Source organism: Hylobates moloch, unplaced genomic scaffold (assembly GCF_009828535.3).
Source record: "Hylobates moloch isolate HMO894 unplaced genomic scaffold, HMol_V3 SCAFFOLD_5, whole genome shotgun sequence".
In the NCBI taxonomy this organism is placed as follows: domain Eukaryota; kingdom Metazoa; phylum Chordata; class Mammalia; order Primates; family Hylobatidae; genus Hylobates; species Hylobates moloch.
This window is the reverse complement of record NW_026652280.1, coordinates 103,059,359-103,131,119: the sequence shown is the minus strand read 5'-3', so window position 1 is coordinate 103,131,119 and position 71,761 is coordinate 103,059,359. Positions and strand designations below refer to the sequence as shown.

At 43.7% G+C, this 71,761-nt stretch overlaps 1 protein-coding gene and 2 pseudogenes across 2 annotated transcripts; 2 read left to right on the top strand and 1 right to left on the bottom strand.

Annotated features, from left to right (window-relative positions):
* Nucleotides 1-15,555: 15,555 nt before the first annotated feature.
* On the bottom strand, nucleotides 15,556-27,046 carry S100A10 (S100 calcium binding protein A10). Of its 2 annotated transcripts, XM_058439270.1 has the most exons (5): nucleotides 26,680-27,046; nucleotides 26,388-26,472; nucleotides 25,101-25,242; nucleotides 18,778-18,930; nucleotides 15,556-15,955 (listed from the first exon to the last, which is right to left on the bottom strand). In XM_058439270.1, exons 3-5 carry the CDS (start codon nucleotides 25,227-25,229, stop codon nucleotides 15,794-15,796), a joined length of 444 nt encoding a protein of 147 aa, XP_058295253.1. In that variant the 5' UTR covers nucleotides 25,230-25,242; nucleotides 26,388-26,472; nucleotides 26,680-27,046; the 3' UTR covers nucleotides 15,556-15,793. The 2 variants fall into 2 exon arrangements, with proteins under 2 accessions (XP_058295253.1, XP_032010489.1); XM_032154598.2 differs by lacking the exon at nucleotides 26,680-27,046 and having other exon boundaries at nucleotides 26,388-26,586.
* On the top strand, nucleotides 26,994-64,890 carry LOC116467929 (neuroblastoma breakpoint family member 6-like; annotated as a pseudogene).
* Nucleotides 64,891-65,140: 250 nt separating this feature from the next.
* On the top strand, nucleotides 65,141-66,185 carry LOC116469423 (small ribosomal subunit protein uS10-like; annotated as a pseudogene).
* Nucleotides 66,186-71,761: the final 5,576 nt, after the last annotated feature.

Genomic DNA, 71,761 nt, shown 5'->3' with positions numbered 1-71,761 from the left:
TGCTATTTCTATGTTCTTTAGAGTTCTTTTTACCCCTTAGTTATTAATTTCCTGTTACTAATTAGTCATTGTTTATATTAAACTTTCTCTGTTCAAATTACTGTGTGGTTTCTGTCTCCTGACTTATCCTGATTGACACAATTACCAAGTGTTGGGCATTTTTCTTGTATGCTCAAGTCTCTAAGATAGATGTAGTAGCTTATTTTTTAAAACTCTGTTAACCTGTTGATTTTTTGTGTAATGGTGTTGTGGTTAAAAAGTAGAGTGATTTATCTTTTAGAAGTACTCACTGAAATATTTATAGACAAAATCATTGCTGTTTAAATTTGTTTCAATATAGTCTGAGAGAGGAAGTTAGGGAGTAAAGAGGAAATAAGATTAGCCTTGAGTTAATCATTGTTAAAGCTAATGATGGGTACATTGCTATTTTTATATTAAATACACCTAATTTTGTATATTTTAGAACTTTTTTATAATAAAAACTAAAAACGATAAAAATATCTTTAGCAGCCTCTATCTAGCTTGGCTGGACTTTCAATGAATTTGTTACGAATATTTATAAAAGAAAAAAACATCATTAGTGACTTACTGCCACAATATTTCACTCTGGCTGGTGGACTTTAATGATGTTTTAGGTCTCTAGGAGTTAGGGTTAGCTCAGAGCTGAAGACTGATACTTCCCAGCGGTTTTCCTAGTGAATGACCGAGGTTCCTCAGGGGAGAGCTTGGAAGAGGATGCATGCTAGTGCTTGATCTGTTATTGTAGGGTTCTTGCTCAAATGCACTTGAATTCCTCTTTATTGAGGGGCTAGGTGTCTGTGCGTTGACTCAGGTGTGGGAGTTGGCTTAGAGGCAATGACGTTCTACCATGTAGACTTAAGTCAGGTCTCTGTTCAGACCTGAAATATTTTCAGATATACAGATATAGTTGAAGTATATTAGTCTTTGTGACCTTATGATTAATAAGGCACCACCAAAGATCCCCTTGGACAAACTATTCTGATAACCTGGCCAGCCAAATTGTCTATTTTGTTGAATTGGAATCGGACACTAGAGTCCTGCTAGTTGGCATTTACAGCCCCGGGATTCTAGTATTCTTGTTGAAATCAGGGAGTTCATTTCTACTGCAGCATCTCCCACTTGCCTAGCTCACTCATAGAAGAGTCTTCCAAGTTTTTCCCAATATATATAAGCAGAGTCTTAATAATCTCCAGGCTTCTTTTCCCGACTTGACTTTGTAATGGCTCTTTGGGGCATGCCAAGATCTGACTCTAGTTAAAAGTACAGAGATGGGGGGGAGGGGTGTGGTGAGTGTGGGCGGAGAAGGAGATGAACTGGCTTCCCTGGCCTGATCCCTCCCCCAGGTTGCAGGATCCTCAGGGGAGGATGAAACACTCACCAGACAAGGAGGGAGAGAGTGGGGGCTGTGTCTGCCACATTCTACCATATTTTCAAATTCTAGTACTTAAGGTTAAATTCTTCCTGTTCAGTGTCCTAAATGTCACACGAAAGATCTTACCAAGCTGTGGATTGAACAAATAATTTGGTGATCCACAGAGTCAAACTTTGTGGTGTTTTTTGGACTGTCTCTAAAAGAGATAAGAATTTTATTTAAAAAATTTTTAATTGTAAAATATATGTTTTATTTTTAAATTATACAAAGTTTTGGGTTTCAGTCCATGTCATCAGGAGAAATCATAAGAATTTGAGCTTATTATTGTCTTTTTTCTGTCCAGTGACTTTAGTGGAAACCACTCCATTCCATAGTCCTTGAATTCCTCAAGTTGTTCATGTTGGTCTATGACTACTTTGTCCCTCAACACTTCCCTTTGATGGATTATTTATCCAGGTGACCATGGTAATAATTTCATTAGTTGAGATTCTTCCCAGTACTTGCTTCTCTGGGTCACTAGCTCCTGACTGAAGTCTGGATCAATTTACCTGATAGGTGGGGCCTAGGCCTGGAGCTAACTTCCTAGTATTAAGGGAGTCTTGGAACTGACTCCCTGGGTTTTCAGCCATTATAGGGGAAAGAAGACTCTGCCCCCAACAAGACTCAAAAGATGGGGAATTCGTCAAACATATGAAGGGAATTCAGATGCTGGGCAGCCCAAAACCCATCCAGGGTCTATAGCACCTCCTGACGAAGTTGTTAGGGAGAGTAAATAAGATGACATAGAAAAAGTATCTAACATAGTACCTTGTGTTACATTTCAGTAAATGTTAATTCCTAGTGTCTTCCTGGTTAATAAAATAAACAGCATTGAGCCACGAAGAATGGAACTGTGAATATATAGTTAAACTTGAGCATTGACCCTAGATGTATGACTTAAAGTTTAACAGGCAGGTTAGGAAAGGTTATATTAATTGTCTTCTGCTCCTTAGAAACCTCCATTTTTTTGGGCCAGTCATGGTGGCTCACGCCTGTAGTCCCAGCACTTTGGGAGGCCTAGGCGGGCGGATCACGAGATCAGGAGTTAAAGACCAGCCTGACCTACATGGTGAAACCCTGTGTCCACTAAAAATACAAAAATTAGGTCGGTGTGGTGGCCCGCGCCTGTAATCCCAGCTACTCAGGAGGCTGAGGCAGGAGAATTGCTTGAACCTGGGAGGCAGAGGTTGCAGTGAGCCGAGATTGCGCCACTGCATGCAGAGCGAGACTCCATCTTAAAAACAAACAAACAAACGAGCAGCAACAACAAAAAAAACCCTCTATTTTTGGTGTAAGCATTGACATTTTGATTGAGAAAAAGTATGAATATTCAACTTTTTTTCCCTAAAAAGCTCTTTTACAAAACCAGTTTACCTATTTTATCCTGTTATAAAAAGGAGATAAAAAAATTAATCAAAATTTGAATCTCTCCTCAGCCATAAAAAGTTGTATAAATTTGGCATAAATTCATCATTGTGTTGATTTTTCATCGGTCAGGAACTTACTCCTGCTTGCTATTCTATCTGGGTGTCTCACGTTGGGTTTAAACTTACGAATAGGTATAAAAGAATAAGTAGAAATGAGAAAATACTGCTTTGACTCCTCACCTTAATCTGAAATTAGAATGAAATTGTTCATGAATTGTGTAGTCACAGCTGCATTAAGATTAGATGCCCCAGAGGCATATTTATTGGCTTGGAAATATTATCTTCATTTGCTGGCTTCCATAAGCGACAAAAGAATGTCACCATTCACGTTTCGCTCTACATGACTTGGCGATTCCTTCGCATGGATATATGAGTGTTAATTTCTTCATCACACATTTGCAGAGCCCCTAGTACATCTTGGGTGTTACAGCAGGCTCTGAAAGCACAGCAGTGGAAAGACTTGGTCCCTGTACTTACAGTATAATAGGGACAGACATATGAGCAAGTAATTGTAGTATAATGTGACGAGTGTGATAATTAATGCATGCACAAAGAAAAGTGGTGGCCCCAAGGAGAAAATAGTTAATTATTGTTGTGTGTGGGGGTGTGGATTTAAAGAAGTAGTCACAGAGGAAGATGTCACCAGTTCTCAGCAGTGGCACATAAATGAAAGGCAATTAAGTAGCAGATGTGAGTTCCTTCACACTTTCTTGTCCCCGCTTCTTACTCCCTCCCTCTTGCTGACTGGAAGTCTCTGAGTCACCACTTGAAGGAGAGTAGCCAGACTCACTGTACTTTAATGTGCTGTTTGACTCAGCAGTTAACCTCCTGTGATACGGCCTGTCTGTTCTGTTGCCAAATTACATAAATTTGTTATTAGACTTTGAGGACTTACTGCTAAGCCATTAAGGCTAACTCTAAATCAGTTCATGAATTATAAATTATTTTGGCAGCGACATTATCCATAGACCTACATAGCTTCTGTCATTTTTATTGAAAGCTATCTCCATGATTTCTTTTCTTTTTTTTCTTTTTGAGACAGGGTCTTGCTCTGTTACCCAGGCTGGAGTGCAGTGGTGTGATCTTGGCTCACTGCAGGCTTGACCCCCTGGGCTCAAGCTATCCTGCTTCAGCCTCCCAAGTAGCTGAAACTACAGGCACACGTCACCATACCTGGCTAATTTTTTAATTTTTTGGAGAGATGAGGTCTTGCTATGTTGCCTAGGCTGGTCTTGAACTCCTGACCTCAAGCAATCTTCCCACTTCGGGGTCCCAAAGAGCTGGGATTACAAGATTATCAGTGATAGACTGGATAAAGAAAATGTGGTACACCTGGCCCTCCATGATTTCTTGAGTTGGAGGTCTATATTCCACAGAGTAATTGAGGTGGAAACTAGGAGAAAGTCGAGCCATAGCATCTCATGCTCCTCCTTCCAGTTTGGCTAAGTTATGCTATAACTTGTTTTTAGCACTGTTTCAGTTCTTTTCTTTTAATTTCCACAATATTTTTGGCACCTAATATGTACTGTGCCTATTTATAAAGTTTTACTTTGTGCCTGGAACTGTGCTAAATTGTTCTGGTGCAATAATGAACAAGAAAGAGATGGTCTCTGCCCTCCTGAAACTTAACAGAGTACTACTGGTGGAGGCAGAGAATTAAGGAAACTTTTAGAGAAGAACAGGATGCCTTGAGAGCAGATAGAAGGAACATAAAACGTGAACTTGGGAATTCAGGATGGCTTCCTGGAGAAAGTGACATTTAAGCAGACATAAAAAGGTTGAAGGAAAGTTAGTTAGATGAAGGCTAGGGGATTGTGTTTTAGGAGGAGAAAGATAGTATGTGCAAAGGCCTGGAGGAGGGAGAGCATGAAAGGGACAGAAAGAAGTTCTATGTACCTTGAAAATAAAGTGCAAACTGAGAAATGCAAGGGCTAATGTTTGAAAAGGAAGCAGGGGCCTGATGATGAAGGGACTTGTGAGCCATGTCTTACAGGCCGGGCATGGTGGCTCACGCTTGTAATCCTAGCACTTTGGGAGGCTGAGGCAGGCAGATCACTTGAAGTCAGGAGTTCGAGACCAGCCTGGCCAACATGGTGAAACCCTGTCTCTACTAAAAATACAAAAATTAGCCAGGTGTGGTGGCGCATGCCTGTAAAACCAGCTACTCAGGAGGCTGAATTAGGAGAGTCGCTTGAGCCCTGGAGGCAGAAGTTGCAGTGAGTCAAGATTGCGCCACTGCACTCCACTTAAGTGACCAAAAGAGACCCTATATCAAAAGAAAAAAAAAAAAAAAAGAAATCTGTCTTACAGAAATACCATTCAAGCCAGCAATCCAATTACTGGATATATATCCAAAGGAATATAAATCATTCTATTGTGAAGACACAGGCACACATATGCATATTGCAGTACTATTCACAATGGCAAAGACATGGAATCAACCTAAATGCTCATCAGTGATAGACTGGATAAAGAAAATGTGGGGTACACATACACCATGGAATACTACGCAGTCATAAAAAAGAATGAGATCATGTCCTTTGTGGCGACATGCATGGAGCTGGAGGCCATTTTCCTTAGCAAACTAATGCAGGAACAGAAAACCAAACACCACATGTTCTCACTTATAAGTGGGAGCTAAATGGTGAGAACACATGGGCACATACAGGGGAACAACATACACTGGGGCCTATTGGAGGGTGGAATGTGTGAGAGAGAGAGGTTTAATAACTAATGGAAAAAAAGCTAATGGATACTAGGCTTCATATCTGAGTGATGGCCGGGTGCGGTGGCTCACACCTGTAATCCCAGCACTTTGGGAGGCAGGTGGATCATCTGAAGCCAGGAGTTTGAGACCAGCCTGACCAACATGGCGAAACCCTGTCTCTACTAAAAATACAAAAATTACGCACCTGTAGTCCCAGCTACTAGGGAGGCTAAGACAGGAGAATTGCTTGAACCCAGGAGGTGGAGGTTGCAGTTAGCCGAGATTGTGCCACTGCACTCCAGCCTGGGTGACAGAGCGAGACTCCATCTCAAAAAACAAAACAAAACAAAACAAAACAAAAAAACCTGAGTGATGAAATAACCTGTATAACAAACCCCCATGACACATGTTTACCTATGCAACAAACCTGCACATCCTGCACATGTACCCCTAAACTTAAAGTAAAAGTTAAAGAAAAGAAGACTGTCTTAGGTTAGGGTACTTCAAAAGCAGAAATTGAAGCAAGGGTTTGGATGGAAGTAGTTTATTTGGAAGGTGATTCCAAATAAACGGAATGGTGAAGGAATGGGGAAGTAAGACAGAGAAGGGAAGCAAGCCCATAGAGTTGTGTTAACAAGCAGGTTACTGGACTGGGCAACTGAAGCTCTGTCGAACTGAGACCCTCTGCGAGATGGTGTAGAACATGCCTCTGAGTGGTTGCACCCAGTGAGGAAGTGGGGGCATTTATCCAGCACTCTCATCCCTCAGTGGCTGGAGGTACCTTCTGGGAGCCTTAACTCCCCCACACTTCTCGCCTGCCCTGAACTCTTCAGAGAATGCCCTCAGGCTAAGAGATGAGACACAGTCAGACACTGTATGTAAGGGAACAGTCTGTAAGTGACACCAAGGGCGGGACAAGGGTATGTGGGCAGGACACTGACAGTATCTTCTGAGAGTCTAAACTTAGTCCTAAGAACAAATGAAATCTACTGCAGGCTTGGAATGCATTTTAGAAAGCCAAGTTTGGGTGGGGCGCGGTGACTCACGCCTGTAATCCCAGCACTTTGGGAGGCTGAGGCAGGTGGATCATGAGGTCAGGAGTCTGAGACCAGCCTGGTCAACATAATGAAACCCCGTCTCTACTAAAAATACAAAAAAATTAAATGGTCATGGTGGCGGGTGCCTGTAATCCCAGCTATTTGGGAGGCTGAGGTAGGAGAATCATTTGAACCAGGGAGGCAGAGGTTGCAGTCAGCTGAGATCACACCACTGCACTCCAGCCCAGGCAACAGTGTGAGACTCTGTCTCAAAAAAAAAAAAACAAACAAAAAAAAGGAAGCCCAGTTTAGCTGAATGGGCAGGGTAGATTGGAGTGGGCAAAACAAAGTAGACAGATGAATTAGGAGTATTTTAATAAAATTCCTTTCTGCTTAAACAAGCCTGAGCAAATGTTGTTGTTTGAAACCAAGGACCCTGAGAAGATGGGTCTGTTCACATGTTGAGTGAGGTAGGGTGGGGAAGATGAGTGTTGCTTTGATGTTGAGTGTGACAGGCCTGTGGAACATCCACGCAGGGTTGTTACTTTAGTGATGATAACTGAATGGGGTGAGGGTGATGGTAATGAGATTACCCAGGGATGGAGTTAATGTGGGTAGAGAAGAGGGCGGAAGCTATAGAAAGACCGACATATAAGGAGGAAGAGATGCTGGACGGGTGCGGTGGCTCACGCCTGTAATCCCAGCACTTTGGGAGGCCGAGGTGGGTGGATCACGAGGTCAGGAGATCGAGACCATCCTGGCTAACATGGTGAAGCCCCGTCTCTACTAAAAATACAAAAAAAATTAGCTGGGTGTGGTGGCGGGCGCCTGTAGTCCCAGCTGCTGGGGAGGCTGAGGCAGGAGAATGGCGTGAACCGGGGAGGCGGAGCTTGCAGTGAACAGTGATCACGCCACTGCACTCCAGCCTGGGCGACAGAGCGAGACTCTGTCTCAAAAAAAAAAAAAAAAAAAAAGGAGGAAAGGATGCTAACAAGGGAGAATAAGCGTAAGCCCGAGAGGCAGGAGGAAAATGCGACCTTATGGAGCCCAAGGGAAGAGTGTTTTAAAAGAGAGAATGGCCAAAAACAGCAAATCCTGCAGAATAGTCAAATAAATTAAGGGCTAAAAATGGTCTATTAGCAGGAGATTTTGGGTAGTTTGGGTGAAAGCATTTTTAAAGAAGCAGTGGAGGGATAATACAGATCAGAAATAATTGAGAAAGGTGAGAAAATGGAGGTAGCAAGTAAGCTCAATTCTTTCAAGAGATTTACAGGATATGGGATTTGAGGGACTGCTTTCTTTTTCTTCTTCTAATGGAAGAGACTTAAACATATATAAAACGTTAATGGGAAGGAGTAGAATGACTTGGTAAAGGGAGCAATGGAAAGAAGATAAGGAAGCAAGCAGATTGGTGGAGTGAAATCTTGCAGAAGGCCGGGAGTAGATGAGATCAGAGTACCGCAGGAGGGATTAATCCTAGAAGAAAATAAAGGTTTCTAGTTCCTTTTAATAGAAGAAAAGCAGGAAAGGACAAGTGTAGGTTATATATTATTATTTAATCCTTACACAACTCTCTGAGGGCGGATATTGTTTCCCCCAATTTGCACGTGATGTATTGGAGGTCCAGAAAACTGAGGTAACTTGCCCAAAGTCACACAGGAGAACCTAGGCGTGACCCCAAGATTAATGCTTGCTTTGAGCCCAAAGTGTAATGCTCACTTACCTGCAATATTTTAAAAGCTTAAGTTCCCTATAGGGAGTGCCCTGAAAATGACTGGAATTTAGTTAGGTCCTTGTTTTATGACCTGATAAGCTAGAATGCAAAGAGATTTTACTGGAGCAAACATACAGTGCCATTTGGTAGAGATCTAGCGAAAGAAGCTGCCCTCAATTAATGTTTGACTAACTCAGTACCAAAGGTCTGACTTTTCTTAGTGAGTATGCCTGCTAGAATAAACACGCTCGCTTTTGCCTCTCTGTGCTACTGAGATGCACCAACATGGACATCTTATATATATTATATAATATTGACTAATCTAGTCAATATTAATATAGTGCCAACTATATGCCAAGCATTATTCTAGGTGCTCTAGGATAGTAACTTAATCCTAGTTCTATTATCTCCATTTTACAGAGGATAAATTTGAGGCATAAAGAGGCTGAGTAATTTGCTCGAGGTCACACAGCTTGTAAATATCAAAGTCAGAATTTGAACCCAGAAATCTGGCTCCTGACCTGAGTCTATGCTCTTAAACAATTATGCTATTGCCCCTCAGGCAGGAACAATTAGTCTCTGGTGAAGAGAATGCCTAGACTTGATTCTCAATTCTGATTTTCTGACTTCTTCCCCACGGACTAAATAGTTGTTTGGCTAAAGGCATAGACTTTAATTTCAGACCTGGGTATGAACCACACTCTACCACTTAAAAAGTTGTGTGGCCTTGGACAAATTACTTCTCTACAGCTCAGTTTCTTAATCTGTAATGTGGGGCCAATAAGAATTTTCAACTCAAAGAGTCACTGTGAGGATTAAATGAGATAAAGCATGTTAAGAGCTCAGCAGAATGTGTGTTCTATAGATAAGCCTGGGCTTAAGGGACCCTGGAGATGACGTTTTCATCTATCTCATTCTTCCATTCCTGTTTTAGTACTCTCATCCAAACTTTAGCTTCTCTTACCATGGATTACTACCATATGCACTTAAAACCTTTAAAAATCACATTAATATATAATTATTAAAACAATGCTTGCTTACTCAACATAGAAAAATTCTTAAAAATATTTTAAAAGCTATGAATTATGTTAAACATTATAACTTTATTAAATTTGTTTTTTGTATTTTTTGAGACAGGGTCTTGCTCTGTCACTTAGGCTGGAGTGCAGTGGTGCCATCATAGTTCACTGCAGCCTCGAACTCCTCAGCTTAAGTAACTCCCCAGGCCAGATGAACTCCCCAGGCCAGACGCCTTGTCCTCCCAACACTGCCCTGCCCATAGTGGATTTTCCTCACTGTTCTTTCTTGCCTGAATCCTTCTTTCACACAACCCTCTACCTGCAGAGCTAACACCAGCATTTACCACTCACTGATATTCTTTTAACTCGTATATATTGTCAAGTATTGTTGCTTTGAAATGAAGTCTTATTCCGTGAGACTGTAAACTTTGTATGCCAGTGACCACATTTTCTATGTAATTTGCTACTTTCTATGGTGCTTTAAATCACATCATTGAAGGGAAATTTTAATTTGTAAATTTGTAATATGACCAAGACACCTGGCTCTGTGGACTGACTCACTGTGGCGACCCGTCCCAGAGTGGGGCAGGACAGAGCAGAGTCCTCCCTGCAGAGAGCAAAGCTGAATCGCCCTCTCCTCCTTCTAGAAAAACAGGCTTGAGGCTAAGTGCTCCCGATGCTCATCAGGGCCTTAATGGAAATGCCCAGAAGAGATTGAAGGGAGTAGCCTGAGCTTTTGCAGGAAGAGCCGGCAATGCAGGGGCTGCTCATTGATTAGCTGCTTTGGGTAACATGGCAAATATGATTTTTACACTGAGCAGGTCAAGTTCTGTGTCCAGAGAGCTAACTGAAATTATTTCCCCCCTTATTGAAAGGACAATGTAAGGATGCTAAAGAAAACATTGATAACATGACTATTTCCATGTTACGAAATTTATTTTCATTTTATATAACCCCTTCCAGACTTTGCCCATTTTCAAGCATTTATTTTTATTTTTTCTTTGAGATGGAGTCTTGCTCTGTTGCCCACGCTGGAGTGCAGTGGCATGATCTCGGCTCACTGCAACCTGCACCTCCTGGGTTCAAGCGATTCTCCTGCCTCAGCCTCCCAAGTAGCTGGGATTACAGGCATGTACCACCACGCCCGGCTAATTCCCACTTTCATGCATTTAAAAAAATATACAGTAGCTACCATTAGAGTGCACATACCATTTTTCAGATGAGTTGGAATCTCAGTGGGAAACTAGATGAACTAATGTTCTATCAGAGGCTTTTCTCACCTAGATGCTGTGGCCCTATCATCTTGATTTTTTTCCCTCTCAATTTTGGCATGACTTGCCAGAGGTCAAATTTTTTTCCTCCGTACTTAGAGCTTCTCAGAAAGATAAAAGTGAATCCCCGCCCTGTTTTATCTTTTGTAGCCAGAATGTGATTGGAATGTGAGCAATGGAGAAAAGTGGGTTGAACATTCACAAGAACATACTGTCTGATTGTCTCCTTTTAGACGAGGGCCATCTCTTTTTCCCGAAGGAGTAGTAATAACCCAAACCTAGGACCTGTAGAGATTTTTATTGAGCAACCTCGCCCACAACATATCCTTTATTCTCTCCATTTATCATTCCTTTAACACCTCCTGCCTGTCCTATCCCACCTACACACACTTTCTGCAGTGAGCACACACCACTTTAGACATGCTGGATTCTACGTGGCCTCCTGAGTTTTCTGCGTCCTGGGCATTCCTTTGCTCCATCATTACTACGTCCAGGGATGCAGCAGAGGAGAGTGGCTAAAATCTTAGACCACCTGTGTTCAAATCCTGCCTCCACCTTGGTCAAATAACCTGTAAAGTGGGAACAGTAATAGTACCTACTTCATAGTTGTTGGGATGAACAAACGAGTTAATACTTATAAAGCACTAGAACAGAGCCTGCAATGTAGTAAGAACTCAATGTTAGCTGGTATCCAAATCCAAATTTCTTCCAATCCTCAAAGACCAGATAACATCTATCTCTTATACAAAATCTTATCTGACTAGCCTCATCTAACCCATGAAATCTCTTACTCTTTTGAAAGAATAACACAGTTGATAGTTAATTTACTCAAATAGCCCCTTGAGACAACTGCAGAATACAAGCTGCTCTGCCTATGGAGTAGCCGCTCTTTATTCCTTTCCTTGCTTTTCACTTTACTCTAAAAAAGAAAAAGAAAGAAAGGAAACAAAGGGAAGGAAGAAAGGAAGGAAGGAAGGAGACTATCTTGATATCTGGGTTTAAATCTTGAAACAATAAGTGCTGTGGGACTTTGAGGGAGTTACTTAAGTCTTAGTTTTGTCATCTGTAAAATGGATGTTATAATACCTTAACAGGGTTATTGTGAGGTCCAAGTAAGGTAAATGCTTAAAAAGTATCTCATACAGGTCCTGACTCATGGTAGACCCTCAATAAATACACAGGCTCTTTTAAAATATATTATTTAAAATTTTATGGATTGTGAAAGTGCAAGTGCATGTAGGTGGGCTAGGAAAGAATTGCACAGAAAATTAATATAGCACTGTATATAAAGAAAATTACAATAGTCTCATAAACGTCTTTCTGGAGCAACAATTTCCCCAGCCAGTGACTCCTACTCTGGAAACTAAACACAGCTGGGTGTATTCCCTTTAGTTGCTCTCTCTCTCTCTCTCTCTCTCTTGCTCGCTCTTGCTCTCACTCTCGCTCTCTCTCTCTCTCTGTGTGTGTGTGTGTGTGTGCAGGCACGCACTCAAGCAGACACGCATATTTAGAAAAGAAAGTAATCCGATTATATACCAATTTTGCAGTCTGCTTTACTTTACGTAGACATTTCCCCATCTCATTTAATATTTTTCAAAGTGATGGTTTTGATGGGCCATATAACATCCCATGTACATCTAAACAATCTAAACATAAGTTATTTGACCATGACCCCATTGTTGAACATTGAGGTTTTCTTAGGTTTTAGCTATTCTAAATAATGCTGCATCAAATGGCTTTGTATATGAATATCATAAGTATCTTTGATTATTTTGCTAAGAGAAATTCTTAGGAATAGAAATACTGGGTCAAAGAAAACACATTAAAGGATTCAGGTACATATTGCCAACTTTTGCCTCTCTGAAAGGTTGTATAAATTACATACCTATCAACAGTGACCACAGGTGCCCATCACATCTCTCCCTTGCCAATGCTCTGTTATGTTGTCAGTTAACTTTTTGTCTGCTTTATCTATTATCTTTCAATCTAGATTGTAATCTTCTTGAGCAGGCACTGTGGTCATCTGCTTCTTCGTACCTGCCTTTATACAGAACATTGCTTGGTGCCATTCATATGGTAGCCCTTATTAATATTTGCCAAGTGAATGAATTTCTATTCACAACTATCCCTGTGGGGTTAAGAGCTGGAGAAGGGACTTGAACAATCACTTTCAAATTGGTCAAATTTGAAAGAGAGAGGTTTGTAGACTTGTCCTCGGTCTCCTAGTGAGATGGGTTAGGTAGAAAACTATTAAATCACAGGTGGTTGGCCGCTGTTCAGGGGACTTGGACAAGGGAGTGGGTCCAAGAGAGAAAAATGATGTTTTTCAGGGTCAGCTCTGCAGCGTATTTGAAACTGACTTTCTGCACTGCTATTCATTCTTTTTTCGTAACTGGGTGTGGGGAGGGGCGGGATCTACTTTTTACAACTCAGCCATGTAGCAGAATGAGTGGAATTTTCCAGATGGTTCCTCTTGATGACTGTTGGCATGATGGCAGTTTTGCCCCCTGGGAGCCATTGGGCTGCAACCCCTGAAGCCTAGACAGCAGTTTTAGCAGGTCAGATTGTGGGATCCGTGTGTTTTTGTTGGCACAAAGAGCCATGTGGGATTTCAAGCCATAAATACCATTTCTATTTTCCTCATACAGCTCCCTAATAAGTGAGCAATGAGGCCAAAGCGAGGAAGGTGTCATAACCCTTTCCCTCAATACACATACACATCCATCCCAAATACAGTGACTCAGATCATTTCCTGGCACTGGGCACCTTTCTGAATGAGAGTTTGGGGTAATCTGCTGGGAATAACACATTGCTTCAGAATTTTTCTGAATCTACATACCCACTGTGAAGATGAGTTGATGCTTCCTTTCTCCTACCCTGAGAGCCTCCCTCCTCCTGGGATAGTTGTGTTTTTGTTTTCAGGTAAAAGAGGCTTAGAGTGTGAAAGTTTGCTATGGATTTCAGGACATGTGAGCGCATAATATCTCCCTCTTATAATTTTCCCTGTTCATTTGTGAGTTGACCACTAATCTTCCTAATACCCAGTAAACACAGTTGCCCAGGAGGCAGGTAAACCAAAGGGGTGAATCCGAACTGACAAATTCTCATGGATTGCCTTACTGTGAATGGGCCAGTTTTTTTTTTCTTGTCTCTGTATCTATTACAGACGTTATCTTCCAGAGCCTCCTTTCCTTAGAGCCACAATTTCTTTAACTTCCAGGTTGGAAGACTTCACGTAGGATTAGGAATTGTCACTGTGGTAGAATCAGCTGCTAGTGTGCAAAGGTTGGAAAATGTTAGAACTTTATTTCCCAGAGTCCCTTGCGGTTAGGAATTTGTTGTGGTTGAGGCTCTGCCAGTCAGATGCACCTCATTGAGACTTGGATATGAGAGCCCAGCCATATGTGGAAAGAGGGAGGGTGATGGGGATGTGCGCTTGCTTGTGCAGACTGTGCCATGGTCCTGGGGCAGCCAGCTGTGGCGATGGCTCATGCAGCAGGCAGCTTCCTGAGCCAGCAGCTCCTTGGCGGCCCAGTTCTGTAGCATGGGTTTGGAAGTCATTCCTGGAGTCAATCTAGAGTCACTTCCTTTAACTAATCAACTCCCCTCCTTCATTAATACTCCTGTAATAAATCCCTCTTTGTAAACTTGCTGATATAATGCTTCAGCCGCAAAGCTATGGTTTGTTTTACATTGTTCATTTGTTGACTGAGATAAAATAAAATGGTTGGAATGTTTTCCTTGACTTTGATTTTATTATGGATTTCTTTCTACCAAAGCCAGTTTTGAACTATCCTGTTCTCTTTTGCATGCTTTTCCTTGTGACTATCGATAACCTTATATTGCACTTTTTCCCAGAGTGAGATGGAAGTTTTTCCCAGAGTTATATTGATGTGTCCAATCATAAAAGTAAATATTCCAGGCCGGGCGCCGTGGCTCACGCCTGTAATCCCAGCACTTTGGGAGGCCGAGGCAGGCAGATCACAAGGTCAGGAGATCGAGACCATTCTGGCTAACATGGTGAGGCTCTGTCTCTACTAAAAATACAAAAGATTAGCCGGGCGTGGTGGCGGGCGCCTGTAGTTCCAGCTACTCGGGAAGCTGAGGCAGGAGAATGGCGTGAACCTGGGAAGGTGGAGTTTGCAGTGAGCCGAGATCGCACCACTGCACTCCAGCCTGGGTGACAGAGAAAGACTCCGTCTCAAAAAAAAAAAAAGTAAATATTCCATCTTCTTTGACCTATTTACTTGGAACAATGCTATCTGCCAGTTCATGGAATTCATATATCACCTCTCCATAAAAGCATAGAGTACTGTGTTATTAATAAGCATATAGCATGTGATGCACATATACCCGGAAGCTTCTAACAGGCACAAAAAAGGGCTAGGAGAAACATTTTGCATTGATTGTCTGTCAAGACATCAGTACTGACACTTCATTTTCAACAAAAGTGCACTGCCCCGTATATAAGTCATGCCTACCATATTTCCTGACATCCGGGAGTTGACTTAATAGATGCTAACGTGATGTTATTACCAAGGTGTCAAGCTACACCCTCTCCTCCTTTGATTGGTTCTCCTAGTTCTGCCTTAGGTTTGCTGACACTTTGCTATGAAAAACGGATTCAGACATTGCAGGCATGCAAAGTGCTGGCTAGAAAAGCACTGATTTAACCGGGCAAAACTGTGCCCAGTAATTATAAACTTACAATATATTCCTGTAGAGCCTTCTCCCAATCCTTCAAGTTTGAGTCCTTCATATAGACACAGCTACAAGGGCAGAACAGTTAGAGAAGTCAGACTCCAAGCCTGAATGAAGAGTGTTTTCTCATTTTGCCAGTTCTGTGAGAAAAGCTCTGCTGTGTGCTGGCTGCCCAAGGGCAAGCTGCCTCTTGGGGAATAAGCATTTCTGAGGGAACAACAAACATTCTGTCTCAAATTTGGAACTAAAAACGAACTTTATTTATCGAGGGCATGGGGATGCAAACAATACAAAAATCAAAAGCTTATCTGGTATTTAACTTTTCTTTCTCTGCTTGTCAAATGAGAGTTAGATTTTATTTTTACATTTGCTAAGGGTCCTGATCTGCTCATGAAATCCTTCTATGGGGGAAGCTGTGGGGCAGATTTCCTAAGTGACCCTTTGGGACAACTTTTATCAGGGAGGAGGGAATTGCTCATTTCTGCCTACTTCTTTCCCTTCTGCTTCATGTGTACTACAAAATAGTCATTGCATGCAATGGTGAGGCCTGCAATTAGGGAAAAGAAGCTCTGGAAGCCCACTTTGCCATCTCTGCACTGGTCCAGGTCCTTCATTATTTTGTCCACAGCCAGAGGGTCTTTTTGATTCTGAAAAAAAAAAAAAAAAAAAAAAAAAAGAACAAAGGCAAGAAATACCAGTCAAAGGTTGCAACGATGAGCTTATTTGATTTGTACTGCTGAGAACTGTGTATGTATCTCCCAATTACTTGAGCTCTTGTTTTAGGTCATAAGCAACCTTTGGAGGTCATCTAAATGTATTTTTTTTTTTTTTGGCTTGAGGGAGCATTTCAGTAATTTCATATTTAGATTCTGCCTAAGAACCACCTAAGCTCCTCATTTTATGGTTTAAACTTACATTCTCTTATTAAAATTTTATTCCTAATGGCATGGTCAAATCCCTTACAAAGGAAACTCCTTATGAAAAGATATTTATGATTTAGGGAGTAAGTTTTGGATCACTGTTCTATGGATTTTAAAGAGGTGTTAATGATGCCATGGGTTGTTCTGGGTTTGGAGAAGACAGCTCTCATTCTTCTTGGCACAGCTGAGGCCAAGCTATTGTGGCTTCATATCATATTAGCCACGTGATTCTGAGTGAACCACACAGCTTAGTGAGCCTTTGTGTATCAACGCTGAATTGAGGGTGTTGGGCTATAATGTTTCTAGAATCCTTCCATTCTTTGAGTTGGTAAGTCTATGTCATCCTATACTCTTCGCTGGATGTTGTATATTGGACCAGTTTCAAAAGGAGTATGTGGGATGGAGTCTTAAACTCCCCATGACGCTCAGTGCCTGGTAAGAATGTATGGAACAGAGATGGGCAGGCAAGATCCCCTTTGCTTTTATCTTGCTTACATGGTGATTGGCTTCAGCACTCCTTTTTGTAGTGATGCTGGTCAGAAGCGGTAAGGTGTGGTTTTTCCTGTAGGGTCCATGCCATCAACCAGAGAGAGAAATATGGCCTATTTGAGATTGTTAAAGGGCTCAGGTGAAGTATTTATGAATTCTGATGACTATATTCATGAGTGAGGGAAATGATACGCAGTGTTTCAAGTGTGCTAGATGTTCCTAAATTGCACTCAGAAATTCCTAAAAGTATAGCAGCAGCATTTCCCACATGAGCACTGCAAACTCCTACTCTAGCTAAACCTGCTCTGTGCAGCTCTTGGTGGGTTTCAGCTAATTCTGGCCTCACCCTCAGCTTCCTGGCTGTGGTCAGAATGAGTGAAATCTGGATGACATAAGGGGTCTACTTTAGAAACAAAATGCTCTGTTAATGCAGTGAGTGTAGGTGTTTCCGGAATTATGACTCTGTGCCTGGAATAAATTACCCTGCCATGTTTAGTGCTCCACACTACATATACCCTTTGTGTGTCTCATGCCACAAAGCCTTTAGGAAGAAAGGGTCTGTGTCTTATGTGATACTCACTCTGGCTCCCAACAACACTCTTAACAAGTGTTTAGTGTACTGAGAATGCCTTTGTCCATAGGACAGGCAGGCTTACAATGAGCACATTTTGTCCTTGAGTCTTAATGCTTGTCTTGAATGATTGTAGAAAGTGAAAGTGACCTTGCAGATAATTAAGTCCAGCCCTCTCTAATTTTACAGGGGAGGAAACTGAAGACTAGAGAGCTGAAGCAATCTGCCCATTGTTAGTTAAGGCAGAGCCAGATCTTCTAACTCCTGGTCTGGGGCTGTATCACAGGACTCTACAAAAGCAGAGATAGCATTAGGTAATAACTGCAGCGCTGAGAGAGTAGTTAGGCTATTAATATCTGTTTATTTAACTGATATTGATGACATACGAATTATAGCATACTAAAAAGCCTCATCTGTTTATTTAACTGATATTGATGACATATGAATTATAGCATACTAAAAAGCCTCATGTTTATTGATTGCAGGAGTCAGGGGCTTGACTAATGTGCTATTTACTAGGTAGATGACACGAGGCAGGACCCAACGTTTTACCATATCTCCTCTCGCCCTTTAGAGGTTAATGCATTATTCAACACAAAGCACAGAAACAATCTTTTCAATCTACCACAATTGTGGTAGGGAAAGAAGGACTTGCATTTCAGTCTACTATTTTGTCATGCAATGTTTCACCTTCAGTTGAATTCAGCAGCCACCTCTCAAGAACCTGGAATATAAAAGGACAACTGTGCCTTGTGGCCCCATGTCCTGAGTGACGTATCTGAGCTGATGGCAGAGTCCTCTTCTAGGCCTTCATGCATCTCTCAGTCTGTCAAAGGTGAGACATAAACTCAAACTGCTCCTGTGTTATCAGAGCATTATTATGTGAAAAGCAGTTATTTCTGCAGTGATATGTGGCTTTTATTCAGTAGATGACTGACACTGCTCCTTTGTAGTATTAGAAAAAGAAAAAACAATCTCTTTATCTGAAGAGATTTAAGAAGGGAGATTTGAGTTGCTCAAAATGGAATGTGACCAGGATGTGGCATCTCCACCACCAGGTTTTTGGACCTGAAGGTAGCCATTTTCTGGTTGGCTACTCTTTTGTGAAAAGCTTTCTTTCTCCCAACTCTGTCCCCAACATCGTCACAACAGACACAGATAACCAGATGGAATTTTCCAACAAACAGCTCATATTGTGGTTATTTGTATGCAGTCTTATTTCACCTGCAGACTGTAAGCTCCTTGAAGGTTGGGGCTGTGTCTTCATTACTTTCTGTTTCCTCAACAGTATCTTACAAATAGCAGGTACTCAATACTATTTAATAAATGAATGAATGAGGTCATTCATTCATTCCTTCAGGTGACTACATTCATTCATTCACTAGTGGTGACCTCCAAAGGGAAGGGATGGAAACAAGAAGGAAAAGGAACCAAGGCCTAGAAGCATTGACTTTTATGTCTGGTTCTTTGTAAGCCTTTCAACACTTACTTCCAAAAATCCAGGGAACTCCTTTTCCATGAGCACTCTCAGGTCCTCCTTTGTTAAGTAGCCTTTATCCCCAGCGAATTTGTGAAATGTAAACATCATGGTTTCCATGGCGTGTTCCATTTGAGATGGCATTTTGGTGTGGTCTGTTGAAGCCTATTAAAGGATGTAAAGTAACAGGGTCTACATTAACTTTTTTTGGCAGACTTTATGCATGAGTTTATTTTTTTTAAATTGAAAGATAAAATTATATGTACTTAACGTGTACAACATGATGTTTTCAGGTATATACACATTGTGGGATGACTGAATCCAGCTAATTAACATTTGCATTACCTCACATAGTTAGCACTTTTGTGGTGAGAACACTCAGCCACTCTTTACTATTTGTCAAGAATACAATATATTGTAATTAACTATAGTCACATTGTTGTACAGTAGATCTCTTAAACTTATTCCTCCTAACTGAAATTTTGTATCTTTTGACCAACATCTCCTCAACATCACTCCAGTGCAATCACCCCAGCCCATTCTATTCTTTAGTTCTATGAAATTCAGTGTTTAAGATTCCACATGAGTGAGATCATTTGGTAATTGTCTTTCTGTGCTTGGCTTATTTCACTAAGCATAATGTCCTCCAGGTTCATCTATGTGGGTTTACGTTAACTTTTAAGCCATATGTATTGCCAGCCTTTTTAGGATAATTGGAAGGATGGAGATTAGATCATCCATCTGATCCTCTCCAGCTTTAAAATTCAGTGAATGAATCTAAGAACCAGTCCACCCCAGTTTGGGTCTCTTGTTGGTAGAAATAGACACCTCAGATACTGGTGCTGTAAATAAAGGGGTTTAGCTTACTCCAGCTAATTTGCATGAATAACCTAATGAAGAATAGAAACTCTAATCATTTAGAAAAGCAAGATCAGTGTTCCTCTTTTTTTTTTTTTGAGATGGAGTTTCGCTCTTGTTGCCCAGGCTGGAGTAGAGTGGTGCGATCTTGGCTCACAGCAACCTCCGCCTCCCAGGTTCAAGCGATTCTCCTGCCTCAGCCTCCCGGGTAGCTGGGATTACAGGTGTCCGCCACCATGTCCGGCTAATTTTTTGTATTTTTAGTAGAGACGGGGTTTTGCCATGTTGAGCAGGCTGGTCTCAAACTCCTGACCTCAGGTGATCCACCCACCTCAGCCTCCCAAAGTGCTGGGATTACAGGCGTGAGCCACTGTGCCCGGCCCAGTGTTCCTCTTTTTAACTGACAAAGCACCTACTGAAAGAACAGATAGTTCATAATTTCTCTTGGCACTAGTAAATGGGATTCTTAGATATGGCTGATACTAACAATCCACACAGTCAAGTCTGGTGAATATGAAAACTTCACCCTTCTAAGCTTAACGTGGTAACTTGGTTCAGTGTGATTCTAGGGTTTAGAAATCTGCTTACAAATGAATTTATCTGCTGGGTATATATGTATTCTTAGTGAGTCTCGTGTTCACCAGGTGAGTGCAGTGGACAATCTCGGTCATGCAAGTCCGTTCCTGGTTCATGCCTTCTCCTGCCTCAGCCTCCGAGTAGTGGGATACAGGACCCGCCTGCCCGATAATTTTTTGTTTTTTAGTAGAGAGAGTTTCATGTGGTCTCGATTCTGACCTCGTGATCTGCCTGCCTCGGCCTCCAAAGTGTGGTTACAGGGTGAGCCACCTGCCCGTATATAAACTTGTTATTTATTGCAATAAAGACAGTTGCATCTCTGGCAGTAAAATGCAGTTGCTCTACCCAAATAGAAAACTACTCAAAGTCCATTGTCTAGTTCACTTGAGAAGCAACAAGTAATACTATAACCTAACTCATTTGAGGGCCTCCTATGTTTTTAGTGACATTAGACAGATGAGCTGCTCTCACAGTCTGGGGTACAGTGGGAGAGCAACAGCTTTCATCATGAAGCGTTTACAAGAAAGGAAAGGAAACATGTCAGATCATTACATTTGGGTATAATGAACTAGGGGTATATGTCTCATCAAGACCCAGTATGTGGTACTTAATAGAACCTCAGTGAATTTTGGCTTAATTGGAAGGAAGCATTTGGTGAGAACAGATAAGCTTTGGCTAATATCACCTAAAATCACCACTGGATAGGAAACAGGTGAATGTGAATGGAGACTGTAATATAGCACTAAAAAATAAAAATAAATAATCACAAGAATAGGCTTTGAGCTTAGATTGAAGGGCTGGCAAATTCCTCTGCTGAAGAGCTCTAACAGGAACCTGAGACATGCTTTGGTCTGGTTCCTATCTCTGAGAGAGGCCTGTTCCACACTGATTCTCAAATGCTACCTTTTACAGAGGAGAAGGAGGAGTTGGTAAACATGAGGATTGAGCAATTAACACTTAAGAATTGTAAATTCTACCCCTTAATCTCCAGAAAAGTATGGGAACCAGCAGGCCAAAGAATGCTATAAATCAGAATCTGGTATGAGTCATCTGAAAGGCAGTTAGTTATCTTGGAGAGAGCTGCAAATTAATGCTTCAAGGTCTGCTGTCAGATGAATTCCAGGGGAACCACACCCTTTTCCTTCTCTTCTGACACAGCTCAGATCTGGCTCATCCCCCATCCCTCATATGAGTTTCAGATGGCAGTGGGCTTACAGAGAGTCTGCCTTGCCTGGACTGGTACTCCAAGTCCAGCAGTTTAAGAGAACTGAACTGGGCGAGTCACCTCTGGGAGAAGGACGTGGGATCCCACCCCAGTTCTTAAATAACTCAGGAAAGGAGTCAGACACCACAGAGGTTCAAAAATACCTGTGCTCAAGTTCAGAGCAGCAGAGCACTTCAGATCAATTCCCAAAGATCTCAGAAATTGGAACTGGGTGGGGTACCTAGTTCACTTTTTTCAGATGACAGGGCAGAAGGAAAGTGCAGAATTAAGAAAGGGAATGCAGCAGGGTAAGGACCTCTAAATTTTAAAAAGACTAATTTAGGAGCTTCTAAGAAATACAAGTTGTCAGCTGAGGAAATCCTGGCCACCCTTGAGTATCTTCTTCAAGAGAGCAAGGTGAGTCTACCTCACACTGTGTGAGTGCTCAGGTCTGAAGTCACTAGTCCCATGCCTCTCTTGCCCACAGCCATTATGAAGTGATGGAGCTTCCCTCTCTGAAGTTACATCCTTCTCCCACTGGGTCTTCCCCTCCCCTCCTCCCCCAGCGGTTTTATTCAGTGGATGGATTGTGAATATTGCAGCCAGCTGACTCCCTGTGTGTCCAGTAGGCCTTCTGCAATAAGGATGCAGAGGAGGGAGTAGCCAGGAGGTGAAAATAGCATTGAAAATCAGTGGAGAAGCCCTTGTCTCCTCAGTACAGTGCCCCAAAGGGCACTGACCAGGGCCACAGCAAGGAACTCTGTTTTGAAGAAGGAGCTGCACACTGGCTTTAAAATAAGACAAAGGAAATGGGGAAATGTTGTGATTAAAACTCTGTTCTCTTGGCTAGAGGATGAATCATGTAACTCTTGTCTGAGTGCAGCCAACGGTTGCCCAACTGAGTCAGCCCTGCTGGCCCTCCGTTCTTGGGTGGGGCTTGCCTGGGTAGGGCTGTCTGCAGCACTGACTGTTAGCTGCCAAAACTGAAGTTCTTCAGGGACTTCAATCTGGCATTTCCACCCTCACCTCGCCACTCTGCAAGCTCTATTCCTGGGCAGATGTGGGCTTCCTGCATCCTAGTTAGACACACTTTGACAGGAGGGCCTTGGGGCTGGGGCTGAGGGGCAGCAGTGTCCTCTTTATCCCCAATAATGTACTCTTGCACCTGAAACATTCAATTCCATTTAATTGTTTACTTGTCTGCCTGAGATTTAAGCTTCTCTTGATCAAGAACTACAAATTATTCTGCTTTTATTCATGGAGCACTATATAACTGCTATGTGCATAAATGAACCACACAATCCCTTGGGCAGTAGCTGAGGTGCAGGTGTGATTACCCAGGACTAGGCCGAAAGCCTTGTAGCTCAGAGCTCAGGAGGACAATGTGAGAGCTGGGAACGGCCAGGAAAGGGGCCCCAAAAGTGTTCAACTATGAACGGAACAGTAGAGTACACAGGAGTGCACATTCCATATGCAAAAGGAAAAATATGTGTCCTGCTAAACAGGTCTAGTCAGAATGACAATGACTGTGCTCCTTCTCTTCTAACACTTGCTGTTTTCTCATGTTTCATTCATCCCATCTCCTACTTTTTGCTTTTCTAGTGCTATCTCACTGCTGAGCTCCACAGGATATAACAGCCTTGCTGTCCACTCACCTTTTATTGAATTATTCTATTCTGATGCCTATACATGCCCTCTACATGTTTGTCTGAGCAACAGATCTTAAGAAGGGAGGCTGAGACATCTTTCTCTGCATAGTTTTCTCTACGGAAAACAATTCTGGACTCCACAAATTTAGTTACCATAGGAGGAATTCAATTTTCCACTTTTGGTTCTCCCTCCCTGAGCACCTACTTTGAATGTCCCAGACATGGTGTTAGGCACGAGGGTGTTCACACACACATACACACACGCACACACACACAAAGCTCTCCATGGTGCTTGCCTTTGAGGAGTTCACCAGCTAATGGAATATTATTAAAGCATTTGGCCTGAATTCTAATTATTTGTGTTTCTGTTTCTTTCCTTGCTAGGTTGCAGGTTTTTTGAGCAGGGTCCCAATAGCCAGTGCCCCAGCCCTCATAGAGCCTGCTCCATGAATTGTTAAGAAATTGATAATGATGTATTTTGGTTGTCCTGGGAGTAGCAGGCAAGCAGGAGTCCTCCTCAGAAAAGTGTCTGCTCCTTAACAATCTCAAATGTTTGTTCTGGACCTATGCCTAGATCCCGGCTGCAGTTTCAAAGAGGACACTTCTGAAGAGTGAGTCGGACTTGCTTTGCTCCTCTGTATCTTGTCCATACCCTAGTTTTCTTACAGCCCACCCAGAAAATAAACGGCAGGGCGTCAGTAAAAACAAACATCTGTTATTTAAAATATGTTTGAGGTTTCCTTCCTTTTGCTTTAGAAATTTTGGAGTTTTTAAAATTGAACCCAGAAGGCATTCTTGAATTTGATCTCTGAAGGGAATTCAGAAAAAATGAGTTGAAGCAATGGATCTGGATCCAGGCTGTCTCTCTCACCTCTCACCAAATAAAACTTGCTCACTAAAGAACTGGGCAGCAAAGGAACATTTCAGATGCAATTCAATAGGAAGAAAGAACTTGGAAGAAACCTCCTCCAATCTAACCAACTACATGAATTTTTCCTTAAAGAATGCTTAGGCATCAGCCTAATCAGCCAACACAGCTATTGTCACAACTGCTTTTAGTTAAATCCTTTGGTAGGATGGGTGGTACTTATTTAGTAAAGGGACAGAAAGTGCTGAAAATTGTCTAAAAGAAGTACATTCTTTCTTTTTGCTTTTGATGTGGATTCCTAAATTTGTTGAGTCCCCAGAAAAATGAGAAACTTAAGATGTTAAAATTTTAGTCCAGCTTCTCAGCACTTTGAGTGCTAATTTATACATTATAACCCTGAAAGAATTCCATTGTTTCTCGCAACTTTACACTTTAAAAGACTGGACTGTGTCCAAGGGTATACCAAGTGGGTTGTGCTCTACAAAAATCACATTTTTTGAACTGTCAGTAGAAAGCAGGGAGGCACACAGTCTCGGCTCCACCCAGCTCAGGCCTGACCTCACTGGAGTGGCTGCTTAGGAGGCTGGCCAGAGGCCAGCACAGGGGAGGAAAGGGGCCTATATGATGTGTCTGAGTAAACCTAAGAAGAGCATCACCTAGAAAGCAGGGTGAGACCCAAAAATTGCTTCATGCTCAGTAGACCAAAAAAATTGGAAGAACCTAAATAAGAAACTCCAAATGGTGGATCAAGGGCCACAGTGAAGAAACTACCCTCTGGCTGTGAAGGAACAAATATACCATTTGGAAGGGATGATTAAACAGAAACTGGATAGGAATCTGTGGGGGCAGGGCCGATGAAGAAACTTCCAATAAGTTATACGAACTCATTCCCACTCCAACCCCTGGCATTATCTTTTGCAATTTGCTGAAACATGTTGGAGGCAAAGATCACCGACTGGGTGTTTCCATGAGCCTGGCCTCACCTAAAACGCACAACATAAAACTCCACTCCTGGAGACTGAAACTCAAGCTTCTGGGGAAAAATATCCGCAACAACTGCAAACCTCTTAACGGGAAAGGCTACCTCCCAAGCAAGGCTGAGGCAGGCTGCCAGGCGCATACTGGCCGATAACGAAAAGCGGTCTCGCCAAGGCCCTACAGATCTAATTACTGCCCTCACCTGCAGTTCAGTCGAGGCCTCTCCTGCAGACTGGCGGCCAGACCAGGTGTGACTCACTTCCTCTTGGAAAATGCCCTCTGAGATGGCACAGTTCTCCTTTTCCTTCAGGGAGTGTTCTGTCCAAACCATCCACCGAGAGTATCTGCAACCGGCCACACCCACATGGTCTCACAGCTGAGTCACAGGCCTCAGACCACTAGGAGAATCCTGGAGCCCTTTGTGCTAACCACGCCCTGCAGAAGCTCCCGCAGGGACGGAACTGGGTGGGGGCAGAAAACGGGGTGGGCTTAGTGCATCCCAGAATCTGGCTTAGGGCTCCCCTGTGCTGGCCTGGCTTGGAGCGCTCTGCATTCCACCCCCAGCCAACAAGGCAGAGCTCCTGGTTTCACTTAGGCAGAGCTGGACTGAGGCTGGACAGGGCAGCAGTGTCCACGGCTAGGGGCAGCGCCATTCCTTCGGCCAAAGCACAGGTGGTGAACCAAGTACCAATGGCACGTCTGTCTGTCTCACTGCACCGGGCCAAATTAATCTACGATTGGAAGATCCTTCATCAAGCCTGCTCTTCCTCCATCTCTTTCTAGTTCCACTTATTAAGATAGCAAGGAAACCCTTTCAGTAGAGAAACCACGTCACACAGGGCCCTCTCCCACAAACCCCAGCCAAACTGCTTTAGAAAGAAAACAAGTGGACCTCCTTCCCTCAGCAGGAAGACCCTTCCCGTCGAGCAGACAACAGGAAGCCCCAACCAGAAACGCCTGTTTGGCCGACGGACTAAGGGCTACGGAAGGGACGCCCCCAGCTGCCTACTCATCCTACCCGCGCCTACTTGGGCCGTACAGCCGGGAGGAGGCTACGAACATGCAGACCCGGCCTGCGGGCGAACCCACCAAGAAACATGCCAGCCAGGGCAGGGTCGTGCAGGAAGGATTCGGTAACCCGAGAGACGAGTGGGAAGGCAGGAAAGGTGGGAGTAAAGCAACGCAAACATAAAGGGAGGAGGGAAGAGGTTCAGGGGCACCAACATCACGGTCCCCTCCTAAAGAACAAGTGCCCCCTCCTCCGGTCCTCGTGGGTCTGGGGGCGGCCGCGCTCGGGCCGGGGAGGGGCACTGCTGGCCTCGTTTGGGTGTGGCCCGGAGCACCGAGCAGCGGATTCCCCACCAGCCGCTCCCCGCCCAGCCCCGCGGTGCCCCGGACGCCCCGCGAAGCCGGGTGCAGGGGTTTCCCCGGGCAGCAGGTCCGGGCCTGGGGACCACCCAGGAGGGGCGCGTGGGCCGGCGGGGCTCACCTTGGCCGAGGCGCGGCGGACGCTGGGCTAGCTGGGCGAGCTGGACGCGGGGCGGAGAGGCGAGCGCGGCGGGCTGTGCGCCTTCCTTAGTACGTGCGGCGGGTGGGTAGAGGGAGGCGGCGCGGGAGCGGGAGGAGCCTGGCGAGCGCTCGGCAGGGCGCTCCCCAGTCCTGTCTCCTCCCCCTCTTCCTGCCCCCGACTCCCCCGACCCGGGGCGCGCGGCCCACGCCCTGCCCTTGCTCCCGGACCCGCCTCGCTGAGGCCTCGCCCGCCCCAGACAGAGCGTTCTTACAAACTTCTCTTCAGTAGGAACGGTCCTGCTCTCGAATATTTCAGGGCATCCGCACCCTGGGCCTGCCCTTCCTTTCGGGTTTGGTTTTAGAAAGTGTAGAAATCAAAGAACCCGGCCGTCCTGCGGGTGGGGCACGCTGTCGCAGAACCAGAGGTAACCGGCTCTGCGGGCACCTACGGGTCTAGGAATTACTTGCTGGATGACCCTGCAAGGAGTGGCACGTGGAGTCCTATCGACCTCAGAGGCACTATCAGATTAGCCCTAGGAGGTCCATCCGGGGGTCTCGGCGGCCTGCGCCAGTGGAGGGGAGGCACCTCCCCAGAAGCCGGGCTCTCCGCCCCACCGGCCCGCGAGGTGCCGCAGGGAGGGTGCTGCGGTTTGGCTTGTCAGCACCCAGGGACGTCACAAACCCTTTGTTGAACAGGTGATTTACTCCTCTTTGTGTGGCGTCACTTGATCGATAGTTCAGTTTCAGTATGGCTAATAGTGTTAAAAACTGGCCGGGCGCGGTGGCTCACGCCTGTAATCCGCACACTTTGGGAGGCCGAGGCGGGTGGATCACCTCAGGTCAGGAGTTCAAGACCAGCTTAGCCAACATGGCGAAACCTTGTATCTACTGATACAAAAATTAGCCGGGAGTGGTGGTGCGCGCCTGTAATCCCAGGAGACTGAGGCATGAGAATCGCTTGAACCCGGGAGACGGAGGTTGCAGTGAGCCGAGATCGCACCACTGCACTCCAGCCTGGGTGACAGAGACTCTGTCTCAAAAAAAAAAAAAAAAAAAAAGGAAAAGAAAAGAAAAAGGTTAAAAACTAAGTTTCCAAGGCATTACGCTGTGGTCTTTAAAAAGTCCTTTAGAAGAATTTTCTGGAATAAATTTAGAGAAAACCTAAGTGTTTCCTAGGGGATGCTTACCAACTCCTCGCCCCTCCCCCCCGCCCCCTTTTATTTTAATTGCGACTTAGGGTTAAATACAAACTACTAGCAGCTGTTGGTGGAAAAGAGCCCAATCCCAAACTCTGGGGTTTTCCTTTGTTCCCAAGGGAGGCCTTGGGAGGAATGAATGATCCCAAAGGAATGAGCAGACTTGGGGAATCCTCCAAGTGCCACCTCTGACTAATATTGGCTGTTGCCAGGAAAACCCAACTTGGATTTCAGCTATTACTTTCCCTGCAACCCTGGTGTTGACTTTTCAAGGGGACAGCTCTTCAAGATCTTCCTGTATACAGTACTTCCCAGTCCCCAGGTCACAGTCACCAGTGGAGGAAATCTCGGATCCCTTTTGTTGCAGGGCTTGCGATGCGACTGGGTTTAGAATGGGAATGCCTGGGTTTGCATACCCCTACTCATCTGATTTCTTCATCTGGTCCACAGACCTTAGGAGTGCTTTAGTGTATGTGGTAGGCCTGGGAATTCAGGGATTAGAGAATCAGTCTCTTCCTTTGAAGAGTTCCAAGTATTGGGCGTTAGATAAGCAAACAATTAAAATCCAGTGTGCATAGTGAATGGTAGAGGATACTATTGGATACTAGGAGAACACTGAGGAGGGGCTTCCAAGTCCTCTTGGAGTGGTCACAGAATAATTTCTGCAGGAAGCAACATTGGGTAGAAATTTAAAAACAACAATAACACTTATTGTAACTTTTTAATCTGTACAAAGATTCCATTCTAAGAAGGCTTGGAAAATATATCAATGTATAAAAAAGATTTATAAATACATGAGCCAGAGATAAACATTTTCATATTTCTAGTCTTTTTATGCATATGTAACAAATATTTGCATAATTGTGATCATACTGATTATAAAATTAAGTACAGTCATTCACTGTGTAACAATGTTTGAGCCAACGATGGATCACATATTCAACAGCGGTTCCATAAGTTTATAATAGAGCTAAAAAAATTCCAGTTGCCTAGTGAGCTTGTAGCTATCTAGCGCAATACGTTACTCATGTGTTTGTGGTGATGCTGGTGTAAACAAACTACTATGCTCTCAGTTGTATAAAAATATAGCACATACCAATTATATGTAGTATGCAATACTTGATAATGGTAATAAATGACTATGTTACTGCATTATGTATTTACTACACTATACTTTTCATCATTATTTTAGAGTGTATTCCTTCTACTTATAAAAAAACAGTAAAACTTAAAAAAAAAGTTTAAAAAACAGCGTCAGGCAGGTCTTTCAGGGGGTATTCCAGAAAGGCATTGTTATCATAGGAGATGTGTGTTTTTGCCCCGAAGACCTTTCAGTGGGACAAGATGTAGAAGTGAAAGACAGTGATATTGATGATCCTGATCCTATGCAGGTCTAGGCTAATACGTGTGTTTGTGTCTTAGTTTTGTGTGTGTGTGTGTGTGTGTCTTAATTTTTAACAAAAAACTTAAAAAAAATAAAAATTTTAAAAATAGAAAAAACTTACATAAGAAGGATATAAAGAAAGAAAATATTTTCTACAGCTGTATAATGTGTGCTTTAAGCTAAGTGTTATTAGAAAAGAGTCAAACATTTAAAGAATTTACAAGTTAGGCTGGGCACGGTGGCTCACACCTGTAATCCCAGCACTTTGGGAGGCCAACGCAGGCGGATCGTGAGGTCAAGAGGTCAAGAGGTCAAGACCATCCTGGCCAACATGGTGAAACCCCATCTCTACGGAGAAAGAACTAGCTGGGCATGGTGGCACGCACCTGTAGTCCCAGCTACTTGGGAGGCTGAGGCAGGAGAATCGCTTGAACCCGGGAGGCGGAGGTTGCAGTGAGCCAAGATCACGCCAGTGCACTCCAGCCTGGAGGCAGAGTGAGACTCCATCTCAAAAAAAAAAAAAAAAGAAAAAAAGAGAAAGGAATTTTCAAGTTTATAATGTAAATTTACAGTAATCTAAGGTTAATTTATTATTATTATTTTGGTTTTTTGAGACGGGGCTCCCTCTGTCTCCCAGGCTAGAGAGTAGCAGTGTGATCTCTGTTCACTGCAACCTCTGCCTCCCAGGTTCAAGTGCTTCTTGTCCCTCAGCCACTCGAGTGGCTGGGATTACAGGCATGTCCCACAGCGCCTGGCTAATTTTTGTTTTTTTAGTAGAGATGAGGTTTCACCATATTGGCCTGGCTGGTCTCAAACTCTTGGCCTCATGTGATTCACCCATCTTGGCCTCCCAAAGTGCTGGGATTATAGGCATTAGCCACTGCATCTGGCTAGGTTAATTTATTATTGATAAAAGAAAAACTGTTTTAAACATAGTGTAGCCTTAAGTGTACAGTGTTTCTAAAGTCTACAGTAATGTACAGTAATGTCCTAGGCTCTCACATTCACTCACTACTCACTGACTCACCCAGAGCAACTTCCAGTCCTGCAAGTTCCATTCATGGTAAGTGTCCTATGTATATAGCATTTTAAATCTTTTATACCATATTTTTACTACACTTGTTCCATGTTTAGGTACACAAATACTTACCATTGTGTTACAATTACCTACAGTATGCTATTCAGGGTTGTAGCCTCGGAGTCCTCGACTGTACCATACAGCCTAGCTGTGTAGTAGACTATACCATATAGGTTTGTACAAGTACATTCTATGATGATTGCAGGATGAAATCGTGTAAGGACACATTTCTCAGAATGTATCCTCATCATTAAGTGACACATGACTGTTTCTATTTTTGTCCCATACTCTTTCCTTTTGTTCTTACTCTTTCCTATGTTACTGAATATTTATCAAGATCATGTGTTTATTCATTTAAATCATTCTTTTCACCTTTTTATTTGACAAGTAACTGTTCAACTGTACTGTACTGTGGCTTCTCTGTTCTCTCTTCTCCAATCTGCCAGCAGAACTCTGAGGCCCTAGTGGGTGCATCTCCAGGAGGATGCTGCAGGGTTTCTAAAACATCGTGCTGAGTACTGGGAATACAGTGATGAAAATGGTCAGCACACCTTGCTCTTCCTGTCCTCATGTGGTTTCTTAATGACTCTGTGTACTAGCAGGTCCATAAAGCTTCAAGTATCAGCCATGCTTATAGTCTCTTTAGGAAAAGGGGTCCCAAGCAGTTCTTTCTCCAGGAAGTAGTTATACCTTGTCAACCACATGCATACAGTGAAGCCAGCTCTGCTTCCCTAGAGAAAACTGATGGCACCAGGGACCAGTGCCTAAGCCCGAGTTGCCCGGCAAGGATAGTGTCTTAGCAGGAGGGTAGCCAACTGAATGGCCATTGGAGGAATGAGAGCAGAGGCCCCATCCATGTGGTCTCTGAAATGATGAGAAAACAATGTTCAAATCTTCTACCAGGGCTGAAGTAGGTTCCAATGTACAAAATGTTGGGAGCTGGAGAGATTGATCCACTAGTGAGGCAGTATTGGGAATTTTACCACTTTTCCATGTGGCACAGCCACAAAATCCTATTACCCTCAACTTTTTTGGGTTTGTGGCTATGGCACAGAAGGTGGGCTATCTACCAGAAATGTGTGTTCCTCTTTTCATAGTGTAGAGTTTTGGCCGCTCAGCTAGGGATTGTATTTCTACCACCTCATGCCCCTAGGTAGGACTGTGTGACTAGCCACCAACACAATGGGACTAGAAGTGATATGTGTCACTTGCAGGCCAAGTCAGTAAGGAGGTGACTTTTCCATATTCTTTCTCTCCACCTGCCAGGACTCCAAGGCTCTAAGGATGGAAGAGTCATATTTGGAAAGAGCCTGGGTACTTGAATCACTGTATGGAGGAAAATCACTTGCTGAGCAGGAACATCCTCATTGGACTAGCTATGTGGGTGAGAAAGAACCTTGGAATTTGAGTGTTTATTTGCTACAGCATAACCTTAACAAAGTGCTAGTATTGAGTGCTAGTATTTTTGGCTGCACATTTGAAAGGATTAATTTGCATGTATAGTAATTACACTATTATACTGATGACACCTCAGCATAGTGTCATTGTTTGAGTAGAAATACTTACTGCCCTGGTCACTCTCTTAGATACTTATGAAGCAAAGTTCTCACAGGTCTTAGCAAATGCATAGTGTCGTTGTTTGTTGATGTGTATCAAGCTGTGTCCTGTACCACATGGAAACCTGTGAAAACCCAGCTCAACATTCTGTCCGCCCAGACACCATGTCAACAGCATGAATCACAGTTGTATAAATTTTACCTACCAATTGCAATACCTTGGGAAGGAGTCTCAGCACTTCTTCCTGCCTCCTCAGCTGAGAATCACTGATTTACAGTGATCTGGTCAAGACTTTCTGCTGGCAATCCAAAAAGGGAGACAAACCAACCAACCCAGGTATGGCTGTATTAGTAGCCCCTAAATAGGGAAATCTTATAATTTGTTAAACATTACCCATATTTTTTGAACATTTCGGTTGTTTTTAATTTTTTACTGTCAAAGGTAACTATATATCAAAGACTACTTTTGAATAAATATATCTGCCCACATGTTTGTTTCCTTATGATATGTTTCTATCAGGAGCTATCTTTTTTCATTTATTTATGTGGATTTTGAGGGACAAGTAGGAATAAGCCCCGTTCTGTGGGGGCAGACAGTAGGGAAAGGCATGTGCCTGATGGAGTTGTGAGGTACTATGTCTGTGCCAGGAAATGCCTGCTGTTCTGCATGAGAAGAGTGGAGAGTCCTTTAGAGCCTCGGATGGGGATGAATCTTGAGAGAAGGTGTCTTTCCTAGGGTGCCTGAGATATTCTGCTAAGGAGTTTCCTAAGGTAACAGGAGCCGCTGAAGAATGTGAAAAAGGGCATTATTAGCTGCATGGCTCTGGGCAATTCATTTCACCACTATGAACCTGGGTCTCCACCTATCTTCTGGGATGATGGAAAAGACTGAACCATCTAATGAACACGAAGCCATCCAGCTCAGTAAGCAGCAGGTTCTGGAAGGCAGATCCCCGCCTCCTCTGTGTGATCTCCCACTCTGTGGAGGGGCAGTTGTCAGGAAGCCAAACAGGGCTCTTCTGTTGCCCAGGGTTTCTACTGTGTGTGATTTCAGCAGACTTCTGTCTAGGGGACTGGGAGGACTCCACCAAGGCTGTGCTTGCTGTGCTGACATATCTCTTGGAGCTGCAGAAGCTGAAGGAGTGTAGCTTTTTAAATTTTTTTTTAAAAAACATAGGATAGCTATTAGATTGGGGTTGAAAACCACCTGTCTTCTCCTACAGGTGAGCTACAAATTCTAACAATTATAATCTATCAAATATTTACTGCGTACCTACTAATTCCTGGCATGTTATTGGTCCTGGAGATATATCAGTGACTAAGACAAATTTCTGCACTCACAGGCCTTACATTATAGTGGGAAATGATGCAGGCAACCCCCAAAGTGGAGCTTAGCCCACTGGGTTCTTGGCTTTGCCTAGGAATTCAAGGGCAAGCTAGAGGTAGAAGAAAACGGCTTTAGTGAAGAGGCAGTGTTATAGCTCCATGACTATTCCTGCAGAGCAGGGCTACCCAGTAGACACAGAGCAGCAGCTCAGGGCAGTTTTGCAGTCATACTTATATAACCCACTTTTAATTGCATGCAGATTAAGGGGTGGTTATGCAGAAATTTCTAGGGAAGGGGTAGTAGCTTTTAGGTCATTGGGTCATTGGCATGGAAAGCGGTGGTAACTGCCCAGGAATTGCCATGGCAATGGTAAATTGACATGGCACACTAATGGGCATGTCTGATTGAAAGCTGCTTTTGCCCAAGCCCTGTTTTAGCTAGTCCTCAATCTGATCTGGTGTCTGAGCTCCGCCTCTGGCGTCAAGTCCCACCTCCTACCTCAGGAAGGCAAATAAAATAGAAGTAGAGGGGAAATGAAACTAATACAAAAATTTGGTAAGTTTATGAGTGCCATCATGGGAAATCAAGAGTCTGAGTGAGAGAATTGAAGGGACCCATTTCAGGTAGGAAATCAGGAAAGGCTTCTCTGAGAAGGGGATACTTAAACCCAGACTTAGAGGAGGAAGAGAAACTAGGATTGCAAATAAAGGAGGGGTGGGAGGAAGTGTCCTAAGGGGAGGAAAAAGCCCATGAAAAGGCCCAGAGATGAGGAGAAGCTGGGTCTGTTAGAGGAATTGAAAAACCACTAGTGTATCTGAAGTAAGGCAGGTGTGACATGGGATGAGGCCGAGAGGGAGTACAGCTGAGCTACAGGGATCTGGTCAACACTTTTTGTTGGTGATGGAAAAAATAAAACAACTATGTAATATAGTGGTTATAAGTGCAGGCTCTGGAGTTTCAGACAGGCTTGGGAGGAAATCACATTTTCTCTGCCCCTCATTAGCTGTGTGATCTTGGACATGTCCTTTTCCAAGGAGAAGACAACTTACTCTGCACCTTCAGTGAAGTGATCAGGCAGAACAGAATGCTAGCTTGTCTGAATCCTAGTGTTTGGGACTGCGGGAGAACTCTGCAAGACATGACTTGCCCATCATGGGCTGTGGTCTGCCAGACTGATAAGGTGCATTTCTCCTTTCTTCATTAAAACTTGAGAGCAAGTGGTGTTCCAGGTAAACATTTGGATGCTGTGTCAAAGGGAAACAGTTACTGAAGCCACAGATACTCTTTGTTCATTGATGATACTGGAATGTGGCTGGGGAGAGCTCAGACCCACAGAAATTGGACTCTGTGGGGCCCAGTGACTCAAACCCCTTGTGAAATGCTGGCTGCTTGGTATGAACTGACGCCTCACCAATGTTAGCAGCAGCTAGCTCTGGGGTTTCTGGGCAGTCCTATTGGCTGAAAGCTGGGGAGGCTGCCATAATGCTTTCTGGAAATATTTAAAATGGACAATTTACTGGGAAAGGGTGTGTTCTTGCTTTGTAGCTAATGCTGTGGCACCCTCTGGTGGCCACAGTGGGAGTAGCTCGGCAGTGGGGTTTACTTTCTCTTGAGTGGCCCAGGCAGGAAAGCCTTGGCAGGAAAGCCTTGGCATATTCAAACCAGAGGATCGAATATGGGGCTGGAAAGATTACCTAGTTGGCTTGAGATGGAGGCTGTGATTTAGGTTGACATCCTACCCCATTTTCTCTTGCTTTTGGCAGCATTTCTCTGGGCTTGAGTAGTGAGAAAAGTAATGCTCTGTGTACAAGATGCCAAAAAAAAAAAAAAAAAGGGTGAAAATAGGTTGTTAAGTTGAACTAGTGTCTGGTACCATATGGACCAAAACCTCAGTTTGGGCATAGGATTCCACCAGTTTTATTGGTTGACTTTTAAGTGAATTCATTCTAACAGCTTTGAGCACAGATATTCTGAAAGCTGAAGTGCTTAGCTGTTGGAGGATGTACTGGCTGGTAATTAGTGGGGCATCTGTGAGGTCTTATATCATGTGACCAATGTATGGTCATATGACCAACATATGGTCATTTGATATAAGAACACAAATGGGCTGGACGTGGTGGCTCATGCCTGTAATCTCAGCACTTTGGGAGGCCGAGGCAGGCAGATCACCTGAGGTCAGGAGTTCAAGACCAGCCTAACCAACATAGTGAAACCCTGTCTCTACTAAAAACACAAAATTAGCTTGGTGTGGTGGCGCATGCCTGTAATCCCAGCTACTTGAGAGGCTGAGGCAGGAGAATCACTTGAACCCAGGAGGCGGAGGTTGCAGTGAGCCGAGATCGCACCACTGCACTCCAGCCTGGAGACAGAGCGAGACTCCGTCAAAAACAAACAAACAAACAAACAAACAAAAAACAAAAAAACCCACAAACATACTCCAAGTCTTCTTGTTAAAAATTAACACAATAATTTTATATTCTACGAAGTTCTGTCTCGTATGTTATCTTATTTGTTTCTTATGATCACTCCAAGAAATATTTTAGGTTGATTAGTGCTATGATTATACTAACAATTTATTGTGGTTTACGTATATTATCTGTAAATTTAACAAAAGCCCTGTAAAATAGATACCCAGTCTGTTTTCAGATGTGGAAAGGAAGCTCAGAGAGGCTACATAACTTCTCTAAGGGCATTGATATAGTCCTATTGGAACCCAGATAAGCTTAGTCTCAAACCCTCCCCTCTTGTCACCACCTGACTCTGCCTTACTCTTAGTAGAACCACAGTGATGACAGCTGCTTGGGAACATAACCACAATCTGGGCAGGAACATGAGAAGTGTTCACAACCAGCACTCCGGTGAGGTAGCATGTGTGGCCAGTGCTGCACGGGGGACTTCAGAACAGCAGGCTCCCTCTTGGCTGGACTCTTAAGAATAACTTCATGGGTGACATAGGATTTGAAGTGAGCTTTGCAGGTTGGGTCAGATTTGATAGGCTTGATTGAGCATATGGGACAGGGGCTGAGAGAAGAGTAGTCCTGGGGGAGGAGTAACACGAGGGAAGATGCCGAGGGGAGTATGCACAGGACACACTGGAGGAACAGCAAGAGTGGCTAGAAAGAGGGATTGGGTGAAGGATGAGGGCTAGATTATTGATGCTTTTGAATTCCAGCCTAAAAACTTAAATGGTAGACACAGTGAAATCATAGAGAGGAACCACGGCCAGCTGTGGAGGAGAGAGCAGCTGTGATGTGAGAATGGGGTGGAGCTGGGAGAAAATGAGGGCCAGGAGATGAGGGAGGCCCACCCTGGAATGATGGCGAGGGTGGATGAGAAGGTACAGATTTGAGAGAAAGAACAGGAAGAATCTGCAGGCTGCTGCTACTGAGCTCTTGGCCATAGGGAGAGGAAGGAGCAGAACTGCCTAGAAGTTTTCAGACCTGGACACCTTGTGCTCTGGTGCCTGCCAAATGCAGGGAGGAGCACTGGTTTGGGAAGGAAGGTGCAGACTAAGCTGCTGGTGGGGTTTCTTTTTTTTTTCTTTTTTTTGAGACGGAGTCTCGCTCTGTCGCCCAGGCTGGAGTACAGTGGCGCGATCTCAGCTCACTGCAAGCTCCGCCTCCCGGGTTCACGCCGTTCTCCTGCCTCAGCCTCTCCGAGTAGCTGGGACTACAGGCGCCCGCCACCACGCCCGGCTAATTTTTTTGTATTTTTTTAGTAGAGACGGGGATTTCACCGTGGTCTCGATCTCCTGACCTCGTGATCCGCCCGCCTCGGCCTCCCAAAGTGCTGGGATTACAAGCGTGAGCCACCGCGCCTGGCCTACTGCTAGTGGGGTTTCTTAGGTGAAAACAACCTGCTTTGTGATTAGTCTTAAGTTGTTTGCCCCGCCCCTGACGTGGTGACCTGCAAGGAAGGGTGTGTAGACACTGGTTCTCTCAGTTGTCAGTTCATAGATAACTCTTTCCTGGGCAACACTCTGTGGCTCCCTGCACAGCTCGCAGTCAGGCTGGAACTCTGGCAGGATGCCTGGCTCCAGCATAGTTTTCCCCAGTCAGGCTCAGCCATCTAGTGGTGAGGGCATTAGATTGGGAGTCTGTCATTTGGCTGTAGCTGCTGGGCTGGGTGCTGTGGGGAATGCACAGATGAAGGCGGCGTGGTCCTTCTGTTTGAGGAATTCACACTCCAGGTGAGGAGACAAGCGGTGATGGAAGGCAGTGAAAGGAGGCCAGAAGGTAGACATACTGGCTGGGGAGATTGTAGGACCAGACAGCCGCTAGGATTTGGCCAGATGTGATTTCCACCATGAAGCCTCCCCAACCTCACCTATACTGGGGTTGGGTGTTGCTCCCTTAGCCTCTCATGGTCCTTATCATAGAGTAGGGAAATTGCCTATCTGCTCATTTGTCTCCCTTGATGCCTGTTGGTTCCTTGGGGAGAGATTTCTCTTGGTGTGTTGTGTGTTCTGAGCAGAGTATGCTCTCAGTGGATTTTGGCAGGAACCATAAATCAGTGATCAACACAGGATGATAAGAAGAATGGTCCTGAGGCATCTGAGGAAGGGAAGAGTGCAATGACGGAAATGTCCCTATAGCCCACGTCAGCCTGAGCATGCTCAGTTTCTCTTTTTTGAAAAACATGACTTAAAATTTATCATCTATTCCAGCAAAGAAATGAGTTAAAATGTTTTAAAACACATTCAAACTTTTTAGCTTAATCTGTTCTTAAACCATAACAGTAAATATATTAACCGTGACTGTTGTGAAGGTCTATTCCTGATAGAAAAGCTTCCTGGTATGAGACACCTGTCCATCAACTTGACCCAACACATGATCATGCATATTTTTTCCTGTTACTATTTCATGGTGGCAGCTGTGGTGAAGTGGAAGGCAGATTAGACAATCGATTTGAGCTCTGGTTCTCTCATTCATTAGCTTTGTGACCTAAGGCAAGTCACTTAACCTCCCTGCACATATTTCTTCATATTCAAAATGAATATGAATATATATATATAATAACGACTATTTGAGAAACCCATTATATTTTACAAATCCATTTTTTTGTATACAGATGTTCCACAGCTTATGATGGGGTTATGTCCAGGTAAACTCATCATCAGTTGAAAGTATCGTAAATTGAAAATTAAGCCTAGAGACTTTTTGGTAAAAGAATCACCAATACTTAAAGTCTGAAACTTTGTGGTTGTGTATTGCTTTTGCAACATCAGAAAGTCAAAAAGTCTTCATTAAGTTGAACCATTGTAGGTTAGGGATTGTCTGTATTTATTTAGGTACTTGCTGAGTGCCAACTGTATGCCTGGCACTACCTAAACACTGTGGATACAGAAATAAAGATACAGTCCCTGCCTTTGGGAATCCCAGTCTAACAGGGCAGGCAGACAAATAAAGCAACACTTACTTCTTATTATCATGGCCGAGGTGACTCTGATTGTTGCTGGAGTGCAGAACAGAAAGCAGAGATATCTGGACCTTACGGGGTATTAGGGAGGCTTCCTGGAGGAGAGGTACTTAAAGATAATCTTGACAGATAAGAGCCAATCAAGGAAGATGAGGAAAATGAAGTAAGGGAGAAGCCCCTGGAGAAATATAGATGATTTGGAGGTTTGTAGGTGCGTGGGGTGTGTGTTCGGAAGCTGCAGGAGATCAGGACATGGAAACCACAAAGGGCCAGATCACTAAGAGCCTCCGATGCTGAGTAAAGACATTTGAGCCTTATTTTGAGTATGGTGAGGAGACATTTAAAGTTTGACACTTATATATTTATATTTCTGATTATAAAGTTACCGAGTATCCGCTGAGAGAAAAATGAAAAATACAGAAACATATAAAGAAAAAAAGGATATCCAGAGACAACCATTGTGCATATTTTGGTAAAAACACTTGGTGATGGCCGGGCGCGGTGGCTCACGCTTGTAATCCCAGCACTTTGGGAGGCCGAGGCGGGCGGATCACGAGGTCAGGAGATCGAGACCATGGTGAAACCCCGTCTCTACTAAAAATACAAAAAATTAGCCGGGCGTGGTGGCGGGCGCCTGTAGTCCCAGCTACTCGGAGAGGCTGAGGCAGGAGAATGGCATGAACCCGGGAGGTGGAGCTTGCAGTGAGCCGAGACTGCGCCACTGCACTCCAGCCTGGGCGACAGAGCGAGACTCCGTCTCAAAAAAAAAAAAAAAAAAAAAAAAAAAACACTTGGTGATATATATATAGCACTATAGCTCCATAGCTATAGATATGGCCATATGTCTGTATCACCAAATATCTATCTATCTGTGTGTAGATATAACTAGATATCCTAGCTACTTAAGGTGTAGTCTGAAGTGACATGGTTCACCTGCCAGTATAATGGTTTAAGAGACTGGACACTTTTGAAAGCCCCTCATGTCTTTCATTCTGATATCTTCTAGGATTAAAAATTTATAGGCCACAGTTGAATAATTCTTGGTTACCCAGGACCTTGTGGCGGATGCCTTCTTTCACTGAGCATTCATGGGGCACCTATAAGGTGCCAGACCCTACTCTGTGATAGGGATCCCATTGTAAGCAAATTTCAGGTCACTGCCCCATGGAGCCCACCTCTGTAGGGATCGAAAGTGGGCAGAGATATAGGGGCACGGCCAGTTTGTGTCCTTCCCAGGTGCATGCCTACTGGGTCCTGGGGTACTGGAAGCAAGTGCAAGCAGTGAAATGCTGTGAAGTGAGGCATTAGCTGGGCATGGTGGCACATGCCTGTGGTCCCAGCTCCTCGGGAGGCTGAGGTGGGAGGATCACCTGAGCTTGGGAAGTTGAGGCTGCAGTGAGCCAAGATAGTGCCACTGCACTCCAGCATGGGTGACACAGTGAGACCTCATCTTAAAAAAAAAAAAGAGGCAAATGGATGACTCCAGACCTAGGGGCTGAGGCCCCCCACTGCAGCGGGGCAGCTTCTGAGGCAGTGAGGAGCTGCAGGGAAAGTTGTGGCCTGGTGTTCCCTGTCGCAGTGCCCCAACTCATTCCTGTGGATGTCCAAACTTGCCCAAAGGCAAAACGCAATGTCTCTGGCTCCAGTCGATTTTGAATGTGTTTCAGAGGAGTATAGAGGGCTTGGGGAGCCCCCGCTCACCGTATGGTTGAAGGGGTGGCCTGCCCCTCCACACCTGTGGGTGCTTCTCGTTAGGTGGGACGAAAGACTTGAGAAAAGGAATAAGACACAGAGACAAGGTGTAGAGAAAGAAAAGCGGGGCCCAGGGGACCGGTGCTGTGCTTACAGAGGACCCACACCGGCACCGGCCTCTGAGTTCCCTTAGTATTTATTCATAATTATCTTTACCATCACCGGTGCTGTGCTTTGAGATGTATATGCAAACATCTCCATAAACCTTTTAGCAGTATTGCTCCAGCAAGCCCCACCTTATTCCTAAAGGCGGTTTTCTCCTTACTCAGTAAATAAAGCACACAAAGGGTTTTACCTGGAGATGTTCCATCGCCCCAGGGACGGGCAGGAGACAAATGTTTTTCTTTTTCTCTAGATTTAAGAGAATGGTGATGACCTTTAACCATAAGCAGCCTTTAGGCACTTGTTTAACAAAGCACATTCTGCACCGCCCAAAATCCTTTTAACCTTAAGTCACCACAGCACATGTCTCTTGCAAGGACAAGGTTGGGGTAGGGTCACAGATTAACAGCATCTCAAATACAGAACTAAATGGAGTCTCTTATGTCTACTTCCTTCTATATAGACACAGTAACAGGCTGATCTCTCTTTCTTTTCCCCACATATGGTAACAGCATATGGTTTAACATTATTGGTTAGCATGTGGCTGTTTATGGAAAATACTGGTGGTTTAAGCCCACCCACGATGTGTCTAGCCTTCACTCAAGTTTATTTTCCTTCTCTCCCTTCCCTTTCTTCCCTTCCTTCCTTTCCTTTCTTTCCCTTCTTCTGTCCCTTCCTCCCTTCCCTAACCTTTCCTTTCTTCCCTACCTCCTTTTCTTTCCTTCCCTTTCCCTCTTTCCTTTCTTGACCACTCTGCAATGAAACCTACGTTTTTTTTTTCTGGCTTCTGATTCTCTCTCAAAATTTACCAGTCTCTGGAGCTGCTTGTGTCTTTAAGCAGAGAGATCATCCTATAGCCCTCAGCGCTTCCCAGCTTCGTTCTCCTTTGATCTCTGGGCATCAATGGGGCAGCTGCTGAGTCTCAGGGGTTCCTAGTCTTCACCGAGTTCTGCCCTGAGATGGTTTCTCCCTGTCCTTACCAGAAGCCTGTGCTGTCTGGAGCACTGAGGCTGTCTCCAGCTAACTGATCTGCTCTCTGGATTCCAGGGACACCCACAGGGCCAGAGGTTGAAGGCATATGCGTTGATATCTCCAACTGATCTGACTCCAGGTTGGTGAACCTCAACGCCCAGTATTAACCACATAATAACAGGATGCCACCAAAATTTTGATTTGGGGCTGTTGCATCCTAACTTATAATAAAATTTAATAGACATTATTTTTTAGAGTAGTTCTAGGTTTTTTTTTTTTTTTTTTTTTGAGACGGAATCTCGCTCTGTCACCCAGGCTGGAGTGCAGTGGCGCAATCTCGGCTCACCGCAAGCTCCGCCTCCCGGGTTCACGCCATTCTCCTGCCTCAGCCTCTCCGAGTAGCTGGGACTACAGGCGCCCGCCACCACGCCCGGCCAGTTTTTTGTATTTTTAGTAGAGACAGGGTTTCACCGTGGTCTCGATCTCCTGACCTCGTGATCTGCCCGCCTCGGCCTCCCAAAGTGCTGGGATTACAAGCGTGAGCCACCGCGCCCGGCCAGTAGTTCTAGGTTTACAGATAAATTGAGCAGATAGTGTAGGGAATTCCCCTATTCTCCCTTGTCCCCTAGCACACAATTTCCTCTATCATCAGTATCGTGCATCAGTGTGATACATTTTTACAATGATTAATCAATATTGATACATTATTATTAACTAAACTCCGTAGTTTATATTAGGGTTCATTCTTTGAGTTTTACAGTTTTATGGGTTTCGACAATCACCTAATGTCATGAATCCCCAGTACAGTATCACACAGAATAGTTTCACTGCTGAAAACCTCCTTCTATTCAACCCAATTCATCCCTCCTCCATGCTTGGCAATCACTGATCATTTTACTATCTCTACCATTTTGACTTTCCTGGAATGTCCTAGTGTTGGAATCATACAGTGTATAGAGTTTTTAGACTAGTTTTTCCCTAGCAGTATGTATTTAAAGTTCCTCCATGTTTTTTCATGGCTTGAGAGCTCATTTCTTTTTATCACTGAATAATATTCTATTGTACAGATATACCACAGTTTGTTTAGCCGTTCACTTAGTGAAGGACATTTTGGTTACTTCCAATTTTTGACAAGTATGAGTAAAACTGTTCTAAATACTTGGATGCGAGTTTTTTGAGTAAACATGTTTTCACATTACTTTGGTAAGTAGCTAAAACTGCCATTGCTGGATAATATTGCAATACTATGTTTAGCGTTGTAAAAAAAAAGCCTGCCAAACTGTTTTCCAAAGTGACTACCATTTTGCATTTCCACTAGCAATGAATGAGAGTTCCTATTGCTCTGCATCTTTGACAGCCTTTGGTATTGTCCCTTCTTTGGATTTTAGCCATTCTATTAGGTGTATAGTGGTATCTCATTGTTTTAATATGCAATTTCCTAGTGACAAATGATTTTGAGCATCTTTTTCATATGCTTATTTGCCATCCATATATCTTTTCTGGTGAAGTGTCCAGATCTTTTGCCTATTTTTAAATTGGGTTGCTTTTTTATTATTGAGTTTTAAGAGTTCTTTATATATTTTGGACACCAGTCTTTCATCAAATCTGTATTTTGCAAATATTTTTCCCAGACTATAACTTGTTTATTCATTCTCCTAACAGTGTCTTTCACAAAGCAGTTTTTAATTTTAATGAAGTTCAACTTATCAATGTTTTGTTTCCTGGATTGTACTTTTGGCATTGTATCTAAGAAGTCATCACCAAACCCAAAGTCACCTAGATTTTCCCCTATGTTATTGTCTAGGAGTCTTACAGTGTTTTTTTTTTTTTTGAGACAGAGTCTTGCTCTGTCACCTAGGCTGGAGTGCAGTGGTGTGATCTTGGCTCACTGCAACCTCTGCCTCCCGGGTTCAAGCAATTTTCCTGCCTCACCCTCCTGAGTAGCTAGGATTACAGGTGTGCGCCAACATGCCCAGCTAATTTTTGTATTTTTAGTAGAGACGGGGTTTCACCATGTTGCCCAGGCTAGTCTTGAACTCCTGATCTTGTGATCCGCCTGCCTTGGCCTCCCGAAGTGCTGGGATTACAGGTGTTAGCCGCCGCGCCCGGCCCGAGTCTTACAGTTTTGCACCTTACATTCGGGTGTAAGATCCATTTAGTGAAAGGTGTAAAATCTGTGCCTAGATTTATTTATTTTTCGCATGTGGATGTCTAGTCATTCTAGCACCATTTGTTGAAAAGACTATCCTTGCTCTGTTAAATTGCCTTTGTGCCTTTCTCAAAGGTCAGTTGACTATTTATGTAGGACTATTTCTGAGCTCTGTATTTTTTCCAGTGACCTATTTGTCTGTTTTTTCTTTCTTCATCAATTCCACACTGTTTTGGTTACTTTAGCTTTATAATTAGTACTGAAGTTGGCAATATCAGTTCTCTGGGGATTTTTCTGATCTTTACTATGAGTACCTGGTTGGGATCCTGGTGGTAAAACTTAGAAAAGTGTGAGATCCCCCTAAGTCTGGGCCCCAAGTTTTTAATGCTCAAGCCAGGCCACCCTCAGCTTCTAGAAATCTGTCAGTATCATTTATGTGCTCTTTCCAGTTGCTGGCTTCAGCATGTTCTCTTCCTGCTAACCTCTGATTCCCTGTATTTGCCTGTCTTTTTAGTTTTCAGGGTGGCAATTTGCCCTGTGACCTCTCCTCTAGTCCCTCTAAGAAGGGTTGATAATTTTCAGTTTGTTGAGCTTTTTTCTTGTTGTGAGGACAAGTGGTGACTTCCTGACTCTTTACATGTTGGAGTAGAAACCGGAAATTTCATTTAAAAAATTACTTGTAATAAAAGTCACTAATTGTAAATGTATAATTTAATCATTTAAGTAGATACATAGAATTTTGCAGCCATCACCTCAGCCCCCTCTTAGAATACATTTTTTACCTTCCCAAATTCTCCAGAGCCTCTTTGCGGTCATTTTCTAATCCCTGGTCACCATGACGGAGCCTGAACAAAATAAAAATTTGGAAAACAGACAACATTAAATTTAAACTTTTATTAGATTGGAATTTTATGTAATGGACCATTGTCTTACTTTTGTGGCAACTAGAAGTGATATTGTATTCTAAGGACTTTCTTTGGGGGAACTTAATAGTCGTCCTGTTTATTGCTGTCCTTGAATTGGTTCATTCGTGCTGGTGACTGATAGTTGCTATCAAACCTTATCTGGTGAGCACAAGTGAAAGAGCTAAAAAAAAAATCTTTATTAGAAATATAGATGATGAATTTACAGATAATGTTATATGGAGTGAAGTATTTTTTTTTTTAAACAGAGTTTTGCTCTTGTTGCCCAGGCTGGAGTGCAATGGCACGATCGTGGGTCACCGCAACCTCCACCTCCCGAGTTCAAGGGATTCTCCTGCTTCAGCCTCCGGAGTAGCTGGGATTACAGGTATGCGCCACCATGACCTGCTAATTTTGTATTTTTAGTAGAGACGGGGTTTCTCTATGTTGGTCCGGCTGGTCTTGAACTCCCAACCTCAGGTGATCCACCTACCTCGGCCTTCCAAAGTGCTGGGATTACAGGCGTAAGCCACTGTGCCCGGCCAGGAATTAAGTATTTTACCATCTTTTTTCTTTCAGAAATTTGGTTGGTAACATTGACGAGACACTCCTCACTTGCCTGAAATGCCCTTCATTATCTTTTCAGGTTGCAAGGGCTCTGGAACGGCCCTTGCAGTACTCACATAAAGGTGAGTATAACATTTTACTGTAGTCCTGTGCTTTTTTACTTTTTTATGCTTACAAGGATTAGCATACATGCATGTGAAAATATAAAATCAAGAGTAGAAGCCAGGCACGGTGGCTCACACCTGTAATCCCAGCACTTTGGGAGGCCGAGGCAGGCGGATCACGAGGTCAGGAGTTCAAGACCAGCCTGGCCAAGATGGTAAAACCCCATCTCTACTAAAAATACAAAAAATTAGATGAGCATGGTGGTGGGTGCCTGTAATCTCAGCTACTCGGGAGGCTGAGGCAGAGAATTGCTTGAGCCAGGAAGGCAGAAGTTGCGGTGAGCTGCAACTCTGGCTCACTGCAACCTCCACCTCCTGGGTTCAAGCAATTCTCTAGAATAACAATGATTCTTGTTCAAAAAGAGGGAAAGTGGAAGGAACAAAGTCACCGATCCAAAACCATTTTGAAATGGGGCGGAGCAAAATCCAGCAGGAATTTCTTGATTAGGATCCACAGCCTGGAACTAACCCTCTGTGTGTGTGTGACACGGGGCTTTGCCTCTGGGCTCTGCATTTCTTTCTATCTTTATTCAAATCATTGTATTTTCCTCCTCCTTGAACTCCTTTGGTTCTTCACCTTTCTCCTTATGGCAGCATCCTCCCCTTAATCCTTGGTGCATCCTCCCTAGCAGAATTGGTCAGATATTGCCCATGTCATGGTCCTGACTATCTCCATGAGGGGCTGTCCTTGTGACCCCCTGCTCCTTTGGGACCCTGTTCGCTGACCTGACCTCTTTCAGTCATGATTGCTTTCAGCTGATCTGGCTGGCTTAGAAGAAAACCTAGGACTGTAGAGTCCCAGAACCAATCTCTGCCCTTCAAGAGAGGAAGAAAGTAACAGGGATCTTCATCAAGAAATTACCTACATGAGGGCCTGGACTCTCCAGCAGTTACAGCAGTTACAGCAGAGGAAAGTTTCTGAAGCAGAATGGAGGGGCTGAGATCCCAGGCCGGGAAAGCAGGATTGTGTCAAGCACTATTTAATCCTTATGTGCTCCCTGCCCCGATCTACCAGCCAGGGAATGACAACTGACCGCGTATAAATACTAGGACTACAGAATCGTGATAAAGGGTTTGTCCAAGGAAAGGCCCTTTCACTATTTTTGTTCTCACAGTGGAAATTGCTATTTTTGATCCAAAGTTTTCTGAAACGCAGCAGTGAGCTCCTGGAGGGTGAGTTAAGTGCTTTGGGCAGGGAGGCTGAGACCAAGGCTTGTGTGGTCTATCTGCTGCCACCATGCGGTGAGGGAGCCTGGGAGCGTCTTAGTCTTTCTTGGCTTCACTTGCCTTGTCAGTAAGGTAGGGGCTTATTGTTCCTCTCTGAGGTCCCTTCCTGCTGTGTTTTCTCTGAGTCTCTGAGGAACGGAGATGGTTTTTAACGCTGCCCATGATCTGCAGCTGAGACCTGCCTCTGTGTGTCTCCTGCAGGAGCCTGAGCTGAGTCCACACCCTGGAAGCCCAGAACTGAGGGAACAGGTGTAAGAAAGAAAGTCAGCAGGTTTAGGGGATGAGAATAACCACAAAGGACAAGCCATTGGTAAATGAAAACCAAAGAAGGGGAGAATAAGCACAAATTGGGTCAGAGGCTTCAGGGGAAATGGGCAATGCCCATCATCATCCAGACTCTCAGGGAGCAGTGTGAGCTGAGCAGTGGGGACTGAGAGAGAATCTTACTCTCTTGGCTCAGAGCTGGTTTATAGTGAGGGGCAGCAGCAACTTCAAGAGGGGGAGGATGCAACCATGAGCCCCCGCCCCAGACCCAGGAGCCTTGACCTTGGGGCTGCCGCAGCAGTGGATGCTCTTCAGGTCAGTGTGGGTTAGAGGGAACAACCAGGCTGGGAGAAGGTTTGGAGACATCCATTCTTTACATTAAACAGCTCTGCCCTAGGTCAGGTGCCAGAGTAAGTGTCCCTTGCTTGTATATGAAGCAATGATACTAATAATCTTCTTCTGTCCTTACAGTTGAGGGAGGTTTCTCATAGATATTTATTGGGTATTTAATTTTCTTTATATTGTGCTAAGCACTTGGGATTCAGATATTTAATGGCCCTCCAAAGGAACTCAAGCCAGTGAGTGGGAGAACACAAACAGATCATTTCAAAAAATATGGTAGTTCTACCAAACTGAGGTGTTGTGGCAGCCCAGAGGATGGGAGGTTATGTCAAAGGACATTGCTCCTAATGACAGGGGGAACCATAAGAGAAAATTTTCAGGACAGACCAGTCTTCCTCTGAGCTTCCACAGGGGAGGATCCTGGGGCATGCATGGTGTAAAGTAGGTGCCTTTCCAGGGAAGGGTATTTGCAGCATCCTGAGAGAAAGAGCATCCTTACAAGACATTTGGGACAGAAATGTAGGTGAGAGGATTGGAGGTTTGCAATCACTTTTACTCAATCATTGATGAACACTGCTGAGAGGCCCCTCTGTGCTGGGCCCTTAGCTAAGAACCATGAACACAGAGATGAGTAAAATATGATCTCAGCTCTCATAGAATTCTCAGTCTATTGACCGGTGAGTCATGAGAAGTGTAGTGATGGTGGGTTCATTGGAACCAGTGGCCCATGCCACATGAGATGACCTCAGTGGATGGCCTGGTTCCCCTTCTGGTTGTCTCCAACAGCTGGATGACCTGTCCTGGGCCAGTGACCCTGGACTTCAGCCATGTTTCAGCATCTCAAGGTACAGTATGCTAACACTTCAGCTCCATGTTGAGTCAAAGCAGTTAACACAGCCAAGGTATTCAGAGGACACTAATGATAACAGTAGCTACTGACTATTTCCTGGCCAGCTGGGGAAATAAAGAAGTAAGTTTAATAAGTCTTCTAAATTTGTCCTTGCCATTGTGATAAATAACTTTATCTTGATAATTAATTATATTATGGCAAATTAATTATAACTTGCCATAATGATAAATAACTTTATCCGGAGTAGAGCAGAGACACAAGCCCTTCAGGACACATGCCTGAGGCAGTGACAGTCTAGCTTTGAAACAGTGGAAGACCTAGTTTCAAATTCAAGTTTGCTTTGAGTAGAAATTAACTTTACTTCTTTTTGCATGGCAATGGGGCCAATCTTCCTTAAGTTGCTCCTTATAAGAAAAGGAATCGGCCGGGCACGGTGGCTCACGCGGCCGGGGGGGGATCAGAGGTCAGGATCGAGACCAGTGAAACCCTCTCTATAAAAAACAAAAAATTTACCGGGGTGGGGGCAAAAGAAAAGGAATCATACTGCTAAGAATTCAGACTTCAGCAATCATGGGTAAGTAAGGAAGTCTTATAAATCTATTCTAGCCTCCTAGCAAGAAACCAGAAATTTAGCAAGTTCATTGATGTTCAGGACAGTTGTGTTCACTAGATCAGAGGCACTGAGACATGAAGAACAGACCCCCTAGTAAAAGGGAAATAATTCCTTCCTGTCCTAGGACACCACTGCCAACTTCAGGGAAGGGGGAAAACGGCTGCTCACTCTACAGTATGGGTTGCCTTTGTGTCTGGAATGTGTCTGACATCCTGATCCCTGTGCCTATTTCAGGGAGCCTTGGGAGGAGCTCAAATTACTGTTGGAATTGGACAGTGCATGGAGATGGTTCAGCAGGACAAGGGTAAGTGCAGGGGCACGGCCAGGTCATACCAAGAGACAATGAGCGGCTCTGATGACGACAAACAAAGATAAAATCAAAAGTTTGTGCTTCGACTTCAAAAACTCAAACCAATAACTAATTTGCTCTTATAAGTAATAACAAGTATTTTTCTATTTACATGAGAATTTAATCTCAAAACAGAAAACAGAAAAATATTAAGTCCAGGGCATAAAACCTAAACCATAGCTTATATTTATTCTTTCTAAATAGAGCTAACAGTAAAATCTTCCTCATGAAACATAAATTGTGATTATAAAAAGGCAAAAGTCTTAGTGAGAATCATTGGTATTCCACAGAAGAGTGAATTAAATACAGCAAAAGGAAGACTCAGGTCTCATACTTCTCTTGCATATTCCAAAGTTCCAGGGAAATTCCAGGTGATAGAGGTTATTTCCCATACTGTTAAAGCAAGGTTGCAGACACTTCTGAATTTTGGTCCCAGTACACTAGTAGGGCACACCTCTGTCCTGGGAAATAATACAGAAATGAATACTCTTCCCGTGACTCATTCTGGTCATTCTTCCAGCATCACAAAAACCAAAAAGTAGAAATATGGCCAAATACATGATTAGCCATCCCTCTTGTTCAGGTTTCTTAGCTGATTCTTATGGATAATAGCATTACCTTAAGGATTATGATGAAGATATGATGTCCAAATATGTGCACAGTTTTGAGCAAAATGCCTGGTACGAATTGGTCAATGAATAATTACTGAATAATTATATGAATATTTACTGAACTTATGGATCCTATGAATAATTACTGAATAATTGTTGTGATTGCTTTTATTGGCAGTGCTCAAAATTCATCCCTGTGTGACCTCAAGTAAGCCACATAACTTTGTGATCCTGCAGTTTCATCATATTTAACATGAAAAAAACTTGACAGATTTTCATTCTGCCACAGAATGTCAGGTCTCTCAGGCACCAGGAAATACATTGACTTAAAGCCTTTGATACATCTCAAAGCAGTATCCTTATGCAGTATAGTTGGAGGATGGTGGGGGCTGTAGAGAGGGATGCTTTCAAATGGGATTGATCCAGTCCTTCTTCCTTCACTTCCACATGAATGCTGGGCAGCCCAGGGTCACACCCACTGCACCCTCAACTCAGGCAAGTCCAGCAGCCAAACTGAGGAGACCCGGGCTACAGAACAGTCTCTCAAGTTCCAGGCTCACAAAACCTAGGTGGGAATGAAAGCTGAGAAAGTGAGGAGGTGGTTCAGGGGATCACTCTCCCCTACTCGTTCCTCTCACGTCAAACTCACCTTCTACTGCACAGCAGCACTGAGGATCACCAAATACCAACTACTAACACCAAGACCGTGACCTTGATGTTGCCATGTTCTGTTAGTGGAAAGCAACCACACATCAGTTGTGTTAGTCCAACTCAGAAAAATATCTATCAAGCAATATTCCGTAAGAACTGCTTATGGCCCTGTTCTTTTCAATATATGGGAAAACTAAAGGAAAACAACAAAATAGTATCAGGTTTGCAAGACTTCCCAAGATAGATGGTCACACGTGTTTTCAGGAGCTCCCTATATAAACGATTTTGATCACTTGATACCTTGAAAAGAGTTCTTGTGGGCCCAGAATGACATCCATAAGTGACAAGTATGAAATGTAGTGTTCAGTCACATTAAAAAACAAATCATCCCACATAGAGGAAGAGCTTTGGATGTAGGAATGTCAGACTGGTCTTAAATGTAATGAAAAGCCAAGCTGGTGCCCCAGTAAGAAAAAGAAATCAACAAAACAATGGGATGCAGCAAGAAGAATACTGAGACAGGAAAGAAAACATTTTAAAAAAATGAATTATTCATTCACTTTCTAGTGGATACAGAAAAAACTGCAGAAGACCCACAGGATATCATGGCAGTTTAAAAGTTTGATATCTTACACCGTGGAAAAGCCTTAAATTCTATTTTAACGTGAGAGAAGGTGGAGTGACTGACTTCATGACTACCATTTAGAAAATATAACCTGTTGGAAAACTATTTCTGCCTTGATGATTTTATACACACAAGAGATGAACAATGAGGAAGATGCTTAGATGTATTGGGAAAGAGATGGGTCTGTGGCATTGTCACAAGGGTACACATATACTGAGAGTGAATGCTGAAGGAAAGGCCCCCATCGGTGGTGACCTCAGGTGTGACCAGGGCACCTGTGTTTCAGCAAAGCCTGGGCAATTGGAACGCAGGGCTCCTAAGATTCCATGACACCCCCACCTTCTAATTCTGTTATTGCAACTGCAGACCGTTACCTGGCACGCTGGCTGCCACCTCCCTCACTCTTGTCAGTCTGAGCTACAGGCAATGCCTTCAGCTTTGAGCTCAGGTGTCTCAAACCTTGTTTTTGCGATTAAGGACTCTAAAGTGCTGTGAAGTGATCATGTTTTTCTCAACAGTAAGCTAAGAATTTTAGTTACTGACATCCCTCAGTCCTGATTAAACCTATTTGATTTCACCAGTTTTTAACCCATCATGTGTTTGGGTTTCTTCTCCCCAGTCCCTGGCTCCACTTCTTCTGCCACAAACATCAGCATGGTGGTATCTGCCGGCCCTTCATCCAGTGAGAAGACAAGAGATGAACATTGGAGAAATCAACGAGAAATTGTGCCCCCAACCAGCAGAGAACAAACAGCAGTTCAGAAACATCAAAGAGAAATTTCTTATAACTCAAGTGGCCTACTTCCTGGCCAACTGGCAGAAGAAATACTGTAAGTTCGATAGGCTCACCATCACGAAAGTGATGAATGATGTCCTGTCTTCTCTCTGAGAAACTAAATGCTCTCTCCATCAAAAATAATTTCATCTTTCCCATGCTTCTAGGAAAATAGAAATGGGTATTTTAACATTTTGTTAAAAATGGAAGACAGAGGCAGAAAGTATTTAGCAACTTTTCCATGTTTGCAGTCAGGTGAGGGTGGGATTAGAGTTAAAAATCCCAGTTCTTGATTTCTGACACAGGCACAGCACCACCTGTTTTCTCGGCAAGAGGCTAAATTGTGTTACTAGAATCCTCTCTGTACCATAAAAGATTCTGCAGACAAGTAGCATCTAGTCTGTTGGTCTAAATATGTGGGACTCATGAACTCCCACTCAGTTCAAGTCTCTGTTGAGGCCCAATAGGTAAAGCTCTGTTCTGGAGACCCTGGGGGAAACATGGTGTTAGTACATAGTATCCACTCTGAGGAGCTTAAAGAGGACTCTGCTCCTAATAGAACCTGTGGTATCTATAAGTGACAGCATCAAAAGCAGGGAGTACCCTTGTGAGAGGGAAGTCCTGCTTCCTAGGGCATTGGCTCTTGTTCCTAAAAAGGAAGAAAGATGGCACCCAAGACTTTGTGGAGGTAGCAGTGTGTAGAGCAGGGACCCCAGGCCAGTGTCCTGGGCTCCACCCAAGTTGCTTGTCTTCTCTGTTCCTCAGCTTCTTCATCCATCCATAGGGTACTATAATAATACCTACCTCTGTAAATTGCTGCAATGGATTACATGACCTATTTCTTGTAAACCTCCTGGAACAGTTGTTGGCACAGAGTAAACACTATTAGTTCTTCATTCTACTGTTTCTAACTTAACAAAAACTTGATTAGTATTTGGGCATATTTCCTTCATGGCCTTATGGTCTTATGCCTCATATTTTATGTAATTTATCCAGATGTATTTTTAAAATCTTTGACACAGTTGTGCTTGAAATTCCCAATAAAAGGGAAACTGTCAGTCCCATTGTCCTAGGGGCCTTACCGACTCTACAGAAAATCACTTCATGGCCCAGTGCCGTGTTTACAGCAGAGGCTGCAAGGCTTGGGAAAATGGCCCAGGATTCAGAGTCAGACCTCAGGGGCTGTGAATTCGGACTCTACTTCGTTGTGGTTGAATCATCTTGTCAACTTAGTTGGTGTGCCCTTGAGTTTCTCTTTCTTCATCTCCAAATTTTGGAGGTTCAGATGCCAGAAAGTCGGGAGACCGAAGAGTAAAGATGTGGAAATCCCTGCCTAGAGCCTGGTACTGGGGACAGTTTTGTCCTTGGGATGGACCCGCCTCCTGCCCTGTAGGCAGTGACCACAGCAGCATGTCCAACCTTCCACTGAGGCAGGCGTGTCTGTCTTTTCTCAGAGTATGAAGAATTCAAAGACCTCATAAAATCTATGCTGAGGGATGAGCTGCAGTTCAAGGACGAGAAGCTTGCAGAGCAGCTCGGGCAAGCTGAGGAGCTCAGGTGAGGGGGCCCCGTGGGGGCAGGCAGGTGGGCAGGTGTGTGAATCTCTGAAGTACAGCGGCTCAGCGGGGAGAAGTAAGAGCTAAGCTGGGCCAGGGGAATGGCAGGAATTGCCATGGCAGGCTCACGACACCCAAATATTTATCAAACAGAGAACAAGGATAATAATAAGTTATGGGTTGCAGTTGTTTCTCAGAGCCTTGTTTTCTCTTTTTCAAACAAGTAACTGTTGAGGTGAAACTTGCATAACGCAAAATTAACCAAAGGAGTGGGAGCCACCCAGCAGCATTCAGTGTACTCAAAATGGTGTGCCATCACCACCCCACTTACCCTTAGTCAGAATCACCTCCTGATGGACTGCGGCTTCTCATTCTTTCACTCAATCAGTGTTGCCTTCTCGACCCTGTCATTCTTTTCTTCTTTCGTCTTTTCAATTCGCCCCATCTGCACCTAGCCTCATTTCTGTACATGGCTTTGTATCCAGTCACCACAAAATACACTATGTGTATTTTCACATGGAAATGTCGATGGCCAAAGTGAGGAACTGAAAGGATGTCTTTTTGAAACTGATTTAGAAAGACCTACGTTTGTTTACAGAAGAGAAATATGAATGCAACATTGTCGAGGATATTTCAGTTGCACTCTCTGATATAGAGGAAGCCTATAAAAAAATTTCTTTTTGTCTTGGCCACAGGCATTTCCCCAAACATGTGCTGACCTTCTGCTTGGAGGTCTCCTTGGGGACATTGTCTCAGAGATCTCTGTTGCAGTATTAGAACTGATCACTCATCCTTTTCCATTATTAAATTTTCTCTACTGTCTCACCTTAGGCAGTATAAAGTCCTAGTTCACTCTCAGGCACGAGAGCTGGCCCGGTTAAGGAAGAGATTACAGGAAGGGAGAGATGCCTCCTGCTCATTGAATCAGCATCTCCAGGCCCTCCTCACTCCAGATGAGCCTGACAACTCCCAGGGGCAGGATATCCGAGAGCAGCTGGCTAAGGGCTGCAGGCTGACAGAGAACCTCATCCACAAACTCAGCCCAGGTAAGGTGGCCACAGGCCCTGATGACACAAAACCCCAGGCTTATGAGAAGCTACAGACCTCCATACCTCCACAATGACAGTTCTATCGGTGGTGTTTTTTTCCACTAAACATATGTGGCCATGACATGACCAGGACTTCCTGGGTAAGAACAGAGATGGGAAACCCATGGGATTGGAAGTCATAGTATTGCAGATGTCCCTCCTTCCTTGATGGAAGGTGGTCTTTGGAACAAGAGGCAGCATCTCTCCAGTTTTAAAGGACAAGAAGGAGGCTGTGACAGGAGGGCGCTTGTTAGAGTGAAAAGAGCTCTGGACTAAGAATGGAGGTTCCCAGGCTTTATCTTCAGCAATGTCCTTAGTAACTGTCGGTGAGTGATTGATTTATCCTTCCTGGGTTTCTCCCTCTCTATCTGCAAAGGCAGGCAAGTTGTCTCTTGCAAGTGTCTTTAGCATTCAAATGTGGGAACACTTACGACTGCTTTTCAAAATGAGATGAAGCTCCTTGCCGTGTGGTGTTGGAGAAGGCACTTGATGTGGGGGCATTTGGTGGTAGGAAGTGCTTCAGACTGGAGCACTCCCCATGGAGAGAATAGGAATTTTTGACCCGTTGGCTCAGGGATGAAAACCAAGGAATCTCTATCATGACAGACCCTCAGGCCTCATGCAGTATATCTGTCACGGTGTCCTCTTCTCATGCCAAGGAGACTGATGTTCCTGTTTTAGGACTGGACAGTGGATTGTTACATGAATAGGGGAATCATCTTAATGCGTCTGTCCCTGTCTGACTTTATTGCAGAAATTGAAAAGGATCAAGAAGAGGAAGAACATCAAGACTCACCATGCCCCAGGTAACTTTGAGTAATTGTGGACATTTAACTTATTGTTGACATCTGGAGATGCCAGATGCAGGGAAAACAGAACATACCTGTTCATTCATTCAGCCAACCATGAAATAGCCATATTAGCAATGTTAAGATTATCAATGTGGAATAATTATTAAGCAGGATATTAGTTAATATTAATATTATTGGTCAATATTAATAAAGTTGCCTCTTTTCATTTTACACCTGTATTTGTTTCTCTTGTTAATTCCTTCAAAATTGTACTAGTCTTTATTCAGTTGACTTGGTTGAACGAATCAGTCACATTTTCTGCAGTTTCCTTTTCACTTTAAGTCTTTTTGGCTTAAAGTGAACTTGAGATGCTCATCTGATGTCTGCCTCTTTCCCTTTATATTTGCAAATATTTGGGAGCAGGGATATGAATACAAATAATTTATATCATGCTAAAATTTTGAGAACAAGAGATGTTTAGGTCACGGTAAAACTCTATCAGTCTATGAAGACACAAGGTCCTGTCGCATGTGCTGTGTCATAGCTCTTTGGTACAGGGATCGTTCCGTCTCCTTCCTTTCCAGCTCACTGTCTACCCAGGGAATTGAGCACCTGCTGCTCCCTCTCTCCTGCTGGAGATAGAGAAGGATTGTTCTCTCTCGGAGGGGACTTTCCTTTGCTTCCTCTGGCCCCTCCTGTTGGCCGCTCTGTAGAACTAGCTGGGCACTGTGGTTTCTCTTCCCTTTGATGTTTATCTTCTGTGTTCTTCACCCACCAGGCTGAGCCCAGAGCTGCCAGAGGTGGAGGAGCAGGATGTCCCACAGGACTCTCTGGATGAAGTTTACTTGACTCCTTCACTTTCCCATGACCTGTCTGATTGCCAGCAGCCTTATAGCAGCACATTATCCTCATTGGAGGATCAGCTTGCCTGCTCTGCTCTGGAGGTAGCCTGTGAATACTCCAGCCTGAAGGTCACAAAGCTCCACTGTTCTTGCAGGAAGCCTCTATATATTGTTTCCTCTAATTTGTGCAGGTGAGATGGATCATCTCTGCAGCCAGGCCCTGTAAATTCAGAATGTTTTTTTTTTTTGAGACGGAGTTTTGCTCTTGTTGCCCAGGCTGGAGTGCAATGGCACGATCTCGGCTCACCACAACCTCTGCCTCCCGGGTTCAAGTGATTCTCCTGCCTCAGCCCCCCAAGAAGCTGGGATTACAGACACGCACCACCACGCCCGGCTAATTTTGTATTTTTAGTAGAGATGAGGTTTCTCCATGTTAGTCAGGCTGGTCTCGAACTCCCAACCTCAGGTGATCCGCCCACCTCGGCCTCCCAAAGTGCTGGGATTACAGGCGTGAGCCACTGCGCCCGGCCAAATTCAGAGTGTTCTGAATCTGGTTCTTGGATCCAGTTTTAAGCTTAGACATTCAATGGGTGGAACCCCTTTTTCTTGTGCCAGGTGATTCCTCTGTCACCCGAACCCTTCTCACAAGAGCAGGCTGTAGGTATCCAAACAGGCCAGAGAGGGGAACGATGAGGGATCATTGCATACTCTTGGTCACAACAGCTCACCTGGAGAATTTTATATAACAGACTTCATTCCTTAAGATAGGGAATCTCTCTTTTCAGACATTATGTTGAGCAGTGCCCTTCTCATCATATATCCTAAGCAGCGCCCTTCTCTCTTCTCTGGCCATGCACCTGTGCCGGCAGTTTTCCCCCATTATTTTGGAGGGCTGTTTCATGATTCCTGTGTTTTAAGCCAGATTCTCTACTACATCCTCTGAGGTGGCTTCCCTCCACTGAGGCAGTTAGTGTCCCTTCCTCCATGCATGGCCATGGCTTGCATCCTCTGTAGAGCCCCGGTGGTTTCTTTCATGTGTGGGTTTGTAGTCTCAATCATGTGTCGTCTCAGTGCTATATTCCTATGTAAGCCATCAACAACTAGTGTCCCTGATCAGGTGCTGGCCTAACTGATGAGCAAAGCATAGTGGTTCCCATTAGCATGATCTCCAGCAAACCCCTCCTGTGAGCAAGTGCCCCTTGAGGTTGCTGTTTCATAGGGTGTGTAAGGAAAAAAAACAATTTTCTTTTCTTCTCATTCATTCTGTTTTTTTGTAGCATTATTCTGGGAATTTCATGTGGATTGTTAGTTTTACCCATCAAAACTGTTGTAGAAGGAGCAAGTAACTCTGTAGTGTCCCACACCTGAATATTTTGTCATGAGAGTAGTGACTGAAACTTTTCTCCTCCATTCTATTTTGATCAGTAAGCACCTTTCCTGCTGGAAGCATCCTCTTTCCTGTTTTTCTTTTTTTTTTTTTTGAGACGGAGTTCACTCTTGTTGCCCAGGCTGGAGTGCAATGGCATGATCTTCGCTCACCGCAACCTCCGCCTCCCGGGTTCAAGAGCTTCTCCTGCCTCAGCGTCCCGAGTAGCTGGGATTATAGGCATGCACCACCATGCCCGGCTAATTTTGTATTTTTAGTAGAGACAGAGTTTCTCCATATTGGTCAGGCTGGTCTCGAACTCCCGACCTCAGGTGATCCACCCACCTCGGCCTCCCAAAGTGCTGGGATTACAGGCGTGAGCCACCATGCCCAGCCCGTTTTTCATTTCTCCTTGAGTTTCAAAGAAGCAAAGGCTTTTGTAGGATCACAGCAATTTATTTATTTATTTGAGACAGGGTTTCACTCTTTTTTTTATCTTTTTTTCTTTTTTTATTATACTTGAACTAGTGTACATGTGTACAACGTGCGTTTGTTACATACGTATACACGTGCCATGTTGGTGTGCTGCACCCATTAACTCGTCACTTACATTAGGTATATCTCCTAATGCTATCCCTTCCCCGTCCTCCCACCCCACGACAGGGGTGTTTCACTCTTGTTGCCCAGGCTGGAGTGCAGTGGCATGATCTCGGGTCACTGCAACCTCTGTCTCCTGTGCTCAAGTGATTCTCCTGCCTCAGCCTCCCAAATAGCTGGGATTACAGGCACCTGCCACCATGCCTGGCTAATTTTTTTGTATTTTTTTAGTAGAGACAGGGTTTCATCATGTTGGCCAGTCTGGTCTTGAACTTTTGACCTCAGGTGATCTGCCCGCCTCGGCCTCCCAAAGTGCTGGGATTACAGGTGTGGGCCACCACACCCGGCCCACAGCAATTCATAAAATGAAATAAAATACACATCGCCCTTGCACCTGTTGTATGCCTTGCCCCTTGCCAAGCAAGCTCTGTCCTTGCTATAACCCATTCAGTGCTCATGGGGCACTCGCAAGTGGGCAGTGGCATCTCCATGTTACAGCTGAGGATGATGAGGCTCAGCAAGTTCTCTTTGCTTGCCCAGGATGCCCCGGCTAGTCACAGTGAGAACATGGGCTCCATGTCTGCCTGATTCCATGGTGCAGTTGCTATCATTTCTCTGCAGTGGGATCTCTCAGAGACTGAGCTAGGATGAATGCTCAAGCCTTTTCCCTTTGTAGCAAATTTGTTGGAAATAATTTCAAGCTGAAACACAAAATTTGCTGGTCTGGTACAAAGAAGTCCTGTAGCCCCTCACGTGCATAACCCAGTGATAAATACCTTGGTGCACTTTGTCTGTGAGCAGAACCAGTGGCTCCTCCAGTCCCTCCAGGGGAACCTGCAGAAGGCTCCAGGGAATGAAAGGTGCTGGTCTCTTCTTACCCTGTATCACTTGGGTTTCTGCTCTCAACATGGCAGTCTTGGAGCCCTTGTAAAGTTACTGGGCTCTGTCTCAGATCCCAGCCAGAACCAGGCTCCCATGAGGAGGAAGGGAAATGCTCAGACACATGTCTCAGAAATGAGATGCCTGTGATGTGGGCCAGCTCTGACAGGGCATCATGAAACATGGGCCAGGAGAGGCCACATTCATCCATGCAGACAGGCTGAGATGCATGAATGCACTGTCCCAGTTATACCAGGAGGCATCTGTGTGTGGGTTCCGATGATAACCTGTGAAGAGTCTGCACTGTTCACAGCTGTGACCCCAGCAGTGGTGCTAGAGTTGATGTGCTCCACCCATCCTCTCACTTCAGGGAAAGTCACAGTAGAATCAGTGAGAATACAACCTAAATGATAACTTGATCACTTATTGAGGACTTTTCCCCACCTGCTCAACTAATAATATGTACAGAACTTCAGAAGTTAGAGAACAAGTTTTTTGTTTTCTCCTGAAAATGCAAACAATATTCAAAATATAAGTTTAAGAAGACTTAGTATTCTGAAAAAGAGAGATGAAAAGACCTAATGAAATTAAGTAGTTAGAATGAAAAATATTCCTAGACATTGATTCTAAATAACATATGCAGAGAACAAGAACGGGAAGCCTGGGTTTGACCAGCCTTCCCCAACCAGATTTGTTGTTTTGAGATGTTTCCCCATCTGTCCAATATGAACTACCATGAAGTCGCATTGAATGTCCTAAGTGATGGTTAATGATCAGTAAACTGTGCCCTTAGCAACTAAAGAGGCCATAGGAGGCAGGGCGAGAGACTTGGGGCAAAGACCTAGAAGCTGGAAGGCACCCCATGCAGGTCTGTGCCAGGGAGGGGCCAGCCTGACTCCAGGGAAGAATCTGTATGAGGGAGTGTTGGGAGGTGATGCAGGATAGGAAGGTGGGGCAGAAGTTAGAAGGAGCACAAAGGCAGGGCGAGGGGGGAGAGTTGCACAGCAGGCAGTGGAGAGTTTTCAGAAGCAGAGTAGGGACGTGGAAAGAACAGGACTTCTTGGCAATAAAATTGCTGAGACAATTGCTAGTGTGAAGATGGCAGAATCAGAGATAGCAGTTGGGGGCGTGTATGAAGCCAGGCATCAGTGATGAATCTGATACAGTGTGCTCTCAGGAAGATGAAGGAGAACAGATACATGGAAGGCATTTTAAAGAAAACTTAGAGAAACCTTGGTGAGAAAGAGGATGTGCAGAGAGGAAGACAGAGAGGAGCCCTGCAGCAACGTGGATCAGGCCCTGCGGGCCCCGTCCCTCTTCTGAGACTCATCTGGACTGGTGTGAGGCCACTGGAAGTTTTTCCTTAGTTCACTTTCTGAGAGTGTGATTTCCTCTCCCTGTGGAAATAGCAATAATTTTTATGAGGGGGTGCTGCCCGGACCCCACTGGAGGAGTGGGTAAGATGAGGATTGTGCTCAGTGTTATGTCCCTACAGAACACATGCTGATCTGTAACACCTGTGGCCCCTAAGTGTCCGTGAAGGGACTGGGTCCCTCTACAACATTGCTTATGGCTGCAGACACCTACTATATGGCAGTAAGATGTATATGTGTGGGCAGGTGGTGAAACAATTATAGGCAATGGAAATTCAAAATGTTTCAGAACTCTAAAAGGTTCGCCTCATGTAGTATTTGGTCTATGGCAGGGGGCCCCAAACCCCCGGGACTGTGGTCAGTTACCTGTCCTGGGCCTGTTAGGCACCAGGCCACACAGCAGGGTATGAGTGGCTGGCAAGCGAGCATTCCAGCCTGAGCCCCGCCTCCTGTCAGATCAGCGGTGGCATTAGATTCTCATAGAAGCGCAAACCGTACTGTGAACTGTGTATGCAAGAGATCTAGGTTGTGCGCTCCTTATGAGAATCTAATTAATGCCTGATGATCTGAGGTGGAACAGTTTCATCCCAAAATGATCCCCCTGTTTTCACGTCCGCCACTCCTGGTCTGTGGAAAAATTGTCTTCCATGATAATTTTTTGCCCTGGGGCAAAAAACCTTGGAGACTGCTGGTCTACAGTGTCCCAAAACCCTTTCCTATGGTTCCTTCCCAAAGCCTGGAGGCTCTGAGTCGTCCCCTATTCTTATACTCCTGTGTGTTGAGAAAAACAGCATTTCCTATGCTCTGAAGGCTCTCCAGAACATTCTTTCTAGGCTGCAGGATAGAGATTAATAATAACAGAATAATTGACATGGCCTTGTTAGCCAATCCAAAGCCTTCTGGGCTGAAGTGGGGGGTTTTCACTTCAGGGCCATCCAGCCTGGGTACCTTCCATCTCAGCATCCCCAGGCACAGACAGGAAAGGTGACATCACCCCATTTACATGATGTCTGTCTTGGTGGCCTGGATCACTGGGTGGCTCACCTCAGAGGTGAGGACACCAGGGATTGGTGTTCTGGGCATGATTAAGAAAGGGAAAAGTGAGAGCGTTCCTACTGATGCCCCTTCTCCTTTCAGCTGCCACCCAGGTGGCCTGTCCTTATGGGTCTTGGAGTGGAGACTTGAGCCACCACCTGAGAGAGGTGCAGGCTTCACAGGCACAGCTGGAGCCAGGAACCCTGGTGCCCAATTGTCTGCCACTGCAACTAGATCAAGGGTTTGACTGTGGCTATGACTTAGCCAGGCGGGGCATTTCCTCCACGACCTGCAGCTTCACAGCCAGCGCTGATCCTGCAAACCAATGGCCCTTCCAAGGTAGGGCAGGAAAGGGGACCAGGAAGCTCGAATGCGGGTGTTGGTGATCATGGTGCTGTGGGGGAGGAGGCAATGGGGTCTCTTTGTGCTCCCTCTGAGTCAAGCAGAAATCCACAACGTTCCAACCCAGTGAGGCGAGAAAGAGCCTGGGGTTTAGGATCAAATCTGCTCTCAGGTCCTGGTTTTAACCCTTACTCATTATTCACCTCGGCCAAGTCGTTTGTGGTGTTGGTCTTTACATCTCAGTTCTGCCACCTGAGAGACCTAAAAATAATATCTACATTCAATTATTGTCGATAACATTAATTATGATAATTTCCAAAGGGCTAATTCAATAAAAATTGCTCAATAAATCTATGAATAGATGTTATCTAATTCTGTTATCTTTCTGGTAAGTTAGCACTTAGGAAGTGACTTCACATGCAGTTTCATCTGAGGAAGAGTAACTGTTAGGATCTCTACTTTCTAGGGACCCCTCTTCCTGTGTTGTCTTAGAAAGTCTCTTTTGCCAGTTTTCTTCCTCTTCAGCATCCCTTTTCAAGTCAACTTTCCCCTATCAAGCACTTTCAGTAACAACCTATTAGGCACATTCAGTAATAGTGCAAACCCTGGGCCCACAAGTCAGTCTCCTGACATATCCAGCTTCTTGCTCTGTTTCTTCCCCTCGTTTTGAAATAAAGGAATAAAAGGGCAACCTTCTCATGGAAAGTGTACAAATCTGTGTCTTTTCTGAAACTCCAGTTAGTTCATCATCTCCACTCACGTCCACGGCCATGTCCTCAGTTTCCTTCTCCCAGGGATCCACTTCTGCTCAGATTTCCTTAAAACCCTGGGTTGTGTTCATCCTTACTCTCCGTCCCACTCAATGTCTCCTCCTGGAGCCCCTGAGGCTGCCTGGTGCTCATCTGTCAGGCAATGCCCTCAGCTGAGGAATAAGGAGACCCACATCCTCAGGAGGAGGGAGGGTCACCTGAGGTAATGAGCACCATCTGTCCGTGGAGAGGACACATGGAAGACGCTCAGTGAGTGTCGGAAGATGCGTAGTCCCTGACACGTGCTCTGATAACTTCGAGTATTTAAACTGATTTCTCATTGATGTCTCTTTGCCTCTCCATGGATTCCCACACCCCCAGTCAGGACTCACCCCGCTGGCTCCAACACTCTCACCTGCTGGCTTTCCCAGGAGTCCAGAGCACTAACCAGGCTCCAGGCAAGAGGACAGAGTGAATGCCTTTTGTTTCATTCTCCTTTACCTGATGACTTCTCCCTGCTGTCTAATAGGACATTTGTTTCTCACCACGTCTTCTCTCTCTCATTTGTCTTATTTTTCTTAATGTTTTTCCAGTTTCAATGGACCAGATTATAATGTTAGTGATTATAATGTTAATTCTACATCTTCCACATCCCTATGTAATAATTTCTTCCAATAGATTTTTATATATAAATATATGCATTTATGTCATTTGTCATATACATTATGTATATTTGGCATGTATTTTTAATGAAATGTAGATATATGCAATATACATATCTGTATGATCATTTCATCAATATCCCACGTTTAGTCTTCCAATTCTTTTCTTTCATATGTTCATTTAACGTTGATTTTGCTTAATTTTTAGAATCTCCTCTCTTCCAAAACACAGCCTGTATCCAGTGTGACTTCCTTGCCTTTGCCTTATCTACCTGGAAGCTATTTGTGTTTATTAATCCTAAGTTTCTCGAATATGTTTGTCAATTGGGATCACCTTTTCCTCCTGGCAATCTTGTAATTCCTGGGTGATGCATGAAAAATCAACAATGCAGAAAATACCAAAATGTCTTTCTCGGCTTCCCTTTGCCCCTTGGACTTTCTTGTCCGAGGCCACTTTCCTTCTCTGATGTTCCTCTTGGGTGGATGAGAAAGTCACAGTAAGATCATGGATGACAGTGAATGCTGTTGGATGTGGTTTCATTTTCAGAGCTGGGTTTAGAGCCTTCCCTTGGAATGAAGAACCCTCCCCAGCTGGAAGGTGATGCTCTTGAAGGCTCAGGTGACAACACACATGAGCATCAAGTCATTGGCCACATTCATGCCTCAAGTGTCCTGAAACTGAAGATGATCAAAAGGAAACTGCTGTTCAGCAAGTGGAGACTGGCATACAGATTCCCTGGCCTGCAAGCTTAGGGTACAAAGGTAATCACATGTATGGCTGTTAGCTGCACTCGCTCCATATTTCTGTCTATGATGACATCTCATTCTCCCACTGCTTTTCTCTTCCCTATTTGTTCTCTCCAGCAGCTGCTGTCACGTCTGACTGGTCTTACCTCTGTGTCTCACGGGCTGCCGCCCTACCAAGACCTTCCATTCCCATCTGCTCCTCGCTCTCTGAACTCTGCTCTGTTTCCACTGCTACTGTCTTGGGAGTCCCTCTCCCTTCAGAGTTTTGTTGGTCTAGATATTGAGAATGTTGCTAAAATGCCTTAAGGTGTAACTAGGTGTGGAATCAACTTCAGGGAATTGGGAAAATAAGTTGGGTTACAATCCTCACTCTCTCTTTGCTAACTCCATGTAGACTCTCTTGTTTTTCCTTTCTTTCCTGAGCCCCTTGAAAAGAATACTTATGATTATATTTCTCTTTTTTCATGTTTTATTTGTAACCAACCAAACTAGCAGCAATGAAATCATATTTCTTTGTAAAACTTTACTCCTGTCCTAGCCAAGGTGACCCAACAGCCTCTCATGACTGTTGAGACCTCCAGACTGGAGTCTTTTTTCTCCCTCCTTCCAAATGCTATTGAAAGGGCCTGAGGCTGGGCTGTAGTTCCCAGGTGGTCAATAGCAACTCATGTGGCCTTAGTTTAATCTTAGCCCTGTGGCATTACTGATCCTCTGTTGTGAAAGGCAGAACTGGACGTGGATGTGGTCTGAGGTCCCTGCTACTTCTCACATCCAGGATTCTTTCCATGGCCCTCCCACTCCTCCTTTAAAATACTGGGACATGGAGGTGTAAGGGGGTGGGTTTCTCTGCAAAGGGTCCTCTCCTTCTGCAGCCCTCTGTTTCTGAGCATGCATGGTTGATGCCGAGCACATCCTCACTGGGAGGTGTGAAAAGCAGTCGCTTTGCTTCAAACAGAGCTAATCAGGAAGAAAGGTACTGATGTTACCAGTTGCTGGTAGGGCATAGGTGGGGTCCCTACATTCTGCACCCCAGGCTGACTGGAAGTTCTGGGGTTTTCTTCTCACTTGTGGATTGCACCTGCCACTTCTACCAGCCTGAGGCTCACCCTTCAGCTGGTCCTCCTAGCAGGAGCTCAGTTTGCCCCTGGGTTATCACCACTTAGCAGTCCCTCCAGACTCAGCCAGACAGGACCAGACAAAGATGCTCATTTGATGTTTTTCTCCCTCTCCCCTACAGATACCAAATACTGCTGAAAGGATGAAAAGGATGAAAGGGTGTCATCAAAGTAGTTTTTTCACTTGATGAAAAAGAATAAAACAGCAAAACAAGTTCAAGATCAAACCCAACACCACAAGGATCCTTTGCTGAGGAGTAAACTTAAGACCACGAAATGCTCTTGATGATTTTAACCCACTAGGCCCCTTTGATTTGAGAAGCCACATCCTTCCCCCTCCAACTGCGATCAATTGTGATCAGTACCTAAAGAGACCAATCTCAGATGGACAAACAGCATTCAGAGGCCGTAACCCTTCTTCTCTCAATTCCTATCCTGTAGAGAGAGAACAGGAGTCAGGACCTGCTGGCAGGAGACAGCATGTCACCTAGGACTCTGCCGGTGCAGAGTATGAACAATGCCGTGTTCTTGCTGAAAATGCTTAGCCTGAGTTTCATAGGAGGTAATCACCAGACAACTGCAGAATGTAGAACACTGAGCAGGACAACTGACCTGTCTCCTTCACACAGTCCATGTCACCATGAATCACACAACAAAAAGGAGAAGAGACATTTGGGTTTAAAAAGAGTAGAAAGATAATGTAGCTCTACACTTGTTTAGTTATTTTAAACCCAAAGTATTTCCTCATCTTTTTGTTGTTGTCATTGGTTGTGGTGACATGGACTTGTTTGTAGAGGACAGGTCAGCTGTCTAGACCAACGGTCTACTTTCTGAAGTTGTCTGAAAATGTCCTCATGATTAAATTCAGCCTAAACATTTTGCCGGGAACACTGCAGAGTCACTACTGTGAGTTTCCTACGTCAGCCCATCTGCAGGCAGAGAAGGTCCAGTTTGTCCATCACCATTATCATGATACTAGGACTGGTCACTTGGTTAAGGAGGGGTCTAGAGCTTTCGTTTGTAAAGACACCTTATTTATAATTAATTTGGAAAGTGGCTTGAAAAAGTATCAATATTGTGTATTCTAACGATCTTCCTCTGAACATTTTATCATCAGTTAATCACCCCTGCCTGTGTCAGTTATTATATTTATGTTTGTACATTGGAAATTTTCTATCTCAATGATTAGCATATACTTGTTTTTGCTGGTATTCTGTCATAAAAAGTATATTTCCTGCACAAATTTTAACTTTCATCCCAAATTAATTTTAGTCTATTAATGTTAGAATATAAGTTTTGCTCTTTGAGGAAGACGCGGTCATAGGTATCACGATCCTGTTCCTGGCTCACCGCTCTTCGCTCTCACGGAGGAACAAGTCGGTAAGGAAGCTGCGTAGCAGCCATGGCTTTTGAAGATACCAGAAAAACACCCATGGAGCCGGAGGTGGCAATTCACCGAATTCAAATCACTCTAATCAGCTGCAATGTAAAATCCCTGGAGGAGGTGTGTGCTGACTTGATCTGAGGAGCAAAGGAAAAGAATCTCAAAGTGAAAGGACCAGTTCAAATGCCTACCAAGACTGCGAGAATCACAACAAGAAAAACTCCTTGTGGTGAAGGTTCTAAGACATGGGATCATTTGCAGATGAAAATCCACAATCAACTCATTGACTTGCAGAGTCCTTCTGAGATTGTTAAGCAGATTACTTCCATCAGTATTGAGCCAGAAGTTGAGGTGGAAGTCACCATTGCAGATGCTTAAGTCCACTATTTTAATAAATTGATTAAGAGCTGTTAAAAAAAGAATGTTTAAGTTTTAAATCTGTTTAATTAAAAGGTTTTTGCCTATCACTCTGGCCTAGTGGATTTTTTACATATAATATTTTAAGCTTTTACTATTATGTTTGGTTTTGGTGGATAAGAATATGGATTAATAAAAACATTCTTATTTCCTTGTTTATACCTAAACTCTTACATATTTTAGTCTATATTTACCCTATGTTGTAGAGTGTATTTACTGTATTTCCTTGTCGATGTGATTTGTTTTCTTTGTGTGTTTGTGTGTGCCTTTTGTTTATTTAGGATGGGTTGTATAGCTTATGTTTAACAGTGCGCTAAAGACATTTTAACATCACTAGTCCCCTTTTAACTTGACACACTTCTAATATATGGTTTATAAATGTTAAATTATATCTTCCAACTTCAAATTTTTGTCACTATGACAATCAAATACATTCTTTTCCTCTTCTCTAACCTCTTTACCTGCCATTTCTTACAGTGTTAGTTCAACTCAAGCATATACCAGTGACAGCCTGTGTTTCCCACCTTGTCTCCACCTTGGCTTTTGGTTTAGATCCACAATTAAATATATGCTCACGAGCTATGCAAAAGTGCATGTCCTAGGCATCACTTGTTCAGAGGAATTCATCCTTAACAGAATCCTCATGAGGGAATCAGGTCTCACTGAGTTTTGCTTGCTTCATCACCTTCTCCCATTACCTCGGTACATGGATCACATCACTGGATATAAGGTACTTGCCAAAAATGATTTTTCTTGAGATTTTAGGAAATATTGTCTCACTTTGGGTACAGGCATGATGTGTGTTCTCATTCTGGGATTCTATTTTGTTCTACCAGGACCTCTAATTTCTGTCAGTTACTTCATTCGTTCTCTTCACCACGAATCTCCACAGGATGATTCCTTTGTCCAGGCCTCCCCCTCTCCCAGCAATTCTGCCTTTCCGAGATTGGCACCTCTGTTCCTCTGCACTCGTTAATTTCAATTAGGAAACCACTAATTCGTTAAGTTTTAAGAGTTAGTTTGAAATTCAGCTATTATCCTATCCGAATTCTTCAAAGGCAGAACTTCAATGGTATAAAAAAGGAGACAGAATTATGTAATAGAGCACCCCTATAATCACTGGCCAGCTTCAACAATTATCACTGAATAGCTGAACTTTTAAAACTACAAAACTTCGTACTTAACCTATGTAATGTGTGTGTACATATATATTAATATACATGTATGTATATGTATATGGCATGTATGTGTGTGTGTATATAAATTTGGACATGAGATTGTGGAGGCGGAAATTCCTAAGATGGAAAGGCGGATATCCAGGAAAGCATTTCCTTCTCATTAGGCCTTTTCTCCTTGGTTGATTGGATGAGGCCCACCCACCACAGGGAGGGCAATCTGCTTCACTTAGTCTGCCTATTCTGGTGTTAATGTCATCCAGAAACACCCTCCAGCACACACCCAGAATAAAGGTGAACCAGATGTCCTGGCACCCTGGGGCTCAGTCACAGTGACACACACAGTTAACCATCACACAACTCCTTTGTGATATGTGTGATTTTCACATTTTTCTCCCAATCTGTAGCTTATCTTTTTGTTCTATTAACAGTGTCTGATGCTGACCAAGAATTTTTAATTTGTATGAAGCTGAATTTATCAGTGTTTTCTTTAATAGTTTGTGTTGATGTGATAACTAATAATACTTTGCCTAACTCCACATCATGAAGATTTTTTCATGTATTCTACTGTAAGTTTTCTAGTTTTGCAGTTTACATTTAGTTCTGTAATCAACTTTGAGTTACTTTTAGTCCAAGTATGGAGATTTAAGTGGATTTTTAAATTTTTGTTGTTTTTTTTCTTCAACTTTTAATTTCAGAGGTACATGTGCAGGATGTACATGTAAATGTGTGCCATGGTGGTTTGCTGCACAGATCATCCTATCACCTACCTATTAAGCCCAGCATCCATTAGCTAGTCTTCCTGATGCTCTCTGTCCCCACAACCCTGACTCCCAACAGGCCCCATTATGTGTTGTTCCCCACCATGTGTCCATGTGTTCTCATCATTCAGCTCCCACTTGTGAGAACATGCAGTGTTGTTTTTCTGTTCCTGTGTTAGTTTGCTGAGGATAATGGCTTCCAACTCCATCCATGTCCCTGTAAAGAACATGATCTTGTTCCTTTTTATGGCTGCATAGTATTCTATAGTGTATATGTACCACTTTTTCTTTATCCAGTCTATCATTGATGGGCATTTAGGTTCTTTCCATGTCTTTGCTATTTTGAATAGTTTGCAATGGACATATGCCAGCATGTATCATTATAGCAGAATGACTTATATTCCTTTGGGTATATGATCAGTAGTGGGATTACTGGTCAAATGGTATTTCTGCCTGTAGGTCTTTGAGGAACAGCCACACTGTCTTTCCCAATGGTTAAACTAACTGACACTCCCACCAACAGTGTAAAAGCGTTCCTTTTTCTATGCAACCTTGCAAGCATCTGTTGTGGATTTTTTTCTATTTTTGCCTATGGATGTCCAGTTTTTTTAGCAGAATTTGTTAACAAGACAATGCTTTCTCCCCTGAATTGTTTTGAACAATTGTCCATCCATTGGAGGGGATGAGACTGGAGAGAGGACTGTCCTATCATTGGAGGGACAGGGCTTGAAATAGGGCAGGTCTTATGCAAAAGAAAAGGAACACATATTTTTTCAATGAGGCAGAGGAAAGCCCCAAGCACAAGTGGGGTACTCCCTACCCCCATGTGTGGCACGCTCACCTCTGCTCTTTCTCTCTCTCCTGCTGCACAAGCTTTGGTGTGCATAGACACTGAGTCCAAGTTGTGTCACTAGACGCATTTGGGCATTGACATCAAATGTCTGGCATCAAATCCCAGAATCTCAAACAGGCAAAGTGGCAGGAAAACATGAGACATAATGAAGAATAAAATAATTCAGTTGAAAATGACTCACGTGTTAGAAATAGCAGACAAGGACATTAGGGCAGTTATTATAATTTTGATTAAGTGAAGATGTGGGAGATATTTTTAATATCAAATTCCATAAGTGAAAACTACAATTTACAGTCTGAAGTTTAAAAAAATACCCTGGATTAAACATTGCAGAAGAAAAGATTAATGAACTAGAAGAAGTAGTAGTAGAAACTAACACAAATGAAACGCACAGAGAAAAATTAATTGAAAACATAAAAAGCCCATCAGTGGGAAGTTTAAACACCCTACTATGGGGGTAAATGGAATCCCTGAAGGGAATGGAGTGGGTAAGATGGCTAGAAAAATATTTAAAACATACTGGATGGAAGCTTTCTAAGCTTCATAAAAACCATAAACTGCAAATATCCCAGAAACATAATGTGTCCTAAGGACAAGAAACATGAAGAAAACTGCACCAAGGAACACCATATTCAAATTGATCAAAACCAGTGATGAAGAGAAAATCCTAAGAGGAGTAAAAGGGGAACAAACATGCTAAATCCTGAGGACTAAATCTAAGAATGGCATCTGACTTCTCAACAGAAACATTACAAACAAGAGGTTTGCAATACCTTTAAAGTACTGAAAAAAAGTCAACCTAGAATTTCTATACCCACTGAAAATATTTTTCAAAAATGAAGGTGAGCAAAAATGGTTTGGAAAGAAAAAAATTATCTCAATTTGCAGATGACATGATCCTATATAGAGAAAATATCAAATAACACACACACACACAGACACACACACACACACACACACACACACACACATTACTGGAGGTAATAAACTGATTTGTCAAACTTGGAGCATACAAAGTAAACGGACAAAAACCAATTGCTTTAGCAACGAAAAAAATCTTAAAGGAAAATTAATCTATTTGATTTATAATAGCACCCATAAGAATAACGTACCTAGGAATAAATTTAAGAAGGTTAAATATTTGTACACTGAAAACTACCCAACATTTCTTACAGAGACTTAAGAAGAACTAAATAAATGGAAAGACATCCCGTGTCCATGGATGGAAGATTTAATATAGTTAAGATGGAAATACAACTCAAAACAACCTACAGATTCTGTGCAATCTTATTCAAATTCCAGTGGCCTGTTTTTTCAGAAATTAAAAAAAAAAAAAAACAGAACTTTTTATTCAGAAGAAATTGCAGGTATCCCCAAATAGCAAAAGGAACCTTGAAAAATAAGAATAAATAACTCCCATTCCAAAGATCTTTTTTATTTTATTTTTTTAAATTTGTATTTGAAACAGAGTCTCACTCTATCACCCAGGCTGGAGTGCAGTGCAATGGCATGATCTCTGCTCACTGTAACCTCTGTCTCCTGGGTTCAAATGATTCCCTTGCTTCAGACTCCTGACTTGCTGGTATTACAGGCACCCACCACCGCTCCCAGCTAATTCTTTGCATTTTTAGTGCAGATGGGGTTTCACCACATTTGCCAGTCTGGTCTTGAACTCCTGACCTCAAGTGATCCACCTGCCTCGGCCTCCTAAAGTGATGGGATTATAGGCATAAGCCACCACACCTGGCCTCCAAAGATCTTGTATTGCTCTCAGCAGTATTGCGTAGTCTTCAGTGTACAGGGGTTCACATCTTTTGCTATGTAGTTCATATTTCTTAATGGTATTGTTAATGTTTGTTTAAAGTAATCTTTTAAAAATTTTTATTAAGATGGTATATTATTAAAGTCTACAACAGGGTGCTTTGATATACATATACATAATGAACTAATGGCTCCATTCCCTTCAGGGCTTCCATTTACCCCTACAGTAGGGTGTTTACAGTCAGGCTAATTAGCATATTTACCTTCTCACATAGTTCCTTTTTTAGTGTAGTGAGAACACTTATGATCTACTCTTTTAGCAAACTTTAAGTATACAGTACAGCATTAACAATAGCCCTCATGCTAACATTAGATCTCTAAAACTCATTCTGTAACCAAAAGCAGGTTAGTTGCTCACCGCATGTAGAGTCCAGTTAAGCATGAGGCCTGCTACAAAAAAGTGAATTTATTTCCAAAGGTAGCTTGGGGGAAGAAGCACAAAACATCCTGCTTTAAATGCTTCACTTCCCCTTGGAGCAAAAAGTGGATATTTTTATTAGGTAAATGGGGAAGCGAGCAAGGACACGGGGTCTCCCTGCTCCCAGGCAGTTATCCATTGGGCAGTCGAGGTGGTGGTGCCTTTCTGGTCAGAAGTAAGTTGTAAAAGTGGCTACGTGGGCCTGCTTTCGACATGCCCTCCTAGTGGGTGTAAGTTCTGAGGTGACCTTCATTCACCATTGGCAGACACTTGGGCTGTTTTCATGTCCTGGCTACTGTGAAGAATGCTGTGATAAAAATGGGGGTGCAAATAGCTCTTTGAGATACTGACTTCATTTCCTTTGATTATATACCCAGAAGCTGGATTGCTGGGTTGTTTGGTAGTTCTGTTTGTAATGCTTTGAGGATCCTCCACAGTGTTTTCCATAATGGCTGAACCAATTTTCATTCCTACCAACAATATACAAGAGTTCCCGTTTCTCCACACCA

Bases quoted from the DNA above. Each gene is read 5' to 3' on its own strand.
- S100A10 (XM_058439270.1), bottom strand. From the start codon at position 25,229: ATGGTTTGGACAGAACACTCCCTGAAGGAAAAGGAGAACTGTGCCATC. The intron at 18,931-25,100 runs GTGAGGGCAGTA...ATCCTTTAATAG, and splicing joins AGGCCTCGACTGAACTGCAG to GCTTCAACAGACCACACCAA. The intron at 15,956-18,777 runs GTAAGTGTTGAA...TTTTTTTTTCAG, and splicing joins AGTTCCCTGGATTTTTGGAA to AATCAAAAAGACCCTCTGGC.